General features: G+C 42.2%; 3 protein-coding genes across 4 annotated transcripts; all 3 read left to right on the top strand.

Moving 5' to 3' along the window:
• The first annotated feature begins 12819 nt into the window (after nucleotides 1–12819).
• On the top strand, nucleotides 12820–22820 carry LOC106568811 (solute carrier organic anion transporter family member 2A1). Its single transcript, XM_014139479.3, has 14 exons — nucleotides 12820–12963; nucleotides 14128–14265; nucleotides 16349–16511; nucleotides 17356–17574; nucleotides 18050–18148; nucleotides 18411–18553; nucleotides 18679–18751; nucleotides 19780–19944; nucleotides 20155–20374; nucleotides 20759–20906; nucleotides 21424–21620; nucleotides 21791–21855; nucleotides 21973–22096; nucleotides 22259–22820. The coding sequence occupies exons 1-14, from the start codon at nucleotides 12916–12918 to the stop codon at nucleotides 22377–22379; spliced, it is 1923 nt and encodes a 640-aa protein (XP_013994954.1). The 5' UTR covers nucleotides 12820–12915; the 3' UTR covers nucleotides 22380–22820.
• Nucleotides 22821–23007: 187 nt separating this feature from the next.
• Nucleotides 23008–31058, top strand: rab6bb (RAB6B, member RAS oncogene family b). Of its 2 annotated transcripts, none has more exons than XM_045693856.2 (8): nucleotides 23008–23213; nucleotides 25726–25784; nucleotides 26436–26489; nucleotides 26780–26885; nucleotides 27152–27263; nucleotides 27821–27914; nucleotides 30347–30413; nucleotides 30859–31058. In XM_045693856.2, the coding sequence occupies exons 1-8, from the start codon at nucleotides 23144–23146 to the stop codon at nucleotides 30921–30923; spliced, it is 627 nt and encodes a 208-aa protein (XP_045549812.1). In that variant the 5' UTR covers nucleotides 23008–23143; the 3' UTR covers nucleotides 30924–31058. The 2 variants fall into 2 exon arrangements, with proteins under 2 accessions (XP_045549812.1, XP_045549811.1); XM_045693855.2 differs by having other exon boundaries at nucleotides 26436–26501.
• Nucleotides 31059–33943: 2885 nt separating this feature from the next.
• On the top strand, nucleotides 33944–44407 carry aire (autoimmune regulator). The gene is made up of 12 exons (XM_082960676.1): nucleotides 33944–34183; nucleotides 34631–34805; nucleotides 35507–35635; nucleotides 36005–36118; nucleotides 39727–39866; nucleotides 40077–40198; nucleotides 40350–40419; nucleotides 41516–41638; nucleotides 42211–42332; nucleotides 42688–42766; nucleotides 42955–43041; nucleotides 43216–44407. The coding sequence occupies exons 1-12, from the start codon at nucleotides 34037–34039 to the stop codon at nucleotides 43297–43299; spliced, it is 1392 nt and encodes a 463-aa protein (XP_082816802.1). The 5' UTR covers nucleotides 33944–34036; the 3' UTR covers nucleotides 43300–44407.
• The last annotated feature ends 8192 nt before the right edge of the window (nucleotides 44408–52599 follow it).

The following is a 52599-nucleotide window of genomic DNA, read 5'->3' as shown; positions in this document are numbered from 1 at the left end:
CGTCCAATCCTAGATATAGAAGTCAAAGGACAACACTCCATTCGTAATGTATACCTTATGTATTCCTTACAGAATGAGTTACCTATGTAATTGTATTGTTGTTTTACTTACAGTAACTTTACCACAATTCTAATGCATCACTGCACAGTGACTGGAATACTACTGTAAACTGTATCATCAATACTGTAGAAAATAAACTATTCCATAGTTTATTTTCTCCAATGTTTTTCTTGTCATTTTTAGTATCATAACATCTCATTGAGGTAAGATATTACTGTAGGCCTATCACACACACACACACACACACACACACACACACACACACACACACACACACACACACACACTAAATGAATAGGTAAATGTGTAAATAAATATATTTCTTGCTCTATGCACAGTGTCCTGTCCTATACAACATATAATTCCATCATTGACTGACTACATACCTGTTTTCCCTGCGAAAGGTTTGGATGATGGAGGAGACTGTTGAGCGAGGCACATTAGGCTGCACTCGGCGACCTGCCTCCGCCATTGTGAGGCCATGGTTGATGACATGGTCTATAATTGTGGCCCAAATTTAATCCGGGACAGCATGGTGTCTTCGTGCTCCTCGGCCTCTTCCCCCTATTCCACCACCACGCACCCTTACTCCTCCTCCTCCTCCTCCTCTTCTTCTTCCTCTTCCTCTTCCTCGAGCAGGCAGTTGCCCTTGTTCATTTACTTGGCCAGGTGCCTCCATGTTCAGAAATTGTACTGGTCCTGCATGGTCAAGCTCTTTACATACATGTTTGGCAGCATTCACAGTCATGGACAGCACCTGTCAGGTAACTAAACATACTGTTTGATTGGTCATCTGAGATGTGTGAAACTCCTCCTTCGTTAGTCAAGTTCTAGTTTCACCTGACTGTCAATTGCTGTAATACATTTATCAAATGTTCCAAGGGATTCATATATGGTATTCATGGTATTATGTTCTTGACAAATTTTGACAATTGAACAGACTATTGTGCATGTGATGACTTATACAATGAAATGACGCTGACACGTTTTGGAGTGAACAACCATTAGACTGAGAATCAACAATCAGTTTAGATCGATAAGATCTATTCACTTGGAAATTGTGCTAAATGTAGGCTACATGTACTTAATCATTTGCACAGATGTACTGAGACATTGAGACATGTACTTAGACATTTGCAATTTGATGAAATGAATGAGAAATTCAATTCTGTTGTGAACAATTGCCAAGTGGTTTGAAGGTTTGTCCATGTAGTTTTGAGAATGTAATTTCTGTTTCAAGAAATGAGCCAAACCAATGGAGAAAAACTGTAATAGAAAGTTAGCAAAAAAAGATAGGATTTTGCTACCATGAAAAGGAAAATACCTGTCTATTTGTGGGAAAATCACCCTGATTAACTCTTTAATCATATCCCAGTTTTCCCAGCTGCCTATCCCATGTGCATTTTTTTTCTGCATCTCACGAATGTTCTTCTTTGTGATCCAAACACCTCACACTTAGATTCGTCTATCCATAACACTTTTTTCTAATCTTCCTCTGTCCAGTGTCTGTGTTCTTTTGCCCATCTTAATCTTTCCTTTTTATTGGCCAGTCTGAGATTTTTCTTTACAACTCTGCCTACAAGGCCAGCATCTCGGAGTTGCCTCTTCACTGTTGACGTTGAGACTGGTGTTTTGCGGGTATGTCCTCAACTGGTAGCTTCTTTAAATAGTACCCGCAAAACACCAATTTCAACATCAACAGTGACGAGGCGACTCCGGGATAGACACTCTGATGTACTTGTCCTCTTGCTCAATTGTGCACCGGGGCCTCCCACTCCTCTTTCTATTCTGGTTAGAGACAGTTTGTTCTGTGAAGGGAGTAGTACACAGCGTTGTATGAGATCTTCAGCTTCTTGGCAATTTCTCGCAATTTCTAGCCTTAATTTCTCAGAACAAGAATAGACTCACGAGTTTCAGAAGAAAGGTCTTTGTTTCTGGCCATTTTGAGCTTGTAATCGAACCCACAAATGCTGATCCTCCAGATACTCAACTAGTCTAAAGAAGGCCAGTTTTATTGCTTCCAAAATCAAACCAACTTTGCCATGGCACCGGCTGAAGCTGATTGGCGAAAGAAGTTGGCTAGTTTGCTAGCTTGCTTAGGTTACTTCCAGACACAATAACTGGTTCAACTGTTTCAAGTTATTTAGAAGGGTGAGTGACTGCAACTGTGTACTGTTTTGGCAGAGTGAATGTACAAATACTTCCCATGTGCGAACACACACACAAGAGACACCCACATCAAAGCATGTCTCCAAGCCCCAAATCTCATTCTCAGTCACATCTTCTAATGGATAGGATTGAAACAGAGGCTAAATCAGTCAGTTCAGCTGCTCTTTAATACATTTTGATCACTTTTCATGTCATTTTGGCCAGCTAATAAAAGTGTGAACCTCTTTTATGAATGGATTACTGTTAGCTCCAGCAAACGGCAGGCTACATGTTGGCAAAATGAAAATCCGACCCACTTGTATTGAGAAATACATCCTTGATTGTAAATTACAACTTTATAGTACTATATTACTAACTAGCTAGCTAATTATTTTGTGTCTAAACCAACCAGATTTTATTGATCTACAGCATGTTATCTTGAATGGGCCAAGTCAGCTGCGACACTCTCACCAGGGGAAGTTTGAGCTAGCATTTTCACTCTGGGTATGCTAGCTAACATGTCAAAAAACCTTGGACTTGAACTATTAACCCCAAGTAATCATACACTATTCTTAAATTACAATAAACTACAGGGTTTAAAGTATCCAAAACAACTCAAATCAAAATTTCCACAAAGATACATTTTTTTGTTGAAGCATGATATAACAGACTGTGTTGTGTTTGCCTTTGTAGTTGTTGGCTCCTTTAATTTGCTGAAGACTCCAGAGAGGGACCAAACCCTGTTCTCCCAGATGAAGTCTATCAAGTCTCTGAGACAGGCTGGGATCACTGCTGTCTTCACTGGACAAAACGTCAGTCCTTTCTTGGAGCTTGTTCAGATAGATAGATAGATAGATAGATAGATAGATAGATAGATAGATAGATAGATAGATAGATAGATAGATAGATAGATAGATAGATAGATAGATAGATAGATAGATAGATAGATAGATAGATAGATAGATAGATAGATAGATAGATAGATAGATAGATAGATAGATAGATAGATAGATAGATAGATAGATAGATAGATAGATAGATAGATAGATAGATAGATAGATAGATAGATAGATAGATAGATAGATAGATAGATAGATAGATAGATAGATAGATAGATAGATAGATAGATAGATAGATGTGTATCTGTGGGCTATTGTTTCTTTGCATTTTCACCCGGGAGTGTTGAGCAACACAAGTCAATGTAGGCCTATATAAATAAAGTAAAATATAATTTCTGTGCTCCGTGTAATATAATGCTCTATAATGATTTCAAAACGCTATATATCCATTTTCAGAAATGTTGGTAATTCAGTATATTTGTATACTTATGAAAGAGATTGGTGTGTATTTTTCATATCTAATCATGGCATGGGGTTGTTAAATGACATACATGTGTTTGTTTGAAACCCATAACTAGACTGTTTTTTTTTCAGAGAGACAAACAATCACATTTATTGCAAAACAAGATATATCAAATCAAATCAATCAAATTTATTTTTATATAGCCCTTCGTACATCAGCTGATATTCTCAAAGTGCTGTACAGAAACCCAGCCTAAAACCCCAAACAGCAAGCAAAGCATGTGAAAGAAGCACGGTGGCTAGGAAAAACTCCCTAGGAAAAACTCCCTAGAAAGGCCAAAAACCTAGGAAGAAACCTAGAGAGGAACCAGGCTATGAGGGGTGGCCAGTCCTCTTCTGGCTGTGCAGGGTGGATATTAAAACAGAACATGGTCAAAATGTTAAAATGTTAAAATGTTCATAATTGACCAGCATGGTCAAATAATAATAATCATAGTAGTTGTCGAGGGTGCAACAAGCACGTCCGGTGAACAGGTCAGGGTTCCATAGCCGCAGGCAGAACAGTTGAAACTGGAGCAGCAGCACGGCCAGGTGGACTGGGGACAGCAAGGAGTCATCATACCAGGTAGTCCTGAGGCATGGTCCTAGGGCTCAGGTCCTCCGAAAGAAAGACAGAAAGAGAGAAAGAGAGAATTAGAGAGAGCATATTTAAATACACACAGGACACCGGATAAGACAAGAGAAATACTCCAGATGTAACAGACTGACCCTAGCCCCCCGACACATAAACTACTGCAGCATAAATACTGGAGGCTGAGACAGGAGGGATCAGAAGACACTGTGGCCCCATCCGATGATACCCCCGGACAGGGCCAAACAGGCAGGATATAACCCCACCCACTTTGCCAAAGCACAGCCCCCACACCACTCGAGGGATCTCTCCCACCACCAACATACCGTCCTAAGACAAGGCCGAGTATAGCCCACAACGATCTCCGCCATGGCACAACCCAAGGGGGGGGGGGGGGGGGGGGGCGCCAACCCAGACAGGAAGACCACGTCAGTGACTCAACCCACTCAAGTGACGCACCCCTCCCATGGACGGCATGGAAGAACACCAGTAGGCCAGTGACTCAGCCTCTGTAAAAGGGTTAGAGGCAGAGAATCCCAGTGGAAAGAGGGGAACCGGCAAGGCAGAGACAGCAAGGGCGGTTCGTTGCTCCAGCCTTTCCGTTCACCTTCACACTCCTGGGCCAGACTATACTTAATCATAGGACCTACTGAAGAGATAAGTCTTCAGTAAAGACTTAAAGGTTGAGACTGAGTCTGCGTCTCTCACATTGGTAGGCAGACCATTCCATAAAAATGGAGCTCTATAGGAGAAAGCCCTACCTCCAGCCGTTTGCTTAGAAATTCTAGGGACAATTAGGAGGCCTGCGTCTTGTGACCGTAGCGTACGTGTAGGTATGTACGGCAGGACCAAATCGGAAAGATAGGTAGGAGCAAGCCCATGTAATGCTTTGTAGGTTAGCAGTAAAACCTTGAAATCAGCCCTTGCCTTAACAGGAAGCCAGTGTAGGGAGGCTAACACTGGAGTAATATGATCAAATTTTTTGGTTCTAGTCAGGATTCTAGCAGCCGTATTTAGCACTAACTGAAGTTTATTTAGTGCTTTATCCGGGTAGCCGGAAAGTAGAGCATTGCAGTAGTCCAGCCTAGAAGTAACAAAAGCATGGATTAATTTTTCTGCGTCATTTTTGGACAGAAAATTTCTGATTTTTGCAATGTTACGTAGATGGAAAAAAGCTGTCCTTGAAACAGTCTTGATATGTTCTTCAAAAGAGAGATCAGGGTCCAGAGTAACGCCGAGGTCCTTCACAGTTTTATTTGAGACGACTGTACAACCATCCAGATTAATTGTCAGATTCAACAGAAGATCTCTTTGTTTCTTGGGACCTAGAACAAGCATCTCTGTTTTGTCCGAGTTTAAAAGTAGAAAGTTTGCAGCCATCCACTTCTTTATGTCTGAAACACAGGCTTCTAGCGAGGGCAATTTTGGGGCTTCACCATGTTTCATTGAAATGTACAGCTGTGTGTCGTCTGCATAGCAGTGAAATTTAACATTATGTTTTCGAATGACATCCCCAAGAGGTAAAATATATAGTGAAAACAATAGTGGTCCTAAAACGGAACCTTGAGGAACACCGAAATTTACAATTGATTTGTCAGAGGACAAACCATTCACAGAGACAAACTGATATCTTTCCGACAGATAAGATCTAAACCAGGCCAGAACTTGTCCATGTAGACCAATTTGGGTTTCCAATCTCTCCAAAAGAATGTGGTGATCGATGGTATCAAAAGCGGCACTAAGATCTAGGAGCACGAGGACAGATGCAGAGCCTCGGTCTGACGTCATTAAAAGGTCATTTACCACCTTCACAAGTGCAGTCTCAGTGCTATGATGGGGTCTAAAACCAGACTGAAGCGTTTCGTATACATTGTTTGTCTTCAGGAAGGCAGTCAGTTGCTGTGCAACAGCTTTTTCTAAAATTTTGGAGAGGAATGGAAGATTCGATATAGGCCGATAGTTTTTTATAATTTCTGGATCAAGATTAGGCTTTTTCAAGAGAGGCTTTATTACTGCCACTTTTAGTGAGCTTGGTACACATCCGGTGGATAGAGAGCCGTTTATTATGTTATTATATACAGTGCATTCGGAATGTATTCAGACCCCTTGACTTTTTCCACATTTTGTTACGTTACAGCCTCCTTCTAAAATGGATGAAATATAATTTTTTTCCTTCATCAATCTACACCCAATACCCCATAATGACAAAAAAAACGTTTTTTTTTTAAATAAAATAAACTGAAATATGACATTTATATAAGTATTCAGACCCTTTACTCAGTACTTTGTTGAAGCACCTTTGGCAGCGATTACAGCCTTGAGTCCTCTTGGGTATGACGCTACAAGCTTGGCACACATGTATTTGGGGAGTTTCTTCCATTCTTATCTGCAGATCCTCTCAAGCTCTGTCAGGTTGGATGGGGAGCATCGCAGCACAGCTATTTTCAGGTCTCTTCAGAGATGTTTGATCGGGTTCAAGTCTGGTCTCTGGCTGGGCCACTCAAGGACATCCAGAGACTTGTCCCGAAGCCACTCCTGCGTTGTCTTGGCCGTGTGCTTAGGGTCATTGTCCTGTTGGAAGGTGAACCTTCGCCCCAGTCTGAGGTCCTGAGCGCTCTGCAGCATGTTTTCATCAAGGATCTCTCTGCACTTTGCTCCGTTCATCTTTCTCTCGATCCTGACTAGTCTCCCAGTCCCTGCCACTGAAAAATATCTCCACAGGATAATGCTGCCACCCCCATGCTTCACCGGAGGGATGGTGCCAGGTTTCCTCTAGACATGATGCTTGGCATTCAGGCCAAAGAGTTCAATCTTGGTTTCATCAGACCAGAGAATCTTGTTTCTCATGGTCTGAGAGTCGTTTAGGTACTTTTTTGGCAAACTCGAAGTGGGCTGTCATGTGCCTTTTTTACTGAGGAGAGGCTTCTGTCTGGCCACTCTACCATAAAGGCCTGATTGGTGGAGTGCTGCAGAGATGGTTGTCCTTCTGGAAGGTTCTCCATCTCCACAGAGGAACTCTGGAGCTCTGTCAGAGTGACCATCGGGTGCTTGGTCACCTCCCTGCCTAAGGCCTTTCTCCCCTGATTGCAAGGTTTGGCCAGGCGGCCAGCTCTTGGTGGGTCCTAACATCTTCCATTTAAGAATGATGGAGGCCACTGTGTTCTTGGGGACCTTCAATGCTGCAGACATTTTTTGGTACCCTTCCCCAGATCTGTGCCCCGACAAAATCCTGTCTCGGAGCTCTACGGACAATTCCTTCGACTTCATGGCTTGGTTTTTGCTCTGACATGCACTGTCAACTGTGGGTCCTTATATAGACAGGTGTGTGCCTTTCCAAATCATGTCCAATCAATTGAATTTACCAGAGGTGGACTCCAATCAAGTTGTAGAAACATCTCAAGGATGATCAATGGAAACAGGATGCACCTGAGCTCAATTTCGAGTATCATAGCAAAGGGTCTGAATACTTAAATACCGTAATAAGGTATTTCTGTTTTTATATTTAATACATTTGCAAAAAAATCTAAAAACCTGTTTACGCTTTCTCATTATGGGGTATTGTGTGTAGATTGGTGAGGATTTCTATTTATTTAATCCAATTTTAGAATAAGGCTCTAACATGACAAAATGTAGAAAAAGTCAAGGGGTCTGAATACCTTCCAAATCCACTGTATCCGACTCACTCTCAGAGAAAAAGTAGCACTGCAAGGCTTTACACAGTCAAATGTGACAAATAATGACATTTTTAATAAAGAACTGTACAAATTATACATTTGTGACATCAATATAAAACATTTTAAAAAAGAGATCTGGGCCCTGGTCAAAAGTAATGCACGTCTTGGTATGACGCTACAAGGGAATAGGGTGCCATTTGGGACGAGGTCTAACTCTAACCAAACACTATAGAATGAGGCTAGATTTATGATGTGTTGAATATACACTGCTCAAAAAATAAAGGGAACACTTAAACAACACAATGTAACTCCAAGTCAATCACACTTCTGTGAAATCAAACTGTCCACTTAGGAAGCAACACTGATTGACAATAAATTTTACATGCTGTTGTGCAAATGGAATAGACAAAAGGTGGAAATTATAGGCAATTAGCAAGACACCCCCAATAAAGGAGTGGTTCTGCAGGTGGTAACCACAGACCACTTCTCAGTTCCTATGCTTCCTGGCTGATGTTTTGGTCACTTTTGAATGCTGGCGGTGCTTTCACTCTAGTGGTAGCATGAGACAGAGTCTACAACCCACACAAGTGGCTCAGGTAGCGCAGCTCATCCAGGATGGCACATCAATGCGAGCTGTGGCAAGAAGGTTTGCTGTGTCTGTCAGCGTAGTGTCCAGAGCATGGAGGCGCTACCAGGAGACAGGCCAGTACATCAGGAGAAGTGGAGGAGGCTGTAGGAGGGCAACAACCCAGCAGCAGGACCGCTAGCAGGAGGAGCACTGCCAGAGCCCTGCAAAATGACCTCCAGCAGGCCACAAATGTGCATGTGTCTGCTCAAGCGGTCAGAAACAGACTCCATGAGGGTGGTATGAGGGCCCGACGTCCACAGGTGGGGGTTGTGCTTACAGCCCAACACCGTGCAGGACGTTTGGCATTTGCCAGAGAACACCAAGATTGGCAAATTCGCCACTGGCGCCCTGTGCACTTCACAGATGAAAGCAGGTTCACACTGAGCACATGTGACAGACGTGGCAGAGTCTGGAGATGCCGTGGAGAACGTTCTGCTGCCTGCAACATCCTCCAGCATGACCGGTTTGGCGGTGGGTCAGTCATGGTGTGGGGTGGCATTTTTTGGGGGGGCCGCACAGCCCTCCATGTGCTCGCCAGAGGTAGCCTGACTGCCATTAGGTACCGAGATGAGATCCTCAGACCCCTTGTGAGACCATATGCTGGTACGGTTGGCCCTGGGTTCCTCCTAATGCAAGACAATGCTAGACCTCATGTGGCTGGAGTGTGTCAGCAGTTCCTGCAAGAGGAAGGCATTGATGCTATGGACTGGCCCGCCCGTTCCCCAGACCTGAATCCAATTGAGCACATCTGGGACATCATGTCTCGCTCCATCCACCAACGCCACGTTGCACCACAGACTGTCCAGGAGTTGGCGGATGCTTTAGTCCAGGTCTGGGAGGAGATCCCTCAGGAGACCATCCGCCACCTCATCAGGAGCATCCCCAGGCATTGTAGGGAGGTCATACAGGCACGTGGAGGCCATACACACTATTGAGCCTCATTTTGACTTGTTTTAAGGACATTACATCAAAGTTGGATCAGCCTGTAGTGTGGTTTTCCACTTTAATTTTGAGTGTGACTCCAAATCCAGACCTCCATGGGTTGATAAATTGGATTTCCATTGATTCTTTTTGTATGATTTTGTTGTCAGCACATTCAACTATGTAAAGAAAAAAGTATTTAATAAGATTATTTCATTCATTCAGATCTAGGATGTGTTATTTTAGTGTTCACTTTATTTTTTTGAGCAGTGTATATTTTAAATATACCGGATATGAATATCCATTCCAGCTAAACAATGGATATATAGCATTTTGCAACAAAACCCATTTTAATACAAAAAAATCAATTAAATCTGAGAACAGTAATATTTTACATACACATAAAGGTACCCATAAGCATTTATTTCTGTTGAAAAATTGGTGGATATAGCTTTTTGGAAATAAACTATGTGTTGATGCTATATTATCTCCTCAGAGGGCTGACAGCGAGGGAGAGCTACTGGAGCTCATCCCCATAGAGGAGGTGATCCTGGCTGACATAGACTCTCTGGTGCCCACCCACGATGAGAGTGGCCGGCCCATTGCAGAGTGGAAGAGGCAGGTTATGGTGCGCCAACTCAAGGCCAGGTTACAGGACGAGGAGGAGCAAAGGATGAAGGTATGTTTTCAACACATGCATGTAGCATTCTGTATAGTTGTTATCTGCTATGGAAGCAGATTCATGCCAAAAAATACAAATTTGCTTCCATAGATTTCAGGATATGGACTGGAGTAAATTAACATTGGGTGTATGAGGATTGTGCCATTTATAGTGTGGAAGAATCTCTAACAATGTCACAAAAAAGTATTTTTCATGTGTAACACTAGTTTTGTTTAGCATGTAGATAGCTAAAATTAGCATGTAGCTGATGATGCTAACCATTTTAGCTTCAACCTTTTCATTGTTTTTAAGTTGAGACCTTTCCTTCCTTTGCTCACCACCAGGACATGGCTAACAGCTACAGTGAAGCAGATGGTTGGAAGTACTCACAGGCCCACAACGCCATCCTGGGCCCGTTCGGCGAGCTGCTGACTGAGGACGACCTGCTCTACCTTGAGAGGCAGATTGAGAACGTGCCCATGCAGAAGCGCTGCCAGGCCTACGAGCTGGAGTTGGCACGTCTCACCGAGGAGCTCCGCGCCATCCTACCCGACCCCATCGCCAACATCACCGTCAACAATGAGTTCCTCCAGCAGATGGACGCAGACGGACATCTACCTCTTCCTGTGTGGTGTAGTCGTGTCTCTGGCATTGTCAAGAGCATGTACCAACTCCTGGCCAGTCTGACGAGCCGAGATGAGGAAGTGGTGATGGAGGTCGTGGGCGAAGGGGAGGGGGAAACGGTGGGGGTGGGGATTGAGAGGGGCATGTGTAGGCTTCAGCGTGTTGAGATGGTGTCATCCTTCAGCCACCGCTTGGAGAGCCAGAGCTACAGCAAAGGGAGGAGGGAGAAGGTGGAGAGGGAGATCCAGCAGTCCGGGGTGTCGGTGAGGAGTTTGAGGTCCAACTTTGAAGGTCAAATTGGGGGGATTTACCCATTTGGGGGGTTTGTGAATGACTCGCATCGACCGGTCACAAGGAGCCAGACTCCGAGAGGGAGGGTGGAAGCTTCTGAGTTAGCTGTTCAAACCCCTAACACCGCTCTAGGCTGTGAACTTGAACTAGCCCGCCATGACATCCCTACCCCAATCCGGGTCATGGAGACGACCAGCCTGAGAAAAGAACGCATTGTCGTCCTGTTCTTGAGCCACTGGAAGAAGTCAGCATACGCCATCTCTGTGAGAGCCAAGGTGAGAAAGGAGGCAGTCGAAAGAGCAGAGGCCGTGGTCGACACAATAAGGAACTCGACACAGTCAGGGACACCACATCAGACAACAACAATACAATCAGGGATACAAAATTGGACGACACAAACGGGGACGCCACACCGGACCAGCTCTCTCTTTCTCTTCTACCGCCAAAAAACTGCAGTAGACAAGATGCTCAACACCTGGCGGAGTGCCAAAATACAGTCTTCGCCGGTATCCCTAAGCCAGTGGTGCCCCACCACCTATTCCCCCGAGCACTTCCTGCCTCTCCAGGTGGACGGAGCGCCGGTTGCCTACGACAGCCTGACCCTTGACCTTTTCATGCTGGGCTACTTCCACATCCTGGAGCAGGATTTGCTGGCTGAGGAGCGGAAGATGAGGCACCTGCTGTGCTTCGAGGTCTTCGATCACGTAGGTTGTTTCCCATGGGAGACCGTCAGGGACTTCCACAAGGCCATCCTCCAGGAGATCCAAGAAGGGAAGCGGCAGTGGAGCGACGGATTTGAGGACATCAAAGCCAGGTTCTTTGGGAATGCTGCAGTACCTGGAAGGTACCATCCTGGGGTTGCCAGAGAGTGCCAGTATCCAGACACAAGGCTTGTGCCCAAGGTCATAGTGCAAACTGCCACTCCGGAAGAAGAAGAGCTTCTCAAGTGTAGCAGCGGCACAGACTTCTCCTGTTTCAGCAATGATGAGATCTGTAAATATATTGATCGTAGCTTTGCTTTCTGGAAGGAGAAAGAAGCTGAGCTGTTTGATTTCAAACACTAGTCCTTGTTTTCACTTTGTCTTTTGATATTTTTGTATAATGCTGTTGCATTTCTCGATTTTTCTTTGCTAATCTGGTGCTTTCAGAGGGTAAAGTGGAAGACTGAATGCTCTGAATTCAGTTTATGAGTGTGCGTACATGCTATGCAATTGTGAATCAATTGAAAGAAGCCGAGTCTACTGTAATTAAATCCAAATCCGAATCGTTTTTGGCATGAATCTGCTTCCATAATGAGTATATTATGATATCGTTACTGCAAATAGTAAGACCAAGAGCATACGTCCCCACAACATAACCTAAGGTCTTCCCACGCCCAAGGTACAACATGATTTACTGCAGCTCAAACTGCTTTTTATTGAACCACTACAACACTAAAGTACCTTATGTTGAATGACCTTTGAAGGATCAAGTTTTCTGGATGTTCTCTGATGTTAAGCCATTCTTCTGTTGGGTGTAGACCAGAATGTCCATCAGATCTTAGACCAGAATGTACAACAATCCAGGTTGGGCCATACAGTTAGCTAAACATGTACCTTCCCGGGATTTGATCGGAGTTGCTTTGCTCACATTTTTAAAGCCAAAGGCAGTCATGCCAATCCATGGGGGGAAACCCATTCAGCCAATTACTGACTCAGATGTTACCATGTGCTTGCGACAACTCTCTGTTTCTGTACTCTCTGACACATTGGATGTTTTATCACTTTCCTGTCCAGGTGTTGTTTGGGAAGTGACTTTTTATTCTCGGAGGCATCTAAGGGTTAACTCAAAGAATTTGTTGTGACCACCCAATGCACATGCACACCACGATTCCACCTTGACATCCACACACACACTCTCACACGCAGTAGACAAGAAGCTTGGAAGTTCGGATTGTTTTCCGCTGTTGGGGTGAGTGAACATTGCCAGCTGTCAGAATGGAGGAGGAGAAAAAAGAGAAGTCAAAACCATCTTGTAACATAAAGGTATGTATGAATGCATGTACTCTTGGTACGTTCTCAGATGTTTTTACATCTCAAAAATGTTAGAATCTCTAGATGAGTTTATGAAATCGGCTGTGTAGATCCGCTACAGGCCTATCCCTCAATACCAAATACATGTAAAAGATAAGCACATCTGTAAATTGCAGGGTGCTTATATTTTCCAATAATTTTGAAATGTGGCGGAAAGCTTGATCTACAAAACAGATGGCCTGGGACGTGGACTTATCTGAGGTCTGTAAACATCTGACAACTTTGATTTTGGAGTTGAACATCCCTTTAATTTATATCTGCAGCTTAACTCTGCTGACCAATTTGATTTAAAACTAAAATGTCCATTAAGCAAGCAAGCAATTTTGAAATGACTGATTCAATTGTCCAACAAGAATAAAGGGGAAACAATGAGGAAAAGTGCTAGTGTTTTGGGGTGAGGGAAAAGACTTTGAAGATCAACACAAATATTGCTTCTAGATCCCACGTGTTGCACGGACTGCAAACGTTCTATACTTAGGCTCAAAGTCGAGATCATAAACAGTTTCCCCTCATTCTTTAGTCACAGCAAGACATAAGAGGTAGAACAAAGGTTACCAGAGAAAAAAACAACACACAAGGACAAAGAATGCCATGTGGGTTTTCAGTGCCTATAGACTTACTATTGGTACACAGAGAAAGTCTAGAAGCAGTGAAGACCTCCAAGTACCTGGGATAGGATATAGTAATCCTTCTAAACCCCCCCCCCTCTCAAAAAAAGATATAGATGTACTATTGTAAAGTGGTTGTTCCACTGGACATCTTAAGGTGAATGCACCAATTTGTAAGTCGCTCTGGATAAGAGTGTCTGCTAAATGACGTAAATGTAAATGTAAATGTACCAAGAGAACATCTGCAGGTAACTCCATGACTGCTGGGATTCAGGTAGTAGCAGTAGCAGAGAATATCTTCTTTGCTGTGGGCTGAAAGTTTGAGTTATGTCTGCTCTCTCTCTCTCCCTCTCTATCTCTCTCTTCCTTCCAACATCTCTCTTTTCATCCCCTATTCCTCTCTCGGTCTCTCATCCTCCCTCTGTCTCTCTCCTTCCCCTGTTTCCCTCTTTACCATGCGACTTCTACTGCCCCCCCCTCCCCTCCGCCCCCCAACACACACACATAGATATTTGTGCTGTGTCACAGTCTGCTCCAGCTCACCCAGTTGCTGCACAGCGCCTACTTCAAGAGCTGCATCACCACCATTGAACGTCGCTTCGGTTTCAACAGCATGTCTATGGGCACCGTCTCCTCTCTGCACGAGGTACAGCAGCCCCTGCTGGTCTCCACTGGGATAACCACCTGCATGTACAAATGTTAACGCACTCCAGCACTTCTATATAGCCTGGATGTGCACAACAATACTTGAAATCACTAAAGAATGTATTTTTTAATACATATGTATGACAGTATATGTATGACAGTATAGATACGTCAAAAGTAAATGGGAAATATAGTGTCAATACACAGGTATAAGAGCCACTTTGAAGTCACATTCTTTAAAATTCTATTAAATAAAAAAGGGATTTATTGTAACATATTATGTGGTGCTCCCTTCTCACTTTAGAAGGGTCTCTCTCCTGTTCTACCACTCTCCCAGCAGGCATGGCTGATTGAAATGACATAATTACAACCAGTTTACAACCTTAATCTGGTTGAAATGACAGTCCAACCAGTTACAGTTGAAGTCGGAAGTTTACATACACTTAGGTTGGAGTCATTAAAACTTGTTTTTCAACCACTCCACAAATTTCTTGTCAGCAAACTATAGTTTTGGCAAGTCGGTTAGGACATCTACTTTGTCCATGACACAAGTAATTTTTCCAACAATTGTTTACAGACAGATTATTTCACTTATAATTCGCTGTATCACAATTCCAGGGGGTCAGAAGTTAACATACACTAAGTTGACTGTGCCTTTAAACAGCTTGGAAAATTCCAGAAAATGATGTCATGACTTTAGAAGCTTCTGATAGACTAATTGACATCATTTGAGTCAATTGGAGGTGTTCCTGTGGATGTATTTCAAGGCCTACCTTCAAAGTCAGTGCCTCTTTGCTTGACATCATGAGAAAATCTAAAGAAATCAGCCAAGACCTCAGAAAAAAATTGTGGACCTCCACAAGTCTGGTTCATCCTTGGGAGCAATTTCCAAACGCCTGAAGGTACCACGTTCATCTGTACAAACAATAGTACGCAAGTATAAATACCATGGGACCATCCAGCTGTCATACCACTTAGGAAGGAGACGCGTTCTGTCTCCTAGAGATGAACATACCTTGGTGCGAAAAGTGCGAATCAATCCCAGAACAACAGCAAAGGACCTTGTGAAGATGCTGGAGGAAACAGGTACAAAAGTATCTATATCAACAGTAAAACGAGTCCTATATCGACATAACCTGAAAGGCCGCTCAGAAAGGAAGAAGCCACTGCTCCAAACCACCATAAAAAAGCCAGACCTAGGTTTGCAACTGCACATGGGGACAAAGATCGTACTTTTTGGAGAAATGTCCTCTGGTCTGTTGAAACAAAAATAGAACGTTTTGGCCATAATGACCATCGTTATGTTTGGAGGAAAAAGGTGGATGCTTGCAAGCCGAAGAACACCATCCCAACCGTGAAGCACGGGGGTGGCAGCATCATGTTGTGGGGGTGCTTTGCAGCAGAAGGGACAGGTGCACTTCACAAAATAGATGGCATCATGAGGGAAGAAAATGATGTGGGTGTATTGAAGCAACATCTCGAGACATCAGTCAGGAAGTTAAAGCTTGGTCGCAAATGGGTCTTCCAAATGGACAATGACCCCAAGCATACTTCCAAAGTTGTGGCAAAATGGCTTAAGGACAAGAAAGTCAAGGTATTGGAGTGGCCATCACAAAGCCCCGACCTCCATCCTATAGAAAATTTGTTGGCAGAACTGAAAAAGCGTGTGCGAGCAAGGAGGCCTACAAACTTGACTCAGTTACACCAGCTCTGTCAGGAGGAATGGGCCAAAATTCACCCAACTTATTGTGGGAAGCTTGTGGAAGGCTTGTGGAAGGTTTGACCCAAGTTAAACAATGTAAAGGCAATGCTACCAAATACTAATTGAGTGTATGTAAACTTCTGACCCACTGGGAATGTGATGAAAGAAATAAAAGCTGAAATAAATCATTCTCTCTACTATTATTCTGACATTTCACATTCTTAAAATAAAGTGGTGATCCTAACTGACCTAAGACAGGGAATTTTTACTAGGATTAAATGTCAGGAATCGTGAAAAACTGAGTTTAAATGTATTTGTCTAAGGTGTATGTAAACTTCCGACTTCAACTGTATGTCCGCTGGGCTGTGACTGTGTCCTACAGATGGGGAACATGGTGCTGGTGGTGTTTGTCAGTTACTTTGGGAGCCGGGTCAACCGGCCTCGTTTCATTGGCTTTGGGGGGCTGCTCATGTCCTGTGCTGCTGCCACCTTGGCCCTACCTCATTTCCTGTCCAAGCCCTACCAGTACAACTTTATGTCAGCTGGTAAGAAGACAAAACCTTATATATTACTCTCAATATATTACTGTGCAGGGAATATTACAGTGCAGTTTTGCCAAAATCCAATGCATTACAGTGCAGGATGTCCATGAAACCAGTTTGATTATGAATACAGGTCTAATTGTGTCTGGCTGGCTCGAGATAGTACACTTTAGAGAAAATCTTGATGTATAAAATGTTAAGTTAGATTTTATCAACACTTATCAATTTAGTTATATTTCAACTAATCTTTCATGGACAGATGAAACGGTGAAAATCTGTCAAGGCTCACATAGAATTATGTGAATACGAGCAGCAGCAGTAGTTAGTTCCTGGTTTGGTAAAAAAAAAGAAAAGTGGATGAATCAGGATTGGGCGAAGGCGGTGTGTGAAATGGTCCAGTGATTTTCAAGCCTGTGCGCGGACGGTTTACACTAGATTCCACAGCTACAAAGTCAAAATTGTCTGTATTGCAAAAATTCATGAAAACAAATATGTGATTTTTGGCCTTGATAAACACGGTGTTTAAAGAGATGTGTTTGGGTGAGAGTTTCCGTTCGCAAGGAAGTCTCCTTCCTCACGAATTCACAATTGTTAACCGCATCCCCCCCAGAAGTAAAACAGGAAATTAAAAACTTGTGAGATAATTGTACTTCTGGGTAACTGAGGGGGGGGGGGGGGGTGCAACTCAATATTAAGGTGTCCTTAATGTTTTGTACACTGAGTGTATATATTGTTTTGTTTTTTGTACTTCATAGGTTGGCACAAGTAATAATAACGCTCAATGCATGTTTCTCAACCTGACTGAACTGATCACCACACAGAAATATATATGTGAATGTGCTTTTAGCCGGTGGGTCATGGGACACGTGTGTTCCAAGGGAGAATTCCTCTGCCCCTGAAGTGTGCAGACAGGGGGGCGGTGGGGACCCCTCTGAGGCGCGGACCCAGTGGCTGACCTTGGCAGCTGCCCAGGTGCTGTTTGGCATTGGCTCGGTGCCCATCCAGCCCTTTGGCATCTCCTACATAGATGACTTTGCTGAGCCTGGGAATTCAGCTCTTTATATTGGTAAGATACTTCTACAGTGCTGCCTGAGTGCCTCTTTACTTGAATCTGTTATGGTCAGCCATCAGCGCTAGAGGCGTCACTACAGACCCAGGTTCGATTCCAGGCTGTATCACAACCGGCCGTGATCGGGAGTCCCATAGGGCGACGCACAATTGGCCCAGTGTCGTCCGGGTCAGTGGAGGGTTTGGCCGGGGTAGGCCGTCATTGTAAATAATAATTTGTTCTTAACTCACTTGTCTAGTTAAATAAAGGTTAAATAAAAAATAATAATATGTTTCTGACAGGAGAACCAGACAAACTGTTAATTGAAACATTTGTTAGATTTAAATGTTTTGTTGAGGATTTTAATTTGATCTGAGGATATTATCAATTAAGTCATTTATGGGGCTTCATTGAATCTGGTCCTGGTGAGGAGAATATTTCAAGTATCACCTGATTGGCATTTAAGTCAGAATTGAATTATTCTGTGTTCTAGCTATCCTGTTCTCCATCTCTGTGTTTGGGCCAGCCTTTGGGTACCTCCTGGGTTCCATGATGCTCCGAATCTATGTAGATGTGGACAAGATAGGTTTAGGTAAGTCACTGTTGAACCGTTAGATCCTGTTTGTGAGAATGAGAAGAGCATATACAGTATACAAAATATGAAACAATGACTTTCATTTTCTCTACCTTTCTCTCCTTGTTCTTGGACCCCATCCCTCTTCTTCTCACCCATCCTCTCCTTCAATCCATCATCATCCCAATCCTTCTCCCCCATCCCCTCTCACCCCTCTCTCCCATCCCCTCCTTCTTCCCTGTCTCCCCCATCCCTCTGTTCCCCCTCTGTCCCATCCCAGACAGTCCGTTGGACCTAACCCCGTCTGACCCTCGCTGGGTTGGGGCATGGTGGATGGGCCTGCTGGTCTCCTCTGGATGTCTGGCTCTGGCCTCCATCCCTTACTTCTTCTTCCCCAGGGTCAAGGTCCCGGCCCAGGCCAAAGTAGGTGGTCAACCACTTCCTGGGGTTGGATTCATTCTATTTTCAACAAGTCGATTCAAGAGATAACTAATACCTCATTCTCAAAATGTTTCAGGCTATTGACTGATTATCTGGCTTTTTTTCAGGCACCTAAGACTGAAAGTGACCCTTTGAAAGATGAGACCTCTTCAGAGACCTCTTTAATTGACTTCTTAAAGAGTAAGTTCCTTTAAAGGGATAAAGTCGATGTTTGTGTGTATGTTCTTGTGTATGTTAATATACACTACATGACCACAAGTATGTGGACACCTGCTCGTCGAACATCTCATTCCAAAATCATGGACTTTAATATGGAGTTGTTCACCCCTTTGCTGCTATAACAGCTTCCACTCTTCTGGGAAGGCTTTTCACTAGATGTTGGAATATTTCTGTGGGATTGCTTCCATTCAGCCACAAGAGCATTAGTGGGGTCAGGCACTGATGCTGACCGATTAGGCCTGGCTCGCAGTCCAATTCATCCCAAAGGTGTTCGGATGGGGTTGAGGTCAGGCCAGTCAAGTTCTTCCACACCGATCTCGACAAACCTTTTATGTTTGGACCTCAATTTGTGTATGGGGGCATGTCATGCTGAAACAGGAAAGGCCCTTCCCCAAACTGTTGCCACAAAGTTGGAAGCACAGAATCACCTGTCATTGTATGCTGGAGCATTGTTTCCCTTCAATGGAACTAAGGGGCCTAGCCCAAACCATGAAAAACAGCCCCAGACCGTTATTCCTCCTCCACCAAACTTTACAGTTGGCACTATGCATTGGAGCAGGTAGCGTTTTCCTGGCATCTGCCAAACCCAGATTTGTCCGTTGGAATTCCAGATGATGAAGAGAATGGCCAGAGAGTGCATTTCCACTGTTCCAGAGTCCAATGGCAGCAAGCTTTACACCACTCCAGCCGATGCTTGGCATTGTGCATGGTGATCTTAGGCTTGTGTGCGGCTGCTCGTCCATGGAAACCCATTTCATGAAGCTCCCAGCGAACAGTTCTTGTGCTGATGTTGGTACCAGAGGCAGTTTGAAACTCGGGAGTGAGTGTTGCAACCGAGGACAGACGATTTATACGCGCTACGCTCTTCAGCACTCGGTGGTGTGGCTGAAATAGCCGAATCCACTAATTTGAAGCGGTGTCCACATACTTTTGTATGTATAGTGTATATGTGTCTTGCCGTTGTGTGTGTGTTAATGTGAATATCCCAGTGTTCCCGCGTCTGCTCCTGAGGATGCTGCTGCGGCCTGTCTTCCTGCTGCTGATCCTGTCTCAGTGTTGTTTCTCCTCCTCCATCGCCGGCCTCGCCACCTTCCTCAGCAAGTTCCTGGAGCACCAGTACGGCACCACTGCCGCCTACGGCAGCTTACTCATCGGTGAGGAGTGACATACGCTACACTTGCACAGGCACACGTACACAAACCTATGCACACCAAACGCGCACACACACACACACACACACACACACACACACACACACACACACACACACACACACACACACACACACACACACACACACAATGTCTCTAAGTAGTTTATTCTCTATAACCAACTGTGCCCTCCACCCTGTTGTCTTTCTCCAGGGGCCATCAACCTGCCCATGGCTGCTGTAGGGCTACTGCTGGGCGGGGTGGTGATGAAGCGTGTACGCCCACCTGTGCGGACCCTCCTCTGGCTGTGTTTGGTACCTCTCTCCCTCTCCATACTGCTCTGTGTACCTCTCTTCTTCATGGGCTGTTCCACTCAGAGAGTGGCGGGGGTCAACACAGGCTACGGTGACACACAGGACCAGTGGGCTAATAGGTGAGCTGGATCAAAAATACCCCTCGTTACTGTGCGGTATTCTACTGTGTGATTTAAAAAAAAATTATTATAATAATCGGCAGCACAAATCCTCAGCTCTCAATTATTCACGTTAAGTCTCCCTATACTCTCTCTACGTCACGACCTTTATACAGATCACTGACTTTATTGTACACTCAACATGTTGCACCATTGTAGCCTACACTCAATACATTCCTAATCAACCGTCACTGAAATGTTGGCAAATATTATTTTCTATTCTATCACTAACACAAATAATATATTTTGAAAGGCACAAGTCAGCCATCATCAAACTCTGTGATTCTATTCCTGTGATTCTATCTCAGGACCATCCGATCTCACTTGTGTTGTTATTCTTCCCAGGTCTCTATCTCTCTGTAACTCCAACTGTTCCTGTCTGAATAATGTATTTAACCCTGTGTGTGGAGAGGACAACACAGAGTACATCTCTCCCTGTCACGCTGGCTGCACCAATGTCACCATCGACACACTAAACCCTCACAGAGTCCAGGTACTACATAGGTCATCCTTGAGCCTATGTGAAACCTAGCCTGGTCAATAGAGCTGTGGCAAGATAGTACAAACCAATTTGAAACCAAACTATGTGAAATTGGTATTCGAAAGACATTTGGAAGCCTCTGTAACTCATAAACGAGTCAAAGGCTGCTTGTCCTTTTGCTTACAGATGTAGGATCTTAATTTGATCACTCTTTTGTTGCTGAGAATTTTCCTGCACAGCTGGAAATGCAAACTTGTAATTTATTCGAGGTTTAAAAAGGATTTTAAAGTTTGTAATTTCCACTTTAAAATGTCAAATTTGATTTGCCCTATCGAAAATGTATCAACCCCTACAAAAAATGGCCATTGATTATAATACACATAGTAAATCATATTTCCTTCTGCTGGGATTATTTTCCTGCTGTAGCAAACTGGCTCAAATTAAGATCCTAATTCTGTATGCAGTGTGGGACATCCTTTAAGACTAAGAAAATACTGTTAAAATAATGTACCCTTACTCTCCTCCCTAGACTTACACCATGTGTAGCTGTGTGACCGCTCTGTCAGCTGTGCCCGCTGGCGCGGCTGGTATGGGGATAGGTAGGGCCCTCCCAGGTTCTTGTACCAAGGGCTGCCCTCACCTCGTCCTGCCTGCCATTCTCCTCATCGCCTTCGCTGGCTTCATTGCCAGCCTCTCCCACAACCCCATCTATATGATGGTGCTCAGGTGCTGGTGATGACGGTAGTGGTTGTAATGATGATGATGTTGATGATGTTGATGGTGATGTTGATGATGGTGCTGGTGGTAATGATGATTATGGTGTGGTGGGGTGAAGATGATGATGATGATGATGATGATGATATGTATGCATGATTTATTTGATCATTTCTTTTCAGGACAGTCTTTCAAGAGGAGAAATCCTTCGCAATTGGAGTCCAGTTCCTGCTGATAAGAATGCTAGGTAAGTTAGCCCCTAAGCGCATGTGATTGCTGGACAACAGTGCCCTATCCTTCATTTTCCATTATCTTCATCCCCCCAAAAAATCCAATGTCTGAATATATTTCATATATGTTTCAGCCTGGCTGCCAGCCCCTGCTGTGTTTGGGCTGGCCATTGACTACTCCTGTGTCTGGTGGAAGCACGCCTGTGGGAATAAACAGGGCGCCTGTGGTTACTACGACAACAACATCCTTCGGAACAGGTGCGGCCGCACTTGATGTGCTTGCAAATTAGGGGTCACTAAGAACAAAGTCTTGTTGTCCTTGTGAGTGTTTTTATTGGGATTGGGAATAAATAAAGACACTTATCATGATGAATATAGTGAGTAAGGTACATGTTGTTCTTGCTGTGTCCTCTCTCCCAGGTACTTTGGGCTGCAGGTGGGTTATAAGTGCCTGGGGTTGGTGCTGCTAGCCCTGGCAGGCTGGAGAGTACAGCACACACCTTGTCTGAGTATTGAGAAGGAGCCTGAGGTGCCGGTGTGAGAGGCCAGCACTGACCCTGAGGGGCCACTGGGGAAAGGGTCAAGACCATTGGTTCCTACGGCTCAAGTTAGAGCACAATACTGGCAAACACTAAGGTTGCAGGTTCAATTCCCGCATCGACCAATTCAACGGAATATGTGTCACTGTTAATGACAGCTGTCTTAGTCGCGTTGGATAAAAGTGTCTGCTAAATGTTATTACTATGTACTATCAACAATGAAAGTGTTTTATTTTGGACTATAATCCAAAATTGACATAGTTTCTTCCATTATTTTAAGGGACTTTTGATAACTTCACGTGCGACTTTGATAAAGGAATGTTTTTGGTTTGCTTATCATGAGAACCTGTATACACTCCTGTTTTATTGTACAGTATTTACATTGTTTTTATGTGTATAAGTGACACTATTTGTGAATTAATCTGAATGTCATATTACTATAAAAAAAAAAGTTTATAACACATTCTGTTTGAAAATAAAAGTAACCTGAAAGCATCAATATTTTATGATGTTACTTACTTTACTGTTGAGTAGCTCAACACTGTGATATTAACCGGAGAGAATGCAATACTATTCAAGAAGGTGAGAGGATGAAGAAGGTGAGGTCACGCAGGCGCACACGCATCCTAAATTGACAGGACGATGCTGAGCTGCATTCCCATCATTCTATGAGCAGAGGAGGATCCCGACACACCGATAGTGAAAGAAACAACGCCTCTGGATCAGAAAACCTCTATTAAAATCCGATAGAGTTATCACTGTAACCATGTCCGCCGGAGGAGACTTGGGGAACCCTCTGAGGAAATTCAAACTGGTCTTTTTAGGAGAACAGAGCGGTGAGTTGTCTTTTGGAACGCCTTGGAGGCTTGGTTATCAGTTGCCAAACATGATAACGCATCTCGAAGGCCATAAATGTATTCTTTGGTCTATTTGAAAGTTTTCACTATTTTCGCAAATGTGTTGAGAGGTTGTGTCATATGTTAACTCAATCAACCAATTCATTGGTTCCTGTCACGATTTTGTTTCTGTAGAAAATCTGATTAGTCATCCATTTCGATCTAAAACGTCATGAAATACAATGTAGGCTATCCTCCGCATTTTACCGATATTAATATTTTATTTCAAACAATTTCTCTATTTAAACATGTTTCATTGTATTTCATCATCATTGGTATTACAGATACAGTAAGAGACGTGAAATAAGAATTTTGATGTTTTGATGTGGTGCAGTGGCCGGCAGAAATCTTCGCTCTGTTTCAGGATTAATAACATTTTATCACAGTTCCATCGTTGACTATAGACTTCAACATTTAAACTTATTAAATGATTAGCTATGATTTCCCCCCCCCCCCCCCCCGGTTTAAAATGGTTTAAATAGATAAATAGTTCCCATGTGTCATTTCGGGACACACCCAGGTTGGCGATGTCTGTCGAATTTCTAAACCTCGCAGTCACTGTCTCCAATCCGTTGACTCACCGTTCCAAATCATAATATCCTAATGGTCACGAATGGTCTGTTAGTGTCATAACATGATGATTTATTCAATAATTCAATCATTTAGAGAACAATGACTGTTTACGTGGTTGATATGCCATAGACTCTAGAGATCGATAATGGTTCAGCGCTATAAACCTCTTAGAGTACGTGGTCAGACAGCAGACAGTCGGAGTGGTTATCCACCTCTGCTCGATCATGGTTCTGAAGTGTAAAATACTATACATTTGGCCATTGTAATGGTTTATTTATAATATAATGGATTTGTGTGTGTGTGTGTGTGTGTGTGTGTGTGTGTGTGTGTGTGTGTGTGTGTGTGTGTGTGTGTGTGTGTGTGTGTGTGTGTGTGTGTGTGTGTGTGTGTGTGTGTGTGTGTGTGTATGAGAGAGAGAGAGAGAGAGAGAGAGAGAGAGAGAGAGAGTGTGCGTGTGTATATGAGAGAGAGAGAGAGAGAGAGAGAGAGAGAGAGAGTGTGTGTGCGTGTGTGTATATGAGAGAGCGAGAGAGAGAGAGAGAGTGTGTGTCATGTCTATTCCATAACTGAGTGTATGTTCTTGTATGTTTGTGTGTGTGTAATGGTCGCTGTCATGGCTTTCCATTGAAAAGGATGCTGAGATGTAGCTGTCCATGGTACTGCGCGCGTGTATGCGTGTGTGTTTGTTTCTGTGTGTGTTATTGCATTTGTATGTAGCAGCCTAGTGGCTTTCCATAATGTATGCTGTTATGTAGCTGTCCGTGGTGCTGATTTCAAGCCTGTATTGGCCACTGCCAATTGTTTTCTGTAGGCTACTAATTGTGACGAGTGTCCCCCTAAAACACTCACAGACCATTGATGATCTTTAGATCTTCAGGTTTTAACAATTAGCTTAACCTCATATTGTTTTGGGCTGTGAGTGATAAACGTTGGGTAATGGGTGCTAACTAGGCTGTCATTCAGTGTACCTGTGATTGTGGGTTTCGTGTGTGTGTGTGTGTGTGTGTGTGTGTGTGTGTGTGTGTGTGTGTGTGTGTGTGTGTGTGTGTGTGTGTGTGTGTGTGTGTGTGTGTGTGTGTGTGTGTGTGTGTGTGTGTGCGAGCGTGCTTGTGCATGTATACATTTATGTATGTACATTTATGTATGTATGTATGTATATGAAGAGTTTCATCCCAAAATACTATACAGTATATCCATTTTCAGAAATGTTGGCAAATTAGTTTTTGTTTAAAGAACTTCTGAAAGAGATTGGGGTTTCATGGCATGGGGTTGTTAAATGACACTAGATGGTTTTATTTCAGAGAGACAAACGATCCCAATTTGTTGCATAACTGGATATAGCCGCCTTCCTCTCAGAGAAAAAAGTAGCACTGCAAGGCTTTACACAGTCAAATGTGACAAATAATTACATTTTTAATAAAGAACTGTACAAATGATACATTTGTGACATCAATATGTTTTTAAATATATATATAATATTGCGAAATTAATCAATACAGTAATATGAGATCTGGTCTCTGGTCAAAGTAGGGCACTATATAGGGAATAGGGCTCTGGTCTAAAATAGTGCACTATATAGGGAATAGGGTGCCATTTGGGACGAGACCTAACTCTAACCAAACACTATAGAATGAGTCTAGATTTATGATGGGTTGAATATATATTTTAAATATACAGGATATGAATAGTAAATAAAAAAATGTAATACACATCTAAAATCTAGGAATAAAAATTCTGAAACCAGTAATATTGTACACACACAAAAAGGTACCCATAAGCATTCATTTCTGATGAAAAAACACAAATGTGAAAAATTGGTGGATATAGCTTTTTAGAAACAAACTTCAATATTCACCCCTGTGTTCTGTTCCTCTTCCAGTGGGGAAGACATCACTGATCACCCGGTTTATGTACGACAGCTTCGACAACACATATCAGGTAAGACCTGGCTGCTTTATTTTATGTTCTGGTACAAACAAATGATAGGACAACAATTACAGTACAAAGGGCAATACAAATCTAATTACAATAGACATGATTAGATTTGCGCGCTTGGCCTTCACACAAAATATATTTTTTATGTTTCCTATCTATCACAGTAGATCATTTCCTTTGTGAATAACAAAAGATAGAGGGTGACACACTGTAACCTGTGTGCTATTATTGTGACACACTGTAACCTGTATACTATTATTGTGACACACTGTAACCTGTATACTATTATTGTGACACACTGTAACCTGTATACTATTATTGTGACACACTGTAACCTGTATACTATTATTGTGACACACTGTAACCTGTATGCTATTATTGTGACACACTGTAACCTGTATACTATTATTGTGACACACTGTAACCTATACTATTATTGTGACACACTGTAACCTGTATGCTATTATTGTGACACACTGTAACCTGTATGCTATTATTGTGACACACTGTAACCTGTATACTATTATTGTGACACACTGTAACCTGTATGCTAGTATTGTGACACACTGTAACCTGTATACTATTATTGTGACAGACTGGAATTTTATTGCACTATTATTGCGAGTATCACTTTACTCTTGTTTTATTTGACAGGCGACCATTGGGATTGACTTCTTATCAAAGACCATGTACCTGGAGGACCGAACAGTAAGAAACTCTGTCAGTTCCCTGAAATGAACACAGATCAACACAGACTACATTATTTACACATTTATTTTAGGGGCCTAGCACCCTAACTAGTACAAAGCACCCTATTTGTCCTAGCATACTACACATACTAACTGTACATACTATACATATTACTGCATACTGTGAATGAGTCATTCATAAATTATTATGGTGAAATGAAGTTAAATAAACATGTTTGTTAAGGCTTGTTGTAGTTGAACAGTGGGGCTCAGCCGGTACTGTAGCTCAGTGGGCTTGTGTGTGTTTAGGTGAGACTGCAGCTGTGGGATACAGCAGGTCAGGAGCGCTTCAGGAGCCTCATCCCCAGCTACATACGGGACTCTACTGTCGCTGTGGTTGTGTATGACATTACAAGTGAGTGGCAGAACTCACACGACGAGCAGAACCTGATGGATGCACATACACACACACACACACACACACACACACACACACACACACACACACACACACACACACACACACACACACACACACACACACACACACACACACACACACACACACACACACACACACACACACACACACACACACACACACACAGTACCCTACAATGGCGTCCATTGTAATACACAGTAACATCCAGTAAAAAGGTACATGATATATTTCCTTCCCAGACATGAACTCGTTCCAGCAGACCTGTAAGTGGATTGACGACGTTCGAACAGAGAGGGGCAGTGATGTTATCATCATGTTAGTGGGCAACAAGACAGACCTGGAGGAGAAGAGGTGGGTGATCGTTTATGTCTGGTACACGTTATTTATATATTAGGCCTCCGTACTGAATACATGCTGTATACAGGTGTTCTATCTTAATTTGACCAGTTTCTCACAGCAGGAAAAGAATCCTGCAGCAACAGGACGTGTGAATTATTATGTGGATTATAATGAATGGACATTTTTATAGGAGTTGATACATTTTTTTGTTCTGACATTTTTGTGGCTTCTAAAGTTTGTAGGTGGAAATTAAAAACTTTAGAAGCCTTTTAAACCTCAAATACACTACAAGTTTGCCAAATTCTCTGCGACAAAAGACTGATCAAATTCAGATAGTGCTTTGAACTTGGATAATCCTATCAAAGGGGTCTTTTGTCTGCATTATTTTTACTTTTTCAATCCTTTAAAATTGATTACATATGGCTTGGAATGATGAACATAAGTTACCTGATTTGATTTAATGCATCAATTGTGTAACACCATTGGTTCTAAAAAAAAACTGTTCAAGATTTCTAGCAAGTATTCCCCTTTAACATCTGAATGTATGCATTGGTCTGATTCTCCCACAGGCAAATCACTATCGAAGAGGGAGAGCAGAGAGCCAAAGAACTGAACGTGATGTTCATCGAAACCAGTGCCAAAACAGGCACCAATGTCAAACAGGTGATTCTTCCTATAAACATTTTCAATTTCTTAATTAGGCACTTTATATGCTTCAAGTTTGACTCACTCAAGAATACACACTAAAAAAGTAGGGTTCCTCAAGGGTTATTTGGGAAAGATAATGGTTCTAAACTCTGAAAAAAAAAACTTTTTCACCACCCTGTCTTTCAAAGATAATTCGGAAAAATCAAAATAACTTCACAGATCTTCATTGTAAAGGGTTTCCCATGCTTGTTCAATGAACAATAAACAATTAATTAGCATGCACCTGTGGAACGGTCGTTAAGACACTAACAGCTTACAGACGGTAGGCAATTAAGGTCACAGGTGCAGTTATGAAAATTTAGGACACCAAAGAGGCCTTTCTACTGACTCTCAAAAACACCAAAAGAAAGATGCCCTGGGTTCCTTCTCATCTGCGTGAACGTGCCTTAGGCATGCTGCAAGGAGGCATGAGGACTGCAGATGTGGCCAGGGCAATAAATTGCAATGTCCGTACTGTGAGACGCCTAAGACAGCGCTACAGGGAGACAGGACGGACAGCTGATCATCCTCGCAGTGGCAGACGACGTGTAACAAAACCTGCACAGGATCGGTACATCCGAACATCACACCTGCAGGACAGGTATAGGATGGCAACAACAACTGCCCAAGTTACACCAGGAACGCACAATCCCGCCATCAGTGCTCAGACTGAGAGAAGCTGGACTGAGGGCTTTGAGGCCTGATGTAAGGCAGGTCCTCACCAGACATCACCGGCAACAACTTATGTGCACAAACCCACCATCGCTGGACCAGACAGGACTGGCAAAAAGTGCTCTTCACTGACGAGATGCGGTTTTGGCTCACCAGGGGTGATGGTCGGATTCGCGTTTATCGTCAAAGAAATGAGCGTTACACCGAGGCCTGTACTCTGGAGCGGGATCGATTTGGAGGTGGAGGGTCCGTCATGGTCTGGGGCGGTGTGTCACAGCATCATCGGACTGAGCTTGTTATCATTGCAGGCAATCTCAACGCTGTGCGTTACAGGGAAGACATCCTCCTCCCTCATGTGGTACCCTTCCTGCAGGCTCATCCTGACATGACTCTTCAGCATGACAATGCCACCAGCCATACTGCTCGTTCTGTGCGTGATTTCCTGCAAGACAGGAATGTCAGTGTTCTGCTGTGGCCAGTGAAGAGCCCGGATCTCAATCCCCTTGAGCACGTCTGGGGCTAGGGCCATTCCCCTCAGAAATGTCCGGGAACTAGCAGGTGCCTTGATGGAAAAGTGGGGTAACATCTCACAGCAAGAACTGGCAAATCTGGTACAGTCCATGAGGAGGAGATGCACTGCAGTACTTAATGCAGCTGGCGGCCACACCAGATACTGACTGTTACTTTTGATTTTGACCCCCCCTTTGTTCAGGGACACATTATTCAATTTATGTTAGTCACATGTCTCTGTGGAACTTGTTCACTTTGTGTCTCAGTTGTTGAATCTTGTTATGTTCATACAAATATTGACACATGTTAAGTTTGCTGAAAATAAACGCAGATCACAGTGAGAGGACGTTTCTTATTTTGCTGAGTTTATGTGGAACCGTACCTACCGAAGAACCCTTTGAGCCCTTCAGTAGTTCTTTGCAGTTCAAAAAAATGTTCTTTACAATTTTAGTGATAATTTAAATTATGGGCGGCGGCATCATTCGAATATTTTTGGGCGTGGTTTGTGCACAGCTCCTTTTGTGCAACCGTGAGTGAGAGTGTCATTCCAGTTTGTCTAATATGTTGTGTAATGGTTTAACATGTTGTAGCTCATTATTTGATCATTAATAGTGTTTATGAAAGACTCATGTATGGCCTTGTGCAATTTGAGAACAGTTGATTAAGTTAGTAGTTCTCAATAAGCTTCTCAGGGACCTAACAGTTGTCCCAGAGCTAGCGCAGCTGATTCAACTTGTTGATTTACACAATAGTGAAACCTATGGAATTTTAACACTACTAAAACTGAATAAAAAAACATGTATGGTTCTACCGAGGACCTACGAGATTGATCCCCATAAAAGTTCTATATTGCCCCAAAAAGGGTTGTAACCATAGCGGAACCCTTTTTTGGTACAATATTTAAAAAATAATAATGCTTCTTTATAGAACCTTAGGAAAGGGTTCTTTATAGCACCATAAAGTTTCCAATTAGAACCTGATGAGCATAGTTCTTTATAGAACCTTCAAAAAAAGGTTACATATAGTACCAAAAAGGGTTCTGCTGTGGTTGCAAGCCAAATAACTTATTTTTTTGGCACTATATAGAACCATTTGTTTATAGTGTGTAAGATTTATGTAGTGGAAATTCCTTTTAAGATGTAGTTTTATGTTAATTGTATTATATATTTTCAATGTATTTTCCGTTTTCTCTCTCTCCCTTTCTCCCTCCCTCTCTCTATCTCTAGCTGTTTCGACGTGTTGCAGCAGCCTTACCTGGGATGGAGAGCTTGGACGATGCGAACCCTGAAGGCAGTATCCTTTAGAACAGAGAGTCACTGAGTGACTTAACAATCTGTCGACCAAGGCCCAGAACAGCAAAGAGAAACTCAGTGCAGAGAAAAATGATTTAACTCATTGTGGTTGCTGGCACTGTCACAAAGAAATAAGTAGAAATAGGCAGCCATCTTCAGTGCAGTGAACCAGTAATATTATGTTGTTGATTGGTATGAATTCTATAGGACAGGGGGAGAGGATGCCCCCTAGTGACGGTATAGCAGGGTAGCACCCTGTGCTTAGGGAAACATGATGAAGGATAGACTATGTGTGCGAGAGAGAGAGAGAGAGAGGAGTGTCTATTATGTTGCATTATAGTCCTCACTGTTGACTCTTTTGGACCACAGTTTTGTTGTTAAGAATGGAATATGCCGATAATGTTTTATGTATTCCCTAAGTTTTTCCTTAATTGGATACTTTCCAGTGATTGACATTAAGCTGGACAAACCAGCAGAACCCACTGTCCCTGAGGGTGGGTGCTTGTGTTAATGCAGAGCTGTCGGACAGCTTCCTTCACACCATAGGCTTGTTGTGTTGCTTCCTACTGGTTAGCTTCCAGTTGACTTTTCTGATCGGATATGGGCTGCGTACCGTATATCTGATTGGACGAATCAAGTGTTATTTCAGTCTTCAGTTGTAAAATAGTGTATACTTTGTCAATATGTAAGTGCCAGAGAAGGGAAAAAAAATGAGAAAAAAAAGTTTTAGAAAATGAAAAAAGGGAGGAAATGGAATGAAACTCGAATTCTTTTCGCCGTTATGTTTTGTATTTTTTTATATAAAAGGGAAAGCACCAAAAATGACACGTAAATTGGGAAAAGTGGGGAAGTCCATTTCCAAGATGGCTGCCCTGTCTGAATATCTGCAGCACGCATGCACGCTGATCTCAAACCTACAACCCTGGAGTGGCTCGACTAACTTAGAATGTTTTATAGCATAATAATAGCATACTCATATCAACAATGTGTCCCATTTGATATTCCCCACAGGCGTTGATTTACCATAGATTCACCCTTACTTACAGTACTATAGCTGTGAAAATGTGTCACTCTCAATGGGCAACTTTTATAGAACACCTGTGCTGTGGTAAAAGAAGAAGAAAAAAGCCAATGGAATTTCACAAGCCCTCCCCCTCCCCTCCCCCTCTCTCCTCCCCCCCTCCTCCCTCTTCCTTCCTCCTTTCCCCCCGGTAATACACATTAAGCTCTACTGTACTGCACTGCACTGTATATAATAATGTAATATGTATGTTATGAACGTCCCTCGGTAGAAGTGGTCCTTGTTCACTGGTATGAATAATGTAATAATGTTTAATTATTAATAAATGAAAGATTAAAGGGCTTCACTCTCCTAACCATCCACACTTACCCATTGCGAAATGGTCTCGTCTGTCAAAAGTGAATGATGAATTATTATAAACCTACAAAAAAGATCTTAGAATATTTCTAGACTACTGTAACTACTTTAAATGCAGACCTGTAAGGTGTGGCACATTGAAATTCAATTGAAATTCAATTGAAATTCAATAATTAATTGGAATTAAAGAGCAGTAAGGTGTGGCACGTTGAAATTCAAGAATGAATTGCAATTAAAGAGCAATTCACAAGTCAATTCAGAATTGGCCATCATTTTTAAACTACTGAGTCAACCCGAGCAGTAGTACACTGGCCTGACTACTTCCACAGTTGCTGGAACCGTGCTTGAAAGGACAATGTGAAAAGAAAAATCACTGAGTCAACACAGCACAGTTCGCACAATAGTGCGTATAGGTTATATCTGAAATTACATTTGATATTTTAGTCATTTAGCAGACGCTCTTATCCAGAGCGACTTACAATTAGTGCATTCATTTTAAGACAGCTAGGTGAGACAACACCTCATACTTATATCAACTACATTTTCCCTCAACAACGTTTTTTTTTATCAGCTAAGTAAGTCAGTGCTAGTGGGAAAAGACAAGAAATGACCTTCGCGGCGTCATTTAGGGTGGAATCCAAACTTGAGATACAGGATGTCGACAATCACGTAAATCATGCATTGAGTCAATGAAAAATGAGTAATGGGAAGGGATCTCAAGTTAGGTTTCGGGCCAAAAGCAGAGGCCTGATTAGGAATGTATAATGTAATCTGTTGAGGGAGTGATAAGTATTTGAGGATGAGAAACAAAGGTTTACAGTACCTTTAGAGACTTCAAGGGTTGACTTCAATGTAGTTATGCCGTCCAACTTGTTTCGCTCCACACCAGTATGTTCCAGCGTTGTTTGACGTTAAGTTGGTGACGGTCACAATGTGGACTCTGTCCCTTTCGTCTGCACACAGGGGATTATCTCCCTTTAGAGTTTTTTCCGTCCTCAGTCTCAATAACTTTGTTTGCCCAAAGAATACACATCGCATTTATGCTTTTGCGGAGATACTTCTGGTGGCTCTCATCATAAGAGTATCTGATGTCATGGCCTTAGCTACATAAAAAAAACAATAGAAAAGTAGAAAACACAAGATGCAATTTCTAAATATTGGTTGTTTTCCTCTGTATGTCACTCATTGACAGTCACTCAATAAACCTATGTCAGATAGCCAGCTATCTAAACTTGTAGTATTCATTACTGACCTGGCACTCAGGGCAGGTATTCAATTATAGTTTTGAGTTAATGTGAGCTAACGTGTAGCGGCTAATTGTATAGCTAACAGGCTAACTGTCTGTAGATCAACTGAGGTGAACGAAGCTACAGCATCCAAGTTGCTTGTTATCGCTGTTCTCCAAACAGCGTTTTAGAGTTTTTAAATTGCATAGAAGCGCCGTAAATGAAATACATCGTGGGGAATAGTCACTGTTTATGAATGGTTTATAACACATTTAGAAATGATTAAATAAACCATTAATTATGTAATTACATGTCAGGTGTTACCCATCTGATGACAGTATCAATATGACCACACATTCACGATTAATACTTGTGACCGAGATCATAGCAGACAAACAATGCTACATTTTGGGGGAAGTTGAAGTGGAAAGCACCTTCTAATAAATGAGTATCACAGTGACGTGTAGACTGCCACTCATCTGGGCTCTCAGTCCCCATGGGTTTGGGCTTTTCTAGTGAGACTAGAATCAGGTATTCCCCTGCAGGAGTTAGTGGTGGTCTTTAGTTACCCCCCCCCCCCCCCCCCCCCCGAGAGACAGGTGGACACAGGCAAGGCAGTTAGAGTACCAATGTACATGTGGACCCTGGAGAGGTGAGTGGCAGAGCAAACCTCCGTGGCTTATCTGAGGACTTTCTAAATAATCATTCAAATGTGTGTGTGTGTGTGTGTGTGTGTGCGTGTGCGTGTGCGTGTGCATGTGTGTGTTCATCTGGTTAAAAGGAAACCAGAAACACTTTTGAGCAACCATGGAGGACATACCAATCAAGTGACCCTCACCTGGACTAGCCACACCTCCAACACTGAGGTCACAAACCAAAGGTCACTTCAATCATTTCAGATTCTCCTGTTACACTTCGCCGGTGCGACTTAACAGCAACACACCACACATAAAAGCCAGACAACATTAGACCACTTGAATATACTGTATGAATGAACACCACGCATATTAACTGTGAGCCATGTCCAGAGTCGAGGCTTTTGAGGATCCTGACCCCCGTTCCCAGCTCAAGGAATTCCGCACGGACATCTCCATGGTGATTGATGATCCCTTCCCACTGCTCTATGGGTTGGTGGACCGCAGCATCATCAGCGACCAAATTCTGAAGGTGAGCTATGGGAAGTACGTAACAATAATGGTATATTTCATTTTGATGTGGAGAAATTTTGAGCATTTCATGATGTTAGCCTGGACAGAGGGCATGTACAATTATAATATTTTCTCTTCAATACATCGCCTTGTAGATTGTCTCTCGTAACAGCCTTAACTGATTTGGTTCTGGGTGCTAAGAAGACCTTGCAGATCATCTAAAACGTATTATTATCTATAAACCAAAAAAATCGGTGTATATTTCACTCTGTACCATTTTCTACAGTACATGGAACATTGAATGACAGTTGGTAGAGCATGGCGCTTGCAACATCAGGATAGTGGGTTCAATTCCCGGCACTAGCCCCAAGTAAGAATGTATGCCTGCATGACTGTAAGTCACCTTGGATAAAAGTGTCTGCTAAAATGTATTATTATCATAAACATTTGCTATGACCACTCATAGGATACCCTGGAGAGGGAGGGCAGAGAGGGGATCCACAAGGCCATGTATTCCCTGCTTTCCTGGCTCCTGGAGCAGAGTAGGACCACCATCCAGGCTTTCTGGACCAATCTGGCCAAGGACTACAACCAGCACAGCTACCCCAGACTTCAGGCCCTCCTGACCAGCATTCAACCAGGTTGGTAACCCCATCTTAAGCAGTTTCTCATCCTGTGGCACTAGAACCCCTGAGGGTACTTAGTTTATCCACAGGGGGTACTTGGGGTAGTGATCAATTGCATATGAGGGGGTACTTTGGGCAGAGAAAAACAGTTGATTGAAAGGCTGTGTCCCTGAAGTGAGGGAGTTGAGTTGAAGTGACATAGGAGCGTTGCTTTAAAACCTCTTAAGGATCCGACACTTTTTAAAGATTTTTGCCTAATCTTGATACCATTTCAAAGGAAACACTTTGAAGTTTGTGGAAATGTGAAATTAATGTAGGAGAATATAACACATTAGATCTGGTAAAAGATAATACAAAGAAAAAAAACATGTTTTTTGTTTGTTTTTTGTACCATCATTTTTGAAATACAAGAGAAAGGCCGTAATGTATTATTCCAGCCCAGGCGCAATTTAGATTTTGGCCACTAGATGGCAGCAGTGTATGTGCAAAGTGTTAGACTGATGAAATGCATATCTGTTCAAAATATTGTATCAAGACAAATGTGCCTAATTGGTTTATTAATACATTTTCAAGTTCAGAATTGTGCACTCTCCTCAATAGCATGGTATTCTTACACTGTAAAAGTTACTGTGAATTGGACAGTGCGGTTAGATTAACAAGAATGTAAGTTTATTATAATTATAATTTATTCTATGCATGGTGTTCCATTTTGTCAGGTAGGGAGATGGTGGGCTCCAAGCATGGGAAGAGATCCCCACGAGGGTCTCGAGAGTCCCACAGCAGGAAGAGGAGCCTGGGGGAGAGACACCCTCATCACCCTCACCACTCTCAGCACCACGGCAAAAGTAACAACAGTTTAGGTGTGATATAAGATATTGTACCTGATACCCATTTTAATGCACTCTGTAGCCATATGACAACTAGTTGTACTACAAAATACTCAAAACTCAAGTGTTTCTTAACCAAGCTCATTATACATGTTTTGGTGTCATTGTTCCAGGTGGCAAAGTGAAGTCAGTGAAGAAAAGTGAAGGTGCTGCAGTGGTCTCTCAGATACCTGCTGGAAAGGGTCATCAAATCTGTTTTATATTCCATTCTCTGTTTGTGATTCTGTTATGATTTGAGGAAGGCACAACATATTTGATATCAGCATACATTTATCAACATCATCACTATAAACTGACCATTATTACTGTGCTATTACAATTTAGCAGGTGTCCAGGCGGTGTCCACCTCGGTCCAGAGGGCAGTCACTCTGTCGTCCAGTGAGCTGCCGGTCAGCTGCGGGGCCAGAGAGGAGATCCTCATTAAACAGGTGTTTGGATCTGGTGAGTAACACTGGAATCACAACACTATCCTGATGACTGTAAACCTTGTATTGCAAGTTCAAATCAAATCAAATTGTATTTGTCACATACACGTGTTTAGCAGATGTTATTGCGGGTGTAGCAAAATGCTTGTGTGTCTAGCTCCAACAGTACAGTAATATCTAACAAGTAATATCTAACAATTTCACAACATATACCCAAATCACACAAATCTAAGTAAAGGAATGGAATTAAGAATATATAAATATATGGATGAGCAATGTCAGAGCGGCATAGGCTAAGATACAGTAGAATATAATAGAATACAGTATATACATATGAGATGAGTAATGCAAGATATGTAAACATTATTAAAGTGACTAGTATTCCATTTATTAAAGTGGCCAGTGATTTCAAGTCAATGTATATAGGCAGCAGCCTCTAATGTGCTAGTGAAGGCTATTTAACAGTCTGATGGCCTTGAGATAGAAGCTGTTTTTCATTCTCTCGGTCCCAGCTTTGATGCACCTGTACTGACCTCGCCTTCTGGATGATAGCAGGGTGAACAAGCAGCAGCTCGGGTGGTTGTTGTCCTTGATTATCTTTTTGGCCTTCCTGTGACATCTGGTGCTGTAGGTGTCCTGTAGGGCAGGTAGTTTACCCCCAGTATACCTGTTCCAGGCGGTGATACAGCCTGACAGGATGCTCTCAATTGTGCATCTGTAAAAGTTTGTGAGGGTTTTAGGTGCCAAGACAAATTTCTTCAGTCTTCTGAGGTTGAGGAGGCGCTGTTGTGCCTTCTTCAGCACACTGTCTGTGTGGGTGGACCATTTCAGTTTGTCAGTGATGTGTACACCGATGAACTTGAAGCTTTCCACATTCTCCACTGCGGTCCCATCGATGTGGATAGGGGGGTGATCCCTCTGCTGTTTCCTGAAGTCCACGATCATCTCCTTTGTTTTGTTGACGTTGAGTGAGAGGTTATTTTCCTGGCACCACACTCCCAGAGCCTCCCTGTAGGCTGTATCGTCATTGTTGATAATCAAGCCTACTACTGTTGTGTCATCTGCAACTTGATGATTGAGTTGGAAGTGTGCGTGGCCACGTAGTCATGGGTGTACAGGGAGTACAGGAGGGGGCTGAGCACGCACCCTTGTGGGGCCCCAGTGTTGAGGATCAGTGAAGTGGATGTGTTGTTTCCTACCTTCACGACCTGGGGGCGGCCCGTCTAGAAGTCCAGGACTCAGTTGCAGAGGCGGGGTTTCAGACCCAGGGCCTCAAGCTTATTGATGAGCTTGGAGGGTACTATGGTGTTGAATGCTGAGCTATAGTCAATGAACAGCATTCTTATATAGGTATTCATCTTGTCCAGATAGGCTAGTGCAGTGCGATGGCGATTGCATTGTCTGTGGATCTATTGGGGCGGTAAGCAAATTGAAGTGGGTCTAGGGTGACAGGTAAAGTGGAGGTGATATGATCCTTGACTAGTCTCTCAAAGCACTTCATTACGACAGAAGTGAGTGCTACAGGGCGATAGTCATTAAGTTCAGTTACCTTTGCTTTTTTGAGTACAGGAACAATGGTGGCCATCTTGAAGCATGTGGGGACAGCAGGCTGGAATAGGGAGAGATTGAATATGTCTGTAAATATACCAGCCAGCTGGTCTGCGCATGCTCTGGGAATGCGGCTATGGATGCCGTCTGGGCCGGCAGTCTTGCGAGGGTTGACACGCTTAAATGTCTTACTCACGTCGGCCACGGAGAAGGAGAGCCCACAGTCCTTGGTAGCGTCGGTGGGACTGTGTTATCCTCAAAGCAGGCGAAGAAGGTGTTTAGCTTGTCCGGAAGCAAGATGCAGGTGTCAGCAATGTGGCTGGTTTTCCTTTTGTAGTCTGTAGACCCTGCCACATATTGCTCGTGTCTGAGCTGTTGAATTGCGACTCCACTTTGTCTCTATACTGATATTTTGCCTGTTTGATTGCCTTGCGGAGGGAATAACTGCACTGTTTGTATTCTGCTATATTCCCAGTCACATTGCCATGGTTAAATGCGGTGGTTCACCCTTTCAGTTTTGCACGAATGCTGCCATCTATCCACGGTTTCTGATTAGGTTAGGTTTTAATAGTCACAGTGGGTACAACATCTCCTATACACTTCCTGATAAACTCTGGTGCCATATCAGTATATTCATCAATGTTATTCTCTGAGGCTACCCGGAACAAATCCCAGTCCGCGTAATCAAACAATCTTGAAGTGTGGACTCCAATTGGTCAGACCAGCGTTGAATAGTCCTTAGCACGGGTACTTCCTGTTTGAGTTTCTGCCTATAGGATGGGAGGAGCAAAATAGAATCGTGGTCAGATTTGCCGAAAGGTGGGCGGGGGAGGGCCTCGTAGGCATCCCAGAAGTTGGAGTAGCAGTGGTCGAATGTTTTAGCAGCGCGAGTACTACAGTCAATGTGTTGACAAAACTTTGGCAGCCTTTTTCTCAAATTTGCTTTGTTAAAATCCCCAGCTACAATAAATGCGGCCTCAGAATATGTGGTTTCCAGTTTGTATGAAGTCCAGTGAAGTTCTTTGAGGGCCATCGTGTCTTCGGCTTGAGGGGGGATATACACGGCTGTGACTATATAACTGAAGAGAATTCTCTTGGTTAATAATACGGTCGGCATTTGATTATGAGGTGTTCTAGGTTGGGTAAACAAAATAACTTCAGTTCCTGTATGTTATCACAATCACACAATGAGTCGTTAATCATGAAACAACACCGCCTTTTTTCTTCATGGAGAGATATTTATTCCTGTCTGTGCGATGAACTGAGAACTCAACTGGCTGGACGGACTCAAACAGTATATCCCGAGTAAGCCATGTTTCCATGAAACAGAGTATGTTACAATCTCTGTTGTCTCTCTGGAAAGAAATCCTCGCCCTGAGCTCGTTAACGTTATTATCCAGAGACTGAACGTTAGCGAGTAATATACTCGGAAGCAGTGTGTGGTGTGCACGCCTCCTAAGTCGGACAAGAAGTCCGCTCTCAGTACCTCTCCTCCACCGGCGGTGTTTTGGGTCGGCCTCTGGAATCAGTTCAATTGCCCTGGGGGGTACGAACAAAGGATCCGACTCGGGAAAGTCATATTCCTGGTTGTAATGCTGGTAGTGCTGGTGAGTTACCACCGCTCTGATATCCAATAGTTCTGTAATAACACAAACAATTTTCTGGGCTAATAATGTAAAATATAATACATACAAAAATTAAAGACTGCAAAGTTTCCTAAGAGCTAGAACCACTGCAGCCCTCACTGTCGGCACCGACAGAGAGTTTATAGGAGTGCACAGTAAATATGCATTGCAGTTGCGCTGTAAATATGTGGCTTATTGCACTTCCATATGAATTTTATTGTGTATTATTCTGTGTTTTTATGTTTTATGTACTTTGTATTTTTAAGCACATAACCAATTTCCCCCTGGTGGGATACTAAAGTTGATTTTAATCTAATCTAGATAGCCGTCAGCCAATGAACCTCCACAGACACCATAAGACACCATCTCAACATATCAGGTTTTATTGTAGGCATTTAAATATTAAGAACAAAAGGGGAGAGTAGGACTACATTTTGTTGTCTTTTTACAGGAAGTGCCAAAAAGTGCATTAAAGTGGGTGGTGAGTATTACACCTCTGGGCCATTGGATGAGCTGACTGGAGGACACAAGACAAAGTCTGCAAATACTAAATACCACCACAAGGAGGAGTCCATTACCAGGGTTAGAGACGTAAGTGACTGTTCAAGCAATACAGTTGTATTCATATATGATTTTCTCAGGTAAATAACCAATCATTTTGAGAGGGAGTGTGTTTCTGTATTTGCCTCATGTAGTTGACAAAGAAAATGCACATTCATAAACATTTACATTTTCACATTGATTTGAAAATAGATTGTATATGAAAGATGAGTGTCTAACAGTGTGTGTGTGTCTATCCAGGCCCAGCGTAATGATGATGAGTGTGCAGTGTGTAAAGATGGAGGTGAGCTCATCTGTTGTGATGGCTGTCCCAGGGCTTACCACCTGACCTGCCTAGACCCTCCCCTCACCACAATACCAAGGTATACTTTATGTGGACAGAATCCTTACTTGACTTCTGTGCATATAACTTTGTTTTATTTGTGTATTGTTTTTTTTTTACATTAGTCCAACAAAAGTCAAAATCTTTCATAAGATCCAAGGTTTGAGACTCATCTTTGTTCCTTTCTCTAGTGGCACTTGGCGCTGTCGATCATGTCATAGCAATAAGGTGAGAAGAGATAGAATCTACCCAGTACTACCTGTTCAGGTCAGTGTCAAAAGTTGGTATTTTCTTCAATACCATATTATTTTACTTCCATTACTATTTCTACTACTTCCACCCTAAAGGTATGGCATTGAGGTATAATGGTTCTACCTCAGTATGATATTGAGGTATATGTTTTTTAACTCAGTATGATATTGTGGTATAACGGTCTACCTCAGTATGATATTGAGGTATATGTTTTTTAACTCAGTATGATATTGTGGTATAACGGTCTACCTCAGTATGATATTGAGGTATAATGGTTCTAACTCAGTATTACGGTTCTACCTCATTATGATAATGAGGTATAATGGTTCTACCCTGGGGTTGGAACCGGTTCAGGGAACAGAACAGAAAACTGGAAAAGAAGAGAACATTTCAACAAACGGACACAGAATCGGGAACGAAAGTGATCTATAGTGTTCCGGAACATAACCATTATTTTAAAAGCATGAGCCAACTCTTGGACGTTCAAAGTTATGTAATTAAGTATAATTATGTAATTTAGTGAAGTAATGATAGGCCTGCTAATATCCTTAACGCATTATAATGCACGTCGTATCATGATGCCTAGCGCTTCAAGCCAAGACTCCTTAATGTCCACCGCTCTCTCTCACTCCCACCTGCACAAGGAGTGGAATGTTACAGAGACCAGTACCCAGACTAGTAAACAACTAGCTTGCCCAGTCCATAGCAAGCTGCTCTATCCGCACTGATTTGTGGAGTTATTTGTCGAGCTAAATGTAAAAAACTATGTCTATTTCACAGGTTAAGGAAGGAACTTAAAGGAACTCTATAAACAGCTACTTTTTGGGGTTTGAAACGGTTAAGAACTTTATTATGCTGGTGGGAACAGTGGAACGGAACAGAATCTTTGGGGGTTCTATTCAGAATGAAATGATTGGAAAATATATTTAGGTTCCAACCCCTGTTTCTACGCCAATATGACATTGAGGCAGAATGGTTCCAACTCAGTATGACGTTGATGTAAAAGAGTTATACCACATTATGATATTGAGGTATAACGGTTCTACCTCAGTATGATACCGAGGTATGACAGTTCTCGTCTTCTCTCCCATAGCCCTTGGCTCAGAGCCAGTTGACAGAGACCAGCTCCAGTAACTCCACCATAGACTTCTCCTTCTTCTCTTCCTTATCCTCCACCTCTCTCTCCAGCGTCACCACAACCAAGAGCGGCCAGGTCTGTGCATATCAGGTGATTCTTTCTTTTTTGTTGTCTTTAGTCTCTTCCAATTTTCTATTCTCTTTTCTCTGTTTTTTTCTTCAAACCTTTAGTGTTATCGTTAGTCATTTCAAAATCTCTTTCAGGTTATTTTGTGCAGTGTGCAAGGTAGCAATGTATAATAACACCTTGTAATAAAGCTTTTATAATGATTAGTACATTGTTTATTAATCATTTATTAAGTCGTTACTTTATGTTTGTGTTTCGAGTGACCAGTGTCATTTCTCACAAAAAGATGGACACGCCATTTATTTAATAGGTAACCCATATTAGAAAAGCAACGGTACACATTTGAGGTTGTGCAAAACTACTTTTTTAACACGGCTGTGCTAAAAACAAGTAGTTTAGTGCGCATTCTCGTGTACAATTGCATTAGTGAATAACTAGCTTACTAACATTACCTAATGTGGGAGTAATGATTTATAGATGATGAATAAACAATTTACTAATCCATTATACATGCTTTATAACAAGGTGTTATAAGTGCTACAGTATGCTAACAGTGTGTGTGTGTGTGTGTGCGTGCATGCATTTGCGTGTACCAGTGTGCAGGTGGCGAGGTGGTGGAAGTCAGGGAGACGTGTGGGGTTTGCCTCCTTAGTGGAGGAGACCTGACCCTCTGTCTCCAGTGCCTACAGAAGTACCACACCTACTGCCACTTCCCAAAGTAAGACCACCTCTAAATCCATCTCGTCCCCCCTCTGAGTATTATTCTTTTAACCTATCAAGTCATATCTTCTGTTTCTGATAGTGTATTCACCAATTCATTCAATATTATAAGCTGCACATCTGTTTTCTAAAAGCAACAGCGTTCTTTACTGTACATTAACTGAAAGGCTGGGGTCACGTGATCATTTGTGTGACGCTAATGGCTAGTAATGGCTAGTAATGGCTACTAATGGCTAGTAATGGCTACTAATGGCTAGTAATGGCTAGTAATGGCTAGTAATGGCTAGTAATGGCTAGTAATGGAACGTTCAACAGTATATCAGTCAGCATTCCTCTGTCTTTGTCTTTGACAGTGGGAGGTCCATCTGCTCCTCCTGCAGTAGGCCCTGGGGCAGCTCAACAGACAGAGAGGCGGAATCCAAGGGCTTACAGGTACAGTGTGTGTGTGTGTGTGTGTGTGTGTGTGTGTGTGTGTGGTGTGTGTGTGTGTGTGTGTGTGTGTGTGTGTGTGTGTGTGTGTGTGTGTGTGTGTGTGTGTGTGTGTGTGGGTGTGTGTCTGTCTGTGTGTGTGTGTGGTCATTATACAGTCTTATTTTCTCTCTCAACCACTGTACTCCCAGGTTGGTTTGACTCCACATACTCAGGAGCACTCCTCTCTCTCAGAGCCCATCCTGCACAAGGATGAACTAGACTCCATCATGGGAGAGGTGAATCAGACTTTCATGTGAATCAAGATAAGTGATATAAGATGTGAATAACATGTCATTACATCCCTAAGCTATTTCATATAGAGAAAGTTACTATCTCTCGGTGATAGACAATAGACATGTTCGTGGCAGGGAACTCTTATTTAATGATGTTCTGTATTTGTCCTCGTTCAGCAGGGCTCCATAGATGGGATCCTGCAGTGGGCTTTCCATAACATCTCCAGGCCTCTCTCGGACACTCAGGGCTACTTCCAATGACATACACACACACACACACACATAACAAGCTCAAAAACACATGTTATGATCTCACACAAGCGCAATCCCTCTTTCTTTTTATCTCTCTATCTCTCTGTATCTCTCTCATCCTTAAAAGAAGTTTCCACAGTTCAATATAACAGATGATTTCACTTCTATAGCTCCAGACACTGAGAACGCCTCAGTTCTAGAATTTCTTGAAGACCGTCACTTAGCTCAGGAATGTTGTTTTTGTACATTTTCAGGAGTTTAGCATAACTCCACGATGGATGCAGTGCAATGGGCGTTTATTCTCGATGGCACTTTAAAGAAACACTCTATATTTTGAGACTCCTAGCGGGGGCTCACTTCTCATAGGCTAGAAGTCATGTAGTAAATCCGGGACACTCAAATGAGCATGATATGTTAAGTTTGGTTACATAAGACAGAAGGTTACTTAAGGTTAAAATGAAAGTAGGGTGGTTGGTCGGGGTGGATGGATATAAGCAAATGTCTAGCAAACCAAAAGTTGCGTGTTAGAATCTCACCACGGACAACTTTAACATTTTAGCAACTGCAACTACTCACTACTCTAACCCTAACCTTTACCCCTAACCCCTAGCTTAGCTAACGTTATCCACCTAGCTAACTTTAGCCACAAGAAATTGGAATTCATAACATATCATACATTTAGCAAATTCTTAACATATTGTACAAATTGAAATTCCTGTAACGTATCATAGAAATTGTAATTCTTAACATATCATACGAAATGGATGATGGACATCCATAAATGAATACATACCATACAGTTTAATGGGGTGTTTCCATTAAACTGACTTGTTGTGGATAAAAGGCTGTGGGTGATGACGTAGTGCACATAGAAATAACTTTCAATTCCCATGTATTGCATTTTACCCTCTACTGATGGTTTTGTCTGTAAAAATGTTGTGCCCACTCTGGTCATGGCACGTGCAGCTCCAGCCAATAAAGGTTAGATTAAAACCTGGTTAGTGAGTCACTCAATCTATGAAAGGCCCAACATCATGTACAATCTGTCATGCTTCATTGAAACAAAACATTTGTGATAACTCTCAATAAACAGTATCACCACCACTGTTTAAAAAAATAACTCAATGTCTTTCTTGGAGCCCCATCAGAAGAGTGACTCTGAAGGAGAGAGAGAGAGGGGGGTGGGGGGTGGGGGAACTTGTCAAGGCACAGAGCAGGGGGACGTTGCCATTCTTCTTATTTCCAAAACAAACATGAGATGTGAACATTGTGAACCAGATGGGTTTAATGTATCTGGTATTTGCACAAGTTGAGGCCTGGATGTACCCTGGCTCTGTTAAGTTCTGCAACCCTCTATGCCATGTGTTTCCACTGTTTTTTAATAGTAATTTCCTAATCTTAGAATATATTAAAATATTAGCCATTTCTGAGACTCACTTAAACAGTACCTTTGATGATACAGCAGTAGGAATACAAGGACATAACATCTATAGAAAATACAGGAATGTCTATGGGGGAGGTGTTGCTATATATAGTACCAGTCAAAAGTTTGGACACACGTACTCATTCAATGGTTTTTCTTTATTTTTACTATTTTCTACATTGTAGAATAATAGGGAAGATATCAAAACTATGAAATAACACATGAAATCATTTAGTAACCCCAAAAATTGTTAAACAAATCAAAATATATTTTATGTTTTAGATTCTTCAAAGTAGCCACCCTTTGGTGGGGCTATCATTTGTTTTTCAACTGAACAATGACCCAACACGCCTCCAGGCTGTGTAAGGGCTATTTGTCCATGAAGGAGAGTGATAGAGTGCTGCATCAGATGATCTGGCCTCCACAATCACCCAACCTCAACCAAATTGAGATGGCTTGGGATGAGTTGGACAGCAGAGTGAAGGAAAAGCAGCCAACAAGTGCTCAGCATATGTGGGAACTCCAACACTGTTGGAAAAGCATTCCAGGTGAAGCTGGTTGAGAGAATGCCAAGAGTGTGCAAAGTTGTCATCAAGGCAAAGGGTGGCTACTTTGAAGAATCTCAAATATAATATATATTTTGATTTGTTTAACACTTTATTGGTTACTACATGATTCCATATGTGTTATTTCCTAGTTTTGATGTCTTCACTATTATTCTACTACGTAGAAAATAGTAAAAATAAAGAAAAACCCTTGAATGACTAGGTGTGTCCACACTTTTGACTGGTACTGTGTATATTCAGAGCCGTATTCCTGTAAAGCTCAGAGAGGATCTCATGACAAATTAAGTAGAAGTGCTGTGGTTGCAGGTTCACCTGCCTCATCTGAAGCCTCTTCTTTTAGCGTGCTGCTATAGACCACCAAGTGCAAACTGTCAGTATCTGGAGAATATATATGTGATATTAGATAAGGTCTCTGATGCTAACAGATACATTTATTTTAGTCCAATTGAGAACAAGTTCTCATTTACAACTGCGACCTGGCCAAGATAAAGCAATGCGACAAAAACAACAACACAGAGTTACACACAAACAAACGCACAGTCAATAACACACAAAAAAATGAAAAATTGAAAAATCTATGTACAGTGTGTGCAAATGCAGAAGAGTAGGAAGGTAGGCAATAAATAGGCCGAGGAGGCGAAAATAATTCAAATGTAGTATTAATACTGGAGTGATAAATGTGCAGATGATGATGTGCAAGTAGAGATACTGATGTGCAAAAGAGCAAGAGGGTAAGTAATAATATGGATGAGGTAGTTGGGTGTGCTATTTACAGTTGGCTGTGTACAGGTGCAGTGATCGGTAAGCTGCTCAGACAGCTGATGCTTAAATTTAGAGAGGGATATATAAGACTCCAGCTTCAGAGATTTTTGCAATTCGTTCCAGTCATTGGCAGCAGACAACTAGAAGGAAAGGCGGCCAAAGAAGTGTTGGCTTTGGGAATGACCAGTGCAATGTACCTGCTGGAGCGCGTGCTACGGGTGGGTGTTGCTATGGTGACCAGTGAGCTGAGATAAGGCGGGGCTTTACCTAGCAAAGACTTATAGATGACCTGGAGCCAGTGGGTTTGGCGACGGATATGTAGTGAGGGCCAGCCAACGAGAGCATACAGGTCGCAATGGTGGGTAGCATATGGGGCTTTGGTGATAAAACGGATGGCACTGTGATAGAATACATCCAATTTGCTGAGTAGAGTGTTGGGGCTATTTTGTAAATGACATCACCAAAGTCAAGGATCGGTAGGATAGTCAGTTTTACGAGGGTATGTTTGGCGGCATGAGTGAAGGAGGCTTTGTTGCGAAATAGGAAGCCGATTCTAGATTTAATTTTGGATTGGAGATGGATAATGTGAGTCTGGAAGGAGAGTTTACAGTCTAACTAGACACCTAGGTACTTGTAGTTGTCCACATATTCTAGGTCAGAACCGTCCAGAGTAGTGATGCTTGTTGGGCGGGAGGGTGTGGGCAGCAATTGGTTGAAGAGCATGCACTTAGTTTTACTAGCATTTAAAAGCAGTTGGAGGCCACGGAAGGAGTGTTGTATGGCGTTAAAGCTCGTTTTGAGGTTTGTTAGCACAGAGCCCGAAGAAAGGCCAGATGTATACAGAATGGTGTCGTATGCGTAGAGGTGCATCAGAGAATCGCCAGCAGCTAGAGCGACCACATTGATATATACAGAGAAAAGAGTCGGCCCGAGAATTGAACCCTGTGGTACCCCCATAGAGACTGCCAGAGGTCCGGACCGCAGGCTCTCCGATTTGACACACTGAACTCTATCTGAGAAGAACTGAACATTGACTGGTTATCGTCTAGTTGTCCTCTCAAGAGGGAGCTTCTTACTGTGACTAATTCCTGTAACATGACCCAGGTTATCACTCAACCAACTAGAGTGTATACCAATAGTGTTGGCTCTGTGACACCCACTTGTATTGATCATATCTTCACCAATGCTGCAGAGCTTTGCTCTAAAGCAATATCAGTTCCCATTGGCTGTAGTGACCATAACACTGTGGCAATAACAAGGAAAGCCAAATACCAAAGGCAGGGCCTAAAGTTATTCATAAGACATCATACATAATGTTTTCTCAGGACTCTTTTGTTGAAGATGAAAAAAACGCATGTTGGTTTGATGTGTATAAGGAGGATAATCCAGATACAGTTTTTGCAAAATTATTATTGCCAATTGTTACAAACATGCACCTGGATCTATGATTCATTGAAAAATGGTATGGTGCAAAAAAGGTGGCAAACAAGTCAGGCTGCTAAGGTGATTGGTTTACATACTGGCAATTGAGACATTTTGTGACTAAACTTAACAAAAAAAATAAGAAATTAAATTACCAAAACAAGATACATAAATAACTATGGGAAAAGACATTGGAGCAACAAATGACATTATAGACAGAAAACCCATTTTTTAACCTTTATTTAAGTAGGCAAATTAGTTAAGAAAAAAAATCTTATTTTCAGTGATGGCCTTGGAACCGTGGGTGAACTGCCTTCTTCAGGGGCAGAATAACAGATTTTTACCTTGTCAGCTCATGGATTCAATACGCGAATTCTTGATTCCTAGTCCAACGCTCTAACCACTAGGCTACCCTGCCGCCCAATTAATCTCCATCATTCATTGAAGTTGATGGGTGATTTATAACAAAACCTTTTGATATAACCAATAATTTCAATGACTATTTCATAGGTTCAGTGGGCAAACTGAGAAGTGAAATGACAACATTGAACAGTGAACCATCATATTTGTGTTTTTAAGATCTAATAATGAAAGACAAGGATTGCCTTTTCGAATTTGGTCAAGTTTATCTGGAAGAGGTGGAAAAACGGTTGTTATGCATCAATAATGTTCCCATTCTCAAACTATTGAGAATGGTAGCAGACTGTATTGCCACCCCTATTTGCCATGTCTTTAACCAAAGCCTAAAGGAGTGTGTGTTTGTCCACAGGCGTGGGAGGAAACGAAAGTAATTCCACTACCTAAAAATCGTAAAGCACTTCTTGCTGGCTCTAACAGCCCCCCAATCAGTTTGCTGTTGGTTCTTAGTAAACTGATGTAGAGAATGTTTGAACAAATACAATGCTATTTTTATAGGACAAGTTAACTACTGACTTTCAGCATGTATGTAGGAAAGGGTACTCAACTTGTACTGCACTGACTCAGATGACTGATGATTGGCTAAAATAAATGGATAATAAGGTTATAGTTGGAGCTGTATTATTAGATTTCAGTGCAGCCTTTCAAGTTATTGATCATAATTTGTTATTAAAAAACTCACTTGTTTTGGCTTTATATCACTTGCCATCACATAGCTGGAGTGTTACTTATCCAATAGAACTCAGAGAGTATTCTTCAAGTGAAGCTTCTCTAACATCAGATATGTACGTGTGGTATCCCTCAAGGCAGTTGCCTTGGGCCGTTACTCTTCTCTATTATTACAAATTATTTACCTCCTGTCTTACAAGAAGCTAAAATGACTATATATGCTGATAAATGCACACTCTACACATCAGCACCTACAGCCAGTGAGCTCACTGAGAATCTTAGCAAGGAGTTGGGTAAGTAATGGGTAAGTAATAGTAAACTGATCTTAAAAACATCTGAAGTAAAAATAATTGTATTTGGTTCAAAGCTTTCTCTTAGACCTTCAAGAAGTTGAAGAAGCGGAACTCCTAGGAGTAACATTGGATGGTAGTTATCATGGTCAAGTCATATTGACAAAGTTGTTGTGAAGATTGGGACAGGTATTTGTGTTATAAAAATATGTTCTGTGTTTTTGACACAAAGATCAACTGTACTAGTTGTTAAGGCTTTGATCTTGTCCCATCTTGAGTACTGTCTGGTAATATGGTAAGATGCAGCAAAGAAACAGCAAAGAAAGACCTAGCAAAACTGCAGCTGGCTCAAAACAAAGTAGGACACTTTGCCCTTACCTGCACACACTGCATCAACAACATGCATGATAGTCTTTCATGGTTGAGGGTTGAGGAGAAATTGACTACTTGTCTTCTGGGTTTTTTTAAGAAAAATGTGTGTGTTGAAAACACTTGTATAATCTATTTGCATACACTTCAAACAGACATACATACCCCACCAGACACGCCCCTGTGGGTTTCGTCATGGTACCCAAACCAAAAACAGATTTAATGAGTCGCTTAGTTAAGTATAGAGCCATGTCATCGTTGAATGCTCTGCCACAAGAGGTTTTTTAAAAAAACATACTGTATCACTGTGCCCCTCCTCTTTTTAAAGATCTAATTTAACTGTACTGTATATAAGAATATGAATATGTATATATGAATTGTGTGTAAATAGTATTTTTCTTGCCTCTTGGTGTCTTTCCTATAACTCTTATTTAATTTAGATTTTTAATTTAATGTAATATCTTGTTGTTCTTGTCTATTACTGTTCTGTACTTTGTCATGTATTTGTATGTTTTATGTTGGCACCAGGAAGAGTACGGTAGCTGCTGCATGTGCAGTAGCTAATGGGGATCCTAATAAACTAAACTGTTAGAACTCTCATAACAAGGCCTTCGTGAACTCTTTATACAGCTTATATAGATTATGCAGAAATTGTTCTTAAACACGTGTCATGGGTGGCAAAAGGGTCATGCCACATTTTCCAAAGAACAAGACATTGTTACATCTTTCTGCAGACTAAAGTATACTGTATATGCCAGCCTTACGTGACAAGTTTAAGACATACAGCTTAGAACAAAACTACATACAGATAGATGTAGAATTGTTTGTTAGTGAGAATGTTCTTGGAAATGCAAACAGGTAGTGTATTTGAGGTTTAAAAAGGCTTCTAAAGTTAGTTATTTCCACTTTCAAATAGCAGACTTGATTTGCCCTAAGGAAAACTGTATCAACCCTTAAAAATGTTTTCTATGAAGTAGAATCCACATAATAATTCACATTTCCTGTAGCTGCAGGATTATTTTCATGCTGTAGCAAACTGTCTCAAATTAAGATTCTACATCTGTATATGTATATACATCTGTTTACAAATGTCCAAATTACTGTACTCCCTCTACCACTAAGTATCTTTGTGGGTCAACCCTACGCTTAAGTCATCTTTGTTTTGAAAGACTGTAATGTTTCTCCGCCATTTTTGTTTCATGTTTGGGTTGTGAGTTGTGATAAAACGGGGCCATATGTGTGCACATACAGAGGTGATCTCTCATTCTACTTCTCAAGGTGAGCTTCCACCAGATCCTGTCACTGTGTTGTTGCTCATGCCCTGGATATGTTTGTAATAATATAATAACCAAAATTCTAACTCTTTTCACAGCTTTTCGACATTGCAGAGAAACCACTCAGACGTTATTTGGGTGCACCTTTCACACAGGTGTTCCTGTTGTGCCATGACTGATCTGAGGGGGATGAGGTGAGCTTGAATTCCAGGCAGGACCCTTCTCTTACAACACCAACATTAGTATGGAGATGAAGTGGTGCTTATTGTCTTTGCCTCTGTGGGTCCAGCCTAGGCTGGGGTCCTCAATCAGTGAACGGCCGGGCAGTGGTTGGGTGGGCTCTGGGGCTGACACTGGGGGTAAGACTTAAAAGTCAACAGACATGCAGTTGACACTTGACGCTGGAATTCAATTGAAGCTGCCAAAGCAAAGCCGTCATTTGCAAACTACTACCAGATCAGCACATCTTAGCCAGAAAACTGATAGTATCTACCTGTGAAGTCTGGTGGTAGTAGTAGTATTAGTAGTAGTATTAGTATTATAAGTAGTAGTGGTAATAGTAGATGTAGCGGTAGGTTTTTACAGTACTGAAAAATGTCAAGCAATTTTATTTGATTGAACCGAGCCCTACAGGTACTGTACATGTACATTTATTTAAGTGCTAGTGAATGGATAGTTTGTTGAGGTAGAGATCATGTATTACATGGATCCAGTACAGTCCTAACCCAGGGATTTTGCATTGTACATTCCATTTCCCATGGAATGTGACACTCAAGCCAGCTTTGGTATAGTATTGTACTCTATTTACTACTACTCTATTATATAACAGTGTTTAAAGGTCAATCAAGCCAGCTAGACTTTGTTCCTATTTGTTCTTTCACATCTCACTGAAGTGGAACAGAACATAGAGTCACGCGGGCAAATTCCCTGCCAACACACACACACACAGGGACGAACTTACGCACGTGCACACACATGAACGAACACACACGCGGATACATGCACAAATACACGCAGGCACGCACAAACACACACACTCAAGCACAAACAATCGTGCATTTAGTGATAAAAGCACCACACTTGGCAAAGAGTTAGATTAATAGACCCTGAAAAGATTTAGATATGAAGCCAACCCTGATTTAGCCCCTGAGGGATGTGGTAGCCAATATCCAAAATGGACGCATACTGTAACACTATTTTACAATTCAGAAGGACTATTTTGAAGTAAACACACCAAATTTGTCACAGAGGTAGATTCATGTAGCTTAAAAATATTTTGATTTGGAGCCACCACAGATTTGGCTCCTGGGGGCCTTGGCAGTCATCTTATGAAATGGCCACTGGCCACATATTTTGAGATTAACACACCAAATTTGGCACAGAGGTAGATTTAGGTACCCTGAAAATATTTAGATATGAAGCCACTACAGATTTGGCCCCTGGGGGCCGTGGTAGCCTTTTTACTAAAAAGCTGCAGACTGTACCACTATTTTACAAACCTTTAATCTACAAAAAGTAATTGCCTATATATTTTTTGAAAGTCATATATTTCTTGCCTATACTCCATGCCCTCGATCTACTGAAAGTCAAAGGTTTAACAGTAACACACAGTATATTACAGAGTGAAACACAGCAGTCATGTAGGCCACCAAAAATAAACAACATAAATACATTTTAGCAGACGCTCTTATCCAGAGCGACTTACAGTAGTGAATGCATACATTTCATACATTATTTGTTTTCACACTGGTCCCCCGTGGGAATCGAAACCCACAACTCTAGCGTTGCAAACACCATGCTCTACCAACTGAGCCACACGGGACTAAACATGTAATCACCCAAAACATAACTATGTTTGTACTTATAGGTAACCAGATCGTGACGGGGAGGGGGGTCTGGGGGGGGGGGGGGGGGGTTGCGGGTTCTGTGGGATTATTTAAAATACTCTGTGAAGAGGTAGGGTTTCAGATGTTTTCGGAAGATGGGCAGGGACTCAGCTGTCCTAGCCTCAGGGTGACGCTGGTTCCACCATTGGGGTGCCAGGACAGAGATGAGCTTTAATTGGGTTGAGCAGGAGCTGGGGGGCCAAGAGACCATTTACATTTTACATTTTAGTC

This window comes from Salmo salar, chromosome 14 (genome assembly GCF_965601325.2).
Source record: "Salmo salar chromosome 14, fSalSal1, whole genome shotgun sequence".
Taxonomy (NCBI): Eukaryota; Metazoa; Chordata; class Actinopteri; order Salmoniformes; family Salmonidae; genus Salmo; species Salmo salar.
Note: the sequence above shows the minus strand (reverse complement) of the source record. Positions and strands in the feature narration are given on the sequence as shown.

Excerpts from the sequence above, each read along its gene's own strand:
- LOC106568811 (XM_014139479.3), top strand. The coding sequence starts at position 12,916 with ATGGAGGAGGAGAAAAAAGAGAAGTCAAAACCATCTTGTAACATAAAG. Across the intron at positions 14,266-16,348 it reads CCGTCTCCTCTCTGCACGAG|ATGGGGAACATGGTGCTGGT; the intron begins GTACAGCAGCCC and ends TGTGTCCTACAG. Across the intron at positions 16,512-17,355 it reads GTACAACTTTATGTCAGCTG|CCGGTGGGTCATGGGACACG; the intron begins GTAAGAAGACAA and ends ATGTGCTTTTAG.
- rab6bb (XM_045693855.2), top strand. The coding sequence starts at position 23,144 with ATGTCCGCCGGAGGAGACTTGGGGAACCCTCTGAGGAAATTCAAACTG. Across the intron at positions 23,214-25,725 it reads CTTTTTAGGAGAACAGAGCG|TGGGGAAGACATCACTGATC; the intron begins GTGAGTTGTCTT and ends TTCCTCTTCCAG. Across the intron at positions 30,414-30,858 it reads CGATGCGAACCCTGAAGGCA|TGATTGACATTAAGCTGGAC; the intron begins GTATCCTTTAGA and ends GATACTTTCCAG.
- aire (XM_082960676.1), top strand. The coding sequence starts at position 34,037 with ATGTCCAGAGTCGAGGCTTTTGAGGATCCTGACCCCCGTTCCCAGCTC. Across the intron at positions 34,806-35,506 it reads CCTGACCAGCATTCAACCAG|GTAGGGAGATGGTGGGCTCC; the intron begins GTTGGTAACCCC and ends CCATTTTGTCAG. Across the intron at positions 42,767-42,954 it reads CGGAATCCAAGGGCTTACAG|GTTGGTTTGACTCCACATAC; the intron begins GTACAGTGTGTG and ends CTGTACTCCCAG.